Source organism: Pithys albifrons, chromosome 2 (genome assembly GCF_047495875.1).
Source record: "Pithys albifrons albifrons isolate INPA30051 chromosome 2, PitAlb_v1, whole genome shotgun sequence".
Lineage (NCBI taxonomy): Eukaryota > Metazoa > Chordata > Aves > Passeriformes > Thamnophilidae > Pithys > Pithys albifrons.
In genome coordinates, this window is record NC_092459.1 from 105109779 (window position 1) to 105181867 (window position 72089).

Sequence of the window (72089 nt, forward strand, 5' to 3'; positions counted from 1 at the left end):
AGGCCTGTCTTTCTTCAGCCCTTTCCAAGATCACATGTGAGCCTGCCCAATGCTGCCACCTCATCTCACTAAGCAGACAGGGCAGTGATGGAGACATTGACATCACCTACATCCCCAATTTTTGCGCAGCAGTGGTCTTGGATGATCTCCCGTGGCGCTTTCACCATCCTTAGGTCAGAATACAGAGTCTTCTCCAGATATGTTGGGTGAGGAAATGTAGGAAAAGAGCGCAAGGAAGCAGCAGGACATCTCCAAAGGTGGATGCGATCACCTGCTACTGACACACACCTGATTTCTGATTCTGAGAAGAGATAAAATGCTGAGAGAAGCGAATGACAAAGACCTGATCCAGTCAGTTGCTTTAGGTTCACTGTTCAACCTGAGGTTGCTTTGGGCCAGCAGCAGATCCAACTCATTCCAGCTCCCTGTTTCTGCAAGGACATAGACAAACTGAAGGTCACATCTAAATGCAGCAAGATTCAATTCCTTTAGCCCAGGTTTTTAATCTTTGATTTTACTCAACAGTAAGATTCAAGGTAAATGTGAGCACACATTCTCAAACAGTATTTGATAGGCTGCTTACAAGAAAGTTTGCACTTGGCAATCCTATTGGAAGTGTATTTAGACTGAGCTGGCAAGCAGGCATCAAGCCTTCAGCCAACTGCTTGGCAGGCACAGCCTTTGAGTGAGAATTTTCATTATGAGAGGTAAAGCTCAATTAAATTCACTCTGCCTGTTCGTATATTCACAATTGCTGTCTTTAGAAACCCACACTGAAATCAATGTAAAATATTGCTCCTAAATGTCTTTAACATCAGAACTTCAAATGTAAATTTCCTGGTTGGTCTTAAAGGATTTCTAAGGTATTTTCTCCTGTACTAACAAAGGGCGTGGTATAAGCATCTTTTGGCATACAGAGAATTGCCATGACAAGCACTCACAGATTGGGAGGCACAGAATTTAATCCCTAACTTGTTTTATAGCTTGGATTGCTCTAATACTTTGTGAGAAGACATCATCTGGGCTTGGTTCCATTGTTTCTTTTGCCATACCCAAGACAAAAACATGGAGCTGTCAGGTAGAGCATTGTGTCCCATAATGTGGAGTCTCTTTATCTTCTGGTGTGACTTGGGTGATGGATCCCCTCCAACCAGTGAGCTAACCCTAACATCTAGTAAATACCTGTGTGCTGCCGTTGGACATCTGCTATGTGAGGGGTTTATTCCATCTCTAGTCAGATGCTGGTCTGTGTCATGGACTTCTTCCTTCTTTAATCCTCTGACAGCTGTAGCCCTTTCTCAGTTCTGGGTTTGGTCCAAGACTCTACCATGCTCAGTACCAAACTGGCAGAAAATGAAGGACATGTTGCAGAGAATACTGTAAAAGCTGGACTGCAGATTTTGGACTGGACTTCCAAAGCCAGTCAAAATACTGCAATATTCCACAGGATACTGTGGGGTGGTGGCTGTCCTTAGATACTTGGGCTCTGCTTTTTTTGAATTCCAGTGTTCGCACAACTCCGGCTGTTGTCCACCAATACTTTGTACCCTTTCCCCACCAGAAGAAGGCATGCAACTTCTAGTTTCTCATTTCCCAGTTCCCCCATCATAATGAGTGAGCCCAGGAAGCGAGGTAAGAGGGTGCACACATTAATTCCCACTACTGCTGCTTGCTTCAAGATCTCACAAACATCAACATTTTGAAAAAAAAAAAAGACTCCAAAAAACCAACACTAAACCCACTCTGATGGTTCTTTATTGCTTTCACAATCTTGTATTTTCAAAAGTTTCCCAAGAGCTTGTGAAAGAAACATGGGAGCTCTTGATTAAAATCACCTTCTGAAATCAATATATGCTTAAAGACAAGGACTGTTTCCATCTGAACATCCCCAGTTGAACAGTGGTCAGAAGAATTGTGGGAAAGCAACCAGTGTTACTGAATGGTAGAATGGCAGCAGCAACATGAATGGCATGAGAGAGCTACTGCTGCCCTCCTCTGACACTCAGGCCAAGACACTTGTCTGTTCGAGACGGGCTTTCCCAGCTGCATCTCTGAGCTGAAGAAACAGAGGGACTGAACCTTCTAACATGCTGCCCGTCTGACATTTGCCCAGGGAGATTTCTTCATTCCCTGAGCTTCTTTCACCTCACTCCACTCCAGCTTTGTGTCCAGAATCTCATCTTCAGGCTCAGGATCCTCACGGACAGTCCCCTCGGGCAGCGCCACAACGATGGGCAGAGGACCCTGCTCCTCACGGAACTCCACTACATAGAGACCCTTCTGGTTTGCTAACTGCTGGTGAGTCTCCTGCGATTAGGAGAGAGAAAAGATAACCAAAACAATGATGCACAATGTTGGTTTACTTCAGGTCAAATTCTACATGCTATATAGGGTAGGGAGAAAAAAAAGTAATGTACTAATAAACAGTTTAAACACTGTATAAATTAAATTACTTGTCAGGTTCACCTTTCTGAGCAAAACTTCAGAGAGCTAAACTGCAGATATACTAACTAGCACGACAGTGTCCTCCTAGAGGAACTTGCTTGTGGAAAGGATCTGGCCAGAAATGACACATCCTGCTAATAAGCATGCATAGGTTGGCATGTTAGTAAAGGGCAGGATTGTTTTTATGTCCTTATATGGATATAAATTTTGCTTTGACAACAGTAAAGTGCTAATTTGACAGGTAATATTAGCTAATGATATGCATTTAACATTATTTTCAACTACACCTCTTCCTCACATACAAGGTGTTTGTTAACACTCAGATTTTACAGAATAAATGTGTACAGATAAAAGGGAATTTTCCCATTCAAGATGGTTAAGAAAATATATCAAGTGCATCTCTCTCAAATAATCTATGCAGTAAGCCCTTCTTCTATTCATTCTGTGGAAAACTTCTCAGAGACAATGCACTGAAAATAGAGGCCAGACTTGCTGAAGTCTGATTAACCTCAGATACTACTAAGCTATGAGATCTGTAACTGCCCCTTTAGGCAAAACTAATAAAGTTGGCTAGGACAGGGGGATAGATTTGACAACTAGAGCTTTGTAGGGCTATATATGGAACACAGCTAAATTTTGGCAGCTACCAAAACTACGAACAACTGAGATAACCAGGAATGTCCAAAGGACTGACTCATCCTAAGGCTGCTGTTCAAAGGAAGTCAGATGAAATGCTGCATGTTGGATCTTTTCCATCAACTACAGGCAGCTGGCTCAGACAGAGGTACCTCCATTATGAGCACTTAGAGGAAATGACACCACCTCCCTGACTTACTTCAGAGATTTTAATTATACCAGCAATAGAAGCTGTGACATTCACTCATTGGGCAATGAAAACTTAGAAAACAGGCAAACAGGCAGCAGCAACCACAGCTGGTCCACCACTTCCTCTGCCCACAATTTTTCAACCATAGCCAAAAGCACAACAAATGAAAGCCCAGAAATTCAGATTTCACCTGCAGGCACTTGGCTGTGGAACAAGCAGTTACACACACTCTGTTTCTGACTGGAAAACTTCATAAAACTGCTGAGGAATTATCCCCTTGCTGATTTTGTTTGCTTTTTGGAAAATTACTTCATTTTAAGCCTAGGATATAAACTGTTTGACCACAAACTATTACAATATTCATCCCCTTCTGTTCCCTCACAGACAGAATGGATAAAACCACTGAGAGTGCACCTACCTGTTCAGTCAAGCCTTTAAAGAAAGCTCTGGTAATGTTAATCAAGTTTTTGGATCCAGTAACCTTGGCATACATGTCTTTAATGCCAATTAGTTTGCACATGGTAATAATAGCTCGGTGGCAATGAAGACCATACCCTGGGGAAAAAGACATGTAAATTAGCATTATGTGATTATTTGTGGGCATACAGCTTACTAAGAAGGAAGGCAAGAGCATTAAGACCTCTGTGTTGTTATTTTTGTTACACAGCACGTCAGAACACATTACATATTAAAAATAGTAAAACCATTCTGGGAAGATCATTCTTCTCAGTCTTTGCAGCTATTCCAACCCAAAGAAAAAAGGTTTTTTTACATCAAATACACCTTGCTTAACATATTGCAAAACCAGCTCAATACGTCACCACCTATAAACTCAAAACATAAAACCATTAAAAATGCAACCCGAAGAATTTTTTAATGCCACAGGTTTGGGTAGAATTCCTTAGAAGTACCATTGGCAGCTTTAGAACAATATTTCACAAACATAGCCCCTGACCCTGTGAACATTCACTAAACAAAAGGCAATTCCTTTCTCCCACTCCGCAGAAAGATAACACAATAATACTTCCCAAAACTACCACTACCAAAATCAGCAGAGATGCAAAGCAACAATTTTACATAGAAGAGCATTAAAAAGAAGCCACTACAAGGGGAGAGAATCTAAATGTAACTGGATCTGGATCAAGACTGTTCTAAAAAGCAATACCTACATAAACTTCAAAAACACTTCCTTTGCAATTTCTGTTGAACAACCACTGAAGAGCCTCAGTAACTCCTAATGACCTGACTTTTAAGTCCTGGTTCACATACATGATGGAGGGATTTAAATTTCTCTCCTTTGGGCTTTCTTCCAGAAGGACTCCACAGTAGCAGTCATGTCAGCCTCTCTTATTCCCAGGGGGATTGCTGCTGGATGCTTCCTACAGTGCCTTTCTAAAGCCTGAGATTGTGCTCTAGATCTGTATCAGACACAGAGCTGGCAGAGAAATTGAGGAAGGAAGGAGAAGGGAACACCAAGTCAGTCTGTGGGCAATAATTCTGCAATAGAAAAGCCTGGTCTAAAAACAGAGCTGCTGTGAAAGAGGGTGAGTGCCCTGTGACACTGGTGCCTCTTGCTGCCCACAGCTTTCTGGTAGCCAAATAAAACCAACCACAATTTTATTTTATTTGGCTCTTGGTGAGCAAAGCTTTGAGCAATGAAAGTGGGACTGAAGCTGCCTGCACATTGAGGAAGGTACCACTGCACCCATTTATACCAAATTCACAACCTGCAGTTGATCTCCAAAATTTACTTTCCTCCTAACTCAACAATAGCAAATTCACCAACATCATAGTCTATGCAAAATACAACAGCCACTATCCAGCAGCCACAAAACAAGTGATGCTTTCCCCTTTTTTCATCTGACAAAAACTAACAGAACACTAGGTCCTATCAAGAGAGCAAGACAGCACAGATTATCAAGGTACTGTGCAGAGGCATCACTTTCCTTTTCTTGGCCCAGCAACTGGCACGAATTACACTTTGTTATTATATTTGTGGCACAAAGTGGAGGAAAGACAAACATATTTCAAAATCGACGAACACAACAGAGGTTTGCATGTCATCTGCACCCATCTCCATGACAGAGATGGAGATTATATGAACTCTAATGTGTAGTTGTAGTACACTGGCATTAATTGCAAATGATTTCCTTACACCTGCCAAATTTTAATGGATGAGTTAATTTTTTGAGGAGCCTGATTTTGCTCTCTTGTTCCCCAGAGCCATTGTTTCACGTGGCCTAGCGCTAGTAATCTTGAAAAAACTCATTTGTGATAGTTCTCATGTATCTCACTTAAAAGGTGAAAAGCTCTGCAGAATGGTCTTGCTGCTAAGTAAAGGAGACAAAAAAAATCTATTCCAGTGTTATATGTTTTATTCTGTCATTATGCCCCTTTTTCTTTGAACCTATGATCAGAAAAGAAATTATAACAGTCCAAAGCCACTTGTTCTGACATGTGAGACAACGCTGTTTCCTGTGCTACAAAACAAAGTCAAGCTTTAGACAAAATTGCACATGAATTACCTCTGAAAGGCTGTGAGAGTTTCATTTTCACTGACTGAAAGTATGTAATTTCTGGCATTTTTATTGCTGCTTTCCCTCCATCTTATCTCCATTAAATTTCTGCAGATTATTTAATACGTGAAACTCAGAAGCCATCAGGCTAATCCATTAGTCTCTGAACAAAATTTATTCCAAACACAAAAGCAAACAATTCTAGCTGTGGAGAAAAAGTTGGGCTCAGCCATGTTTAACCTGCTGTACTGAAGTTTAATTCCATGAGCCCAATATAAAAGAACAAGGTCATTCAGATGCAACACATTTTCTCACAATGAAAAGGATACAAAGGTAAGCAAAAGAAGTATTTAAAATGTATCCTTCCTATAAACTAGTAGAGCCTTTGCAGGCAATCTACAACAGATTTTCTGAGTAATAACTAAGGGGAGTTTGGAAAACAGAACATCCACTTTAAATCCACACTAAGGAACTATTCTGAGTGAAGTTCACATTGACATATTCACATCACATTTCTTTTTAATTTGGATTTTCACTTGTCTAGTCCTGTCTATATGATGGGGAAGCACAACTTCCTGGTCCAGGTATTGGCCAAACCAACCAGGGGTCAGGGGTGTCCGGACCTGGTGTGGATGAGCTGCTTACAGGGATCCAGATGGAGACAGCCTGGGCTGGAGTGACCATGTGATGGTGGAGTGAGTGACCTCAAGGAGCATGAGTCGGATATGGAGCCAAGTCAGGAAGGACCCTGAACTTTGGAACAGTGACCTCCCAGATGTTAGAGTTGGTGAATGAGATCTCCAAGGCAACTGTCCATCAGGACAAAGTAGCCAACCAGAACCAGCAACAGTTTAAGACCACTTTTCCTAAGAGTGCAAGAGCTCTCCGTCCCAGTGTATGGGAAATCACGCAAGGCAGGCTGGAAAACGGCATAGCTGAGCAAAGATCTACTTCTGAAACTGAGGAGTAAGAAGGAAATTCATGGCCAGTGGAAGCAGGGACAGGTGACCTGGGGAGAGTAGAGGGGTTAGGAAAGCCAAGGCACAGATGGAATAGGACTTGGTGAGGGATGTGAAGAATAACAAGAAGGGATTCTGTAAGTACACAGGTCAGATGAGAAAGGCCCAGGAAAGTGTACCCCCTGTGACAAATAAGAAGGGAGAACTGGAGACAACGGATATGGAGAAGGCTGAGGTACCCAATGAGGTACTTTGCCTCAGTCTTCACTTCTATGAGGGCACCAGTGGTACTGCCAGGAACAAGTTGGAGAGTATCAAACATGACAAAAGAGATCTGGGGGTGATAGTCAGGGCATGGGGGCCCAGGCAGTGTTCTCCTCAACTGTGCAAGAAAGGCAAAGGGTGTAAGGAGGAGAGCAATCATAATGATGGTCAAGAACAGATGTGGAGGTGGTGCTGCCAACAGGGTTCTGTTTTCTATAACAATTAGACCTTGCTGAGGATCAGTGTGTGCTTGGGAGAGATGGGATCTACCTTGCAAAGCAGGACAAAGGTATCTTTGCCAGTAGGGTGGCTGATCTGGTAAGGAGAGCTTTAACTAGGACTGACAGGGGAGGGGGAAAGCATTATCAGCAGCACTCTGAGGTGTGACAGTGCTGATAAGCAAAGGTCTGGAGTGATGAGAGCAAAAGGGAAAGCAAATCTCATCAGAAAGGCTTTGAGTAGGTTGCATGTAAACAAGGAAGTGTCTGCCCATGTAGTGTTATGGAAAAGTGATTTCTGGGAAATCAGCATGTTAAGGGGCCTCTGTACACTAATGCATGCAGCACTGAGGATAAACATGTGGATCTAATGGTCTTGTTGAAATCAGAGAGATGTGGTAGATGGCTAACAGGAATGGAGTGCTACAGTGGAGGGATACAGGCTCTTTAGAAAGGAAGACTGCGAAAACAAAGCAGTGGAGATGCTCTTTCTGTGAGGAAATAGCTGAAATATGTGGAGATCTGCTCTGCTCTGGGGGTGGATGATCCCAGCTGAGAGCTTATGGGTAAGTTTATGGTGAAAAAGCAGACTAATATGGCTGACACTGTAGGGCATGTCAGATTGCTAAAGGATACCTGATCAGGAAGAGGAAATGGATGAGGCCTTCTACATACACAGAGGCATCATGTTCACAGGCCCTGATTTTCATGGGGGACTTCAACCACCCCTACAGATGCTGGGGAAACAATACAGAAGGGCATATGAAATCCAGGAAATACCTAGCATGCATTGATGACAGCTTCCTCCTTCCTACAACTATAAGGAGAGTCCGCCTCACCTGGATACATCTTCATAAATTATCTCAATAGGGGAACTCAGAGTAACCTTGGCAAGTTTGCTGACAATACAACACTGGGAGAAGTGGAGATACACCAGAAGGTCTTGTGCTGCCACCCAGAGGGATCTTGACAGGCTGGAGAAATGGGCGGACAGGAATCTCAACAAGGGCAAGTGCAAAGCCCTGCACCTGGAGAGGAACGACATGCACCAACACATTTTGAAGGATGAATGGCTGGAAAGCAACATGGCAGAAAAGGGCTCGGGGGATCCTGGTGGCAACCAAGTTGACCATGTGTGAGCAACACGTCCTTGCAGCAAAAATGGCCAATGGTATCCTGGGCTGCGTTAGGACTGTTGCCAGTGGGCTGAGGGAGGTGATCCTTCCCCTCTACTCAGCAAAACTGAGACACCTGGAGCACTCTGTCCAGTTCTAGGCTCCCTGCTGCAACAGAGATGCTGACATATTGGATAGAGTCCAGCCAAGTCCTAAGAAGATGATTAAGGGACTAGAGCATTCCTTGTATTAGGAAAGGCTGAGAGTACCACCATGGATTGAAAGTACTTTTAATTGTAACTACTTCAATTGTAAGGGTATGTCAAAGGAGAGTGACAGGAACATCAAGGTGTTGGTACAGTAAAATCAAAAGTGAGCAATTCAGATCTATAGAAAAACCCTGTGAGACTTAGCTATCAGCCAGAAGCAGCACGGAACTCAGCTGCTGCTGGCTGGTAGGGAGGTGGTTTACTCCCCAAGAATTCACATAGTGGGAGTTCACAGGACTCTGCAGGTGCACGAAAATAGCCAGGATGAAATAATATAAACATGGGACTTGTGAGAGATAGGTCCTAACCAACTGAAGTATCTAGCGTGGTGGTGTGTAACTCTTTTACCCAATAAGCTGTAGTCCTAACCCTATATAAACTGTGTGCTTTGTGTAATAAAAGGTCTTCACTATGAATCTCATAGATTGTGTGGAGTCCAGTTCCTCCGCTGTTTAATTTTAGTTTACTTTATCAAGGGACACCAACATGACTGACAAATGGTAAGGCAGTGATGCGAACCAAACCTGGTCAGCCACAGTAACTGATGAGAGCATGTCAGAGTGTCAGAATGTTTATTCTAGTGAGGTTATCAGATTGGAGACCTTGTCAGTGAGGAAACTGAGGGGAAAAGGGGAAACCAGAAATGAAATACACAGAGACACAGATCTAAAAAAACCAAAGAGACAATGACAAGAAACAAACATCACTGCTAACTGGTGAGCTATCAAGAAACTACAGGTGCCACTTGCAGGAAGATCAATCTGGACTTCGCAACCACTAACACTGTAAACCAAGGGACACCTGAACTGGGAGGGGTATGAGAATTGATAGCACTATAGAAAGCCACCAGTGGCTGCAGCAGGACCACAAGTCACAGCCTGTCTGCCTCGTTGTGGCTGTTGGGGAGGGAGGCTGAGCATCTGCATCTTCTCCAGTCCTGGTCAGTGTGAGGTGGGCATGTGTGTCGATAACCTGCACTGGCCATCTAGTCTAGGCTATCAGGTGGACAAGGGGGTCCATGGTCGTATACTCAGGGGACTTGTGAGTGTGGAGTGCATGACGAACAACTGTCTGAGTGCAGGTGTTGGACAGTGAGCATCAAGCTCAAACAGCTGGTGTAACAATGTGCAAAACAATGGTGGTATGGTGCAAAACAATGAATCAGGGTAGATAATCCCTCTAGTTTCCACACTGGGAATTCTTGATTTTAAGGAGAATAAAGCAGTAATAGTCTTGGGGAAGTAGCAGACTGTATGCTGTCCTGGCTCCAGCTCATGACCACAGGAAGACTGGGGCAATTGAAGGGGGGCATCTGCCCATGTTGTTCCAGTGTGGACGTAGGAGGGGAACAGGCACACAGATGCAGCCTGCACTCTGATTCACATTTGAAGCGCTCCCACCACTGCAGGCTAAATTACCTCTGAATCTTGTCTTGAAACAACAATTAAAAAAAACACTGAAAAATAATCAAACGAGCCTATCAGTTCTCCAAAGCATGCATAGGACATATGGTGGGAAGCAAAACCTGCAGGATTCTTCTAAAGGCCTTTGCAACCAACACCTATGCTAATTAGATTAGATTAGACTTTTCCACATCTAGTTAAATTAAAATCAAAGGAACTACACTTAGGAAGTGTGAAAGAAAATTACAAATAGAGCTCCCACCAGCGTAAGAGAAGCAAACACCAATTTACAATAGCAAAGCTATGTCATCAACAGTAGGCATTTCTAATGAAAAACAACTGATTATTTTCAACATTTAAAACATGGTAGACTAGACACTGCAAAAGTTTAAATCCATCAAATAAATACTAGTCAGTAATTAATAAAACTTCAAAATTTCCAGGCAGCTTTAATTACCTTTGTTCTGCTTCTTCATGCGGATGTTTGTTCTTTTAAATTTCACTGAAATGTCATGGTAAACTGGAAGGGGAGAAAAAAGGCATTACAGCTAAATTCTTCCTTCTAGAAAAGCTTTAACTAGTATCTTTCTCCTTCTGAACTGTGAATGGCAAGTTGTTTTTACTCTCCTCTGACTTCTTTAGAGAAGGGTTAATCTGCGTAAATTTCTGGAATAGATTATGAATGTTGACATATCTGTGAATATTATGTTACCAGTGTATACAAAACCACTTGAAAAAGAGATATGTATGCCTCCAATGAACCTCACTTAGTTTTGAAGCTCAAAGGATACAATTTAACATTCCTCATAGTCAGATTTTTAATAATTAGCTCTTAAACCTAAGATCTCCTTATAGGCATCAGCCTTCATGGATTTTTCATACAGAACATTTACCCTTCCAGTCTTCCTGCTTTTCTCTGCTTCAAAAGGAACCCCAAACTCTGGTGGCTGTTATATACATCTACTTCAGTGACTGCATAGTGAATTCTAGCACTGCAGTCAAGATGGCTCAGAGAGGACCTCTATGTTAAGTAGAACGGAAAGCATGGTAGAAACACCACCAGCTTTTAATCACATCTATAATCTGTTAGTGCAAAATAATAATGCTCAAGGAATAAACTCATGAAGATAACTAGAGTTCTGCATTTATAAGTTGAATTTCTAATTATACTGAATTTTTGTCTACACTCACATACTCTGTAAGGTACTATCTATCAAAATTTTTCTGAAATATAACAGAATATTTGGTATACTGGTACCATGTTTGACATCAGAGAGGACTTGTATGGAATTAAATTGAATTAACAAAAAACTACCAGAAAACATCCGACTGACTCTCCAGTCCAGGGTTCTCCCTGGACTGAGACAACAGGGAATCATCTTCTCTGACACAGAAAGCAGAAAAGCACAGGAGTTCACTGTAAGGCAAAATGTCCTGGCAGTATCTGACTTCCTTAACTCAAGTGTGCCAGAAAAGATCTAATATTGCTATTACCTTCTTCCCCCATTCCTATTTTTAAAGAACCTGAAATACTACACATTAAGTATCCAAACCTTAAGCACAGAATCACAGAATTGTTTGGGTGGTCAGCTAGTCCAACCCCTCTACAATGAGCAAGGACATCTACAACTAGATCAAGTAGTTCAGAGCCCTGTTCAGCTTGACCTTGAATGTTTCCAGGGACAGGGCATCCACCACCTCTCAGTGCAACCTATTCCAGTGGTACACCACCCTCATTATAGAAAAATTCTTCCTTATATCTAGTTTGAATCTGTCCTTTTTTATTTTAAAACCATTCTCTCTTGTCGTCTCACAACAGGACCTACTAAAAAGTCTGTCCCAATCTTTCATGGCAAAGGCAGGAGATTAGAAGGAAGAGATAAATCTCTTGGTATTTTAACACCACCTCACATTATTTAATCTTAACATTTCTTCACAGACCGTCCTAAAACAGTCGATACAAACCTGAGTGGAAGTAAAGATTAAAGCCCATATTCACTATAGGTAATGGTCATCTATTTAACACAGGGATTGATGACTATGTACTCTATGTTACCACTGTCTAGCTGAAGCAGTCTGGGGCTAAGATTTCACACAGCATGCTGCAGAAGCAAAGTAGAATAGTATGAAGAATAGTAATACAATGCACCAGATCAGAAAAATTTTAGTTAACATTTTTTTATGCTTTGCAAGTAGTGGTAACCAGTTCTTGTTGGTATATTCAGTATTTATGTTAAAAGCATAATACTTACTTGTGTGGTTCTGATACAGCTCTATATAATGTAAGCAGTTTATTGCTTTATTCTTTGCCTATGGAACAAAAAGAGAAAGTATTTTTTTCCTTCAATTTTTCTTTTAAGCATTTGAAATTTGCCATTGCTCAGTTAACTAGACAAACAAAAAGCAAGAAAAAAAACTTAGAAAGGGTTTGCTAAACTTTATGGGAATGAAAATGTTTTCTTTAAAGAACTGTTTTCTCCTAACAAAGTTAACATCTAAAAAGATTTCGCAGGATAGCAACAACTTCGTCAAACTTTGTGTATTTTAGCATTGCTACTTTCATAGCTTGGTTGAGCATTATAACAAACTAGATGAATGTAGATGGACAAGTAATACTTTGAAATCTAGAGGAGCATTAATAAGGTTATTATGCATGTTTAAGAGAAAAATTCCTACCCACTAAGAGTACAAGCAGACTGTATGATATACAGATATTAGAAACAAGTGACCAAGGGCAGAGGATAGGTAATAGCCATAGAAAAGGGAATAGAAAGAAAATACAGGGTGTATTGACAGAATTTCATTGCAGGGCAACTTCACTATGCATGTCCAAAGAGCAATGGAGCTGGTGTTTAAAAGGTGTGGAGACATGGCACTCAGGGACATGGCAGTACCAGATCAACAGGTAGACTGGATGATCTTTTAAATATCTTTTCTAACCTAAATGATTCTATGATTATCTGTATCAAGACAGATACATGGACTTCTCTGCAAAGATTACAAATTATACTGATTATTAGAAGAAAACCCAAAAGCATAAGTACAAATTACTTGTGCTTGTCATCATGCAAGAAATATTCATCAACATACTTTCCGTAAAGCATTCATCCTGTCACCTGCTTTCCCCAGTGCGAAACCTGCAAGACAGAGAGTTATTTTATTGCTCAGAAAGAGATGATGCAGGACCTTCAGAAACAAAAGTGGAAAAAAGCCAGAGAACTTCACTACCTTGTTCATTATTTAAATTTCCACTCCATTGCACAGATCATACTCAGAAAATGGTTCAGAGAAAATCACAGAAACAAACAGTTATGAATGGCTGATATCTGAATTCCAACTGCTGGTGTCAAATGAAAACAAATAAGGCTTAAGTTACTTTTGGCTATTTGACCAAACTTGTTTCAAACAATTGAAAAGTGGTGACTGCTTCAGAAAACAACAACAACAACAACAAAAGTCCATTCTTCTATTTAAAACGAAAGAAGGGATTGAAGAAAAAAAAGGAAGCTGATGTAAATATATCAACTATGTCTGTACAAACAGTAGCTTCAAGACCCTGGAAGCAAAGGAGACTGGTTTGCTATTGGTGAAATAAAGAATATGAAAACTGTGATTCCAGGTTTAACAGAATAGTGTACTTGCAAAAAAACACATGCCTGTAGAAGAGGGAATATACAGACTGTCAGTTTAAAAACTGATACCTACTTCCCTCTGAACCCTCAGATCTACTCCTATTTACCACGTCAACTGTGAAATCTCAGCCAGAGATCTCAGAGCAGTCAGGTCAGAGCAGAACATTAACTGAATGTATGGAATGAAAAAGAGAATCTAACAACCATTTTTACAAATGCTGTAGAGTCCAACAGCATCAAGACAGATTGAATTGAAATGATTTAACTTAAAAGCAGCAAATTTAGCTTTTTTGGTCCTCTGGTGTTTCTGTTGTGTCAGCTGGGGCCGTGGGTTACCTGTATGCAGAAACCTCATAAAAAATCAATGGGATTGAATCTGTTGGCCAACACCAACTTAGTAATTTCATGCTGACATTACAGCAGAAATGGGCTCGAAAAGATCTAGGGAAGAAATACCATTCTGACTCTTATGGTGTTACAAGCAAAAAGGACATGACCACTAGTCTGGAGATGACTGTGGAAGAAGCAGTCAAGGGTAGTGTCTGCCATCAGCTGCCTCCTGAGACAGCTTTCCCTCTGCACACACCACACATCCAGAGGTCTTGGTCACTTTATAACTCCTGCACAAGAAAATGCAAGGAAACCTTGCTATTCTTTTAAACACACACACAGAGCACAACAGCAATGTATTAATGCTGTGAAGTCATGCAGTACATTAGAGAGTGACAAAAATGTGTTCCCTGGGACAACCTCAGTTCAATCATTCAGGACATATGGATTACAGTGATAACATGCTTCATGTTTCCAAAGAAGAGGGAGGAAGAATTTTTTCAGGGTAACATATCTTTCTGCTAGAGAACCGCACCTTCCCCTCTATCCAAGTTTTCCTCCACTCCAAACTGCAATCAAAATTCAGCTCCAGAAACACATCTGGGCTTCAATCTTTCACATAAATGAATTTCTGCAAAACTCTGGTTCACTGGAAATACAGCTGTCTTATTAAAGCTCCCAACTAGATCCCATTATCAGAGATATCAGCTTATAATAAAAGGAGACTATTTATATCTGAAAGGTAAATGCTCTACATACATATTGAAAGCAGGATTTTCTTTACTACAGGCACACAGCAATACAAATGCAATTTCCTGTACTGTCACCAATACAACACATGCCACATTCCTGCCTCCTGATAGAGGTAGGAATTCTCTATAATTTAGATTATTTCGTTTACAGCTATTATTTTTTATTTTTTAACTGATTCTTCATTTAACTCTGCACAGGTGTCTTATCTCTACATCCATTTGACATCTAAAGGGAATTTTAATGTACACTGGTTTATATTCACAAGAGAATGCATGAAAACTATCTCCTTATGGAGAAAAACATAGCACATTCAAGGGTCCTTCTTAAATAAAACTTAACCTGCAAAATCAACAATGAAGTCTTTAACTCCTGGTATTTGAAAAATTTGAAAAGTGAGTGAAAGACAAACACTATTTCCTCAGTAACAGAACTGAAAACATGGAAGAAATTCATTGCTGTGCAGGGTGGCTGCACAGAGCCTTCATGCTGGGATCCAGGGCTGGTTATATGCTGCCCTGAGAGGGTCTGAATGTTTCTAGAGATGGCTTGATCATCCCTATGGTCCATCCAAAATTGTGCTTAGAGCCTCATTTCAAGGAAACCACAACAAAACTGAATGCCTCTGAGTAGCATTCTTATCCAATCTTTGCAAGGGAAAGATCTCTTTTCACAGCTCCTATTAGAAGATATTTCATAACCTTATGTTTCTTCTGATTTGTCCTATTTATGCCATAGACAGCATTGCTATGGTTAGATTTCAAATTGCCTGCTGAAGAGACTGTTATGAAGAGTCATAATGGAGAAGGTTTACAAATGGGTCAAGTTGCAGAGCACTGAAGTTTACCATGAGACCTCACTCAAAGGGGTCCAAGTATTCTATTTCTTTTTTTGGACAAAACGAAGTGTATAATTTGATTATAAAGCTTGCTTCTGTAGATGAAACTCAAAATTCTTACAGGTATTTCAATACTGTCTAGTAGAAAAAAGGATATTTTTTTCTTGGAAGTATAAAAGTCCCTTTAAATCACCATGCCTCCTGAAGTGCTATTATAAACAGTGATAGATCTGGCATCTTTTCATACAGTAAATGCACATACCTGCAGCCCCTTTGCCATTTCCAATAGCCACTAAGGCACGTACTGATTTTTTTCTGCCTTCCTTTGCCTTCATACAAAACACATTTTTCACCTGAAGGAAAAAACAATACAAAGCATCTTGTTATTGCACAATCCAAATGTTTTGGGTCTGGGCTTTTTTTAAAGAGAATTAAGTTTACCAAAATAAGGTATTAGAGGTGTGTAATATATATCTATATCTATATATACACACACACTGTCTTTGTCAATGAGCATCATCTGCAGTGGGACACTGGCTTCAAGGTATTGAAAACACTAAGGTTACTAAACCTCAAAGCTACCTCAGTGCAGTTTCATGAAAATATTCCCTCTGTTGTATTCAGCTGCACAACAGATGCTCTGATGGTGCCAGCTTTATGTCCCATTTCCAGCATGAGGAAAAAACATGGGGGGAAAAAATGGAAAGTGCCACCAGTATCTAACCTTCCCCCTTGTACTTTAACATATTTTAGAAACACTCTTAGGAATTGCTCAAGGTCTGTTGTTGCTTTACATGAATTAAAACTTGGGATTGAAATCTACTTGCAGAGTGCAGTTTTGGTCTCATGACTGAGGTAACAGTTGCTGAAAAGAAGACTTTTTTTAAGAGAGGGGAAGAAGAAGAAGAAAATGATATTTCATTCCTGGAACTAGAAATGTTTACAGAAACTGCAAGAAATTCAAACAGAGATGCAAGAAAACTCTTTAGTTTGGATGGGGGGGACACAATAAAACTGGGGAGACAGGAGGCCTTTCAGCATTCTAGAAATCTAAATTTACTTCTGACTCTGCCATTATAATATTTAAATGTAAACATAAAGTTTATATCAAGTATGTAATATACGAACCACATACAAAGTATAAAAATATAATACATAGTATATATAAAAATATATACATATAAAATAACATATTGGATATTGCTCGACTCTGTTAAAATGCATCTCAGAACTACCAGTTAAAAGATAGGATTTATTTAATGGTGTTATTTCTCTTCTTCCTGTCAAATGCATCAGGTTCTACTTTCTTGAAAACTCAGTATGATTTCCATATCAGTGCTCCCTTCGTTTCCCTATATGTAATTCTTCAGTAAGCTGGCCTCGTTTTAGTGTTACACATTTCAAAGTGGATTATTATAAAATACTTAGTCATGCCTTAAAAAAATGGCTTACAAAAATTCACCAAAAAAAGAACCAAACCTAAAAAAAAAACCCAAACCAACAAACCCCTCAAGATTCCAGTGCCTTCACTAAGTACAGATTACGAATGGGTGCTTTTGAAAAATTCGACCTTGCTTTCAAGAACTAAAGATGCTGTTTAACTCAAGGCGCATACACATTCTACAAAGCACTTTGAGGAAATATCAGCTTTGCTAATTGCTTATTCCAAGCTATTTTTCTTTCTTCAGTCTTATTCCTTACAGGAACAAGCTAAAAATCCAAGCCCCATAAGATGAAAGTGCCTGTGGAAACAGGCTATTTACAGAAAATGCAAAATAATGATGAAAGAAAAGAGAGCGAAGCAGAGAGATCTCTCCAGGAGCATCAAGAGCACACTATTTTTGCTTTGCACATACTTTTATCTTCCATTGCCAACCTGCATAAGCACTCCTACAAAAATAGAGTTGGCATGTGTACTGTCAAAAATAAAGGACAGGATGTCTGTAAAAACCACCTCATGGATTATTCTCCTCCCTTTCCAGAATGTGGCAATAAAGACACATACAATGAGCTTTTCCAGAAGCCATCCTAAAACTGCACTTGTCAGCTCTTTGTGAGCAGCTCTGTAAGAAAATGTGTTCAGCCACCCATCAGGATCGGTGCCGTTGCATCTCTCCTGAAACGCTGTGAAGGCCTTTCAAGGTTGATAATGTACACAGGCAGCCACAACTGCTGCAACAATACAGTCCCAAGCCTCCTTATATAAAAGGAAGCAGTGCTCTTCTGCAGAGTGCTCAGCAATGCTTCTTTCTGTCTTGGGAAATAAAGCATGCTGCTAAAGCCTATCATTAAGCTGCACTGGAATTAATTAGTGCAAAATGAACAATGTGCTACTTTTAAAATAACATGACCTTGGAAAAGTGACTGAAACTAAGACACAATTACCCCTATTACTAGACTGCCACTGAAGCTAGATTTAAAGCCAATTTTTAAAATTTGAAAACAAATGTAATGCTTGCTCAGCCTTAACCACAATGTACCTCAAATTAACTGTCTCTTTATATCCATTATCCAGTGGTGATACTACAAATTCAGCTTTCTTTTGAGAACTGAGGGAAGAACAGCACCCCTCAAAACCAAAATAAAACCACCTCAAATATTTATTAGGAGAAACATCAATGTGGAAATAAGTTACAGTCAAAGACAGACTGCTAAACATTATTGTGATTTCAGCTGTTGCACTCTTAGAAAAAGGGTAAAAATCCAGTAGTTCCCTGGAGGTTTTGTTCTTGTAAAAGCAGGATAAGCAACTAGCTAACCTGATTGTCCTTGGAAAGCCCTCCTTTCTAGAAATCATATTCTAGTAATGATTTTCAGGAACCTGCTACCTCTAGGCTACACTCTTGATGCAGCTGTTGTTTTGCTGCTGTTATGCAGAGAAAAGTATCTGCACAGGTTGATCCCCTCATGGCATAAAAACCTCTGGTCCCAACACTTCTCTAAGCTACAAGGCGAGATGAGTTAAAATGAGAGGAGGATATAGAGCTGAAGGAAAAGCACTTGCATGAAAATGAGCCCAGAGAGGCTCAGGAGTATAGCTAAAAGGTTTGGGAAACTAGTTACCCCAAAGACTTGAGTAATAAGCTTGTAAACAAAAATCAAACTCATGTTAGCCAGATCATGCCCCTATAAACCTTCTCTTAGAATCATAGAATCGATTGGGTTGGAAAAGACCTCAGAGATCATCAAGTCCAACCCTTGGTCCAGCTCCAGTCTATTTACCAGATCATGGCACTCAGTGCCACATCCAATCTCAGTTTAAAAACCTCCACGGATGGGGAATCCACCACCTCTCTGGGCAGGCCATTCCAATGCCTGATTACTCTTCCCGGAAAGAAATTTTTTTCTGATCTCCAACTTAAATTTCCCCTGGCAGAGCTTAAGCTCGTGCCCCCTTGTCCTATTGCTGAGCGCCTGGGAGAAGAGACCAACCCCCACCTGGCTAGAACTCTCCTTCAGGTAGTTCTAGACAGTGATGAGGTCACCTCTAAGCCTGTCTGAGCTGGTCCTCAAGGCTATGACTCTGGGGTCATGGTCTGGACTTGGGTCCCTGCTCCACTGACCCTCAGAGTCATGACTTTGGAGTCATTATCTGGGATCAGCTCCCGGCTCTGCCAGGCTAAACACCCCCAGCTCCCTCAGCCTCTTCCCATAGGACTTGTGCTCCAGTCCCTTCACCAGCCTTGCTGCTCTTCTCTGGACTCGCTCCAGCACCTGAATATCTTTCCTGAACTGAGGGGCCCAGAATTGAACACAGTACTCATGGTGTGGCCTCACCAATGCAGAGTACAGGGGAAGGATCACTGCCCTGGTCCTGCTGGCCACGCTATTTTTGATACAGAACAGGATCCCATTGGCCTTCTTGGCCACCTGGGCACACTGTTGGCTCATGTTGAGCACTAAAGGCAGAGCAGACTTGTACCACAGTGGCAGAACATCTCCCAGTTGTATCGTTAACCTACCATACCTAAAAATCAGAAATTGCATGAGCTGGTGGGCAGAAGTAGAAAGGGGATCATGTGGTTTCCCTAAACGCATACAAATGGTGGGCAGTGGCAGCGGCAGTGCTTCAAGTGCAGGCAAATTAGTCTGTCTTCTGCTATGGTTACTAAGACAAGAAATTGTTCTAAACGCTACTTATTTCTTCCCTACAGGCTAAGAGGTAAAAGAGATTAAAATAATTATTTCATCAACGGAACCAGTTGAAGGTAGCATTCTTAAACTCTACTTTTAGAGCAGGCCAAAATCTATGAGAACTCCAAAACTATCAGAACTAAATTCTAGTGCACAGCTCTAACCTCTCATTCTTTCCTGTTACAGGAAAGACTGTCTGAAATTTTTATTGTCAGACTAAAGACACTGTCAGTATCATCAAGGAAACAGAAAATTTCCCTATTCTAAAAGCAAAATCTAGAGCCTACAAATACACCAGAAGTACATTTGAGGCAACATCTCATTAGAAGTAAATTATTACTGAGAGAGTATCCTGTATACCATGTAATTTTTCAGTTAAAGATGTCAAACAATGGATCTCAGACACTGTAATTTCATGCAGCATTTCCCTTTCACAAGCCTTTTTTATTGCACCCTTTGCAAAACCAACAAAGAGAAAACTATTTCCAAAGACTTATAAAAAAACACAAGGGGGTTTAGGCTGTGCAATTAAGAATATTCTTTATGTCACAAGTAGTAAGTCTATGAAGATGAGCCAACAAGAAGAGGTGCCATGCTGGACCTTGTGGTCAGCAACAGGGAGAAGCTGGTGGGGAAGGCAGCGCTCCAAGGCAGCCCTGGCTGCAGGGGCAACAAGATGGTGGAGTTTGAGATCCTCAGGGCAGTGAGGAGGGCACATAGCAAGCTCACCGTCCTGGACTTCAGGAGGGAAGACTCTGGCCTCTTCAAGAAACTATCTGGTAGAGTTCTAGGAGATAGAGACCTGGAGGGCCCAAAATTGCTGGCTGAATTTCAAGGATCACATCCTCCAAGCTCAGGAGCAATGCATCCCAGCAAAGGAGAAATCAGGCACAAATGCCAGGATGGAGAAAGAGCTCCTGAGAGTGAAAAAAGAAGCTTTTATGAGGTAGAAACAAGGACAGGTGGCCTGAGAGGAATACAGGGAAATTGTACAGGAAGGTAGGAATAAGGTTAAGAAAGTCAAAGCTCAGTTAGAATGGAGTCTGGCCAGGGATATCAAGGATAACAAGAAGGTCTTCTATAGATACACTGCAAGCAAAAGTCTAGGGATAATGTGGGCCCCCTTGGGAAGGAAACGGGAGACCTGGCTACCCTGGACAAACAGAAGACTGAGGTTCTCAGTGACTTCTATGTCTCAGTATTCAATCATAGAATCATAGAATTGATTGGGTTGGAAAAGACCTCCAAGCTCATCAAGTCTAACCCTTGGTCCAACTCCAGTCCATTTACCAGATCATGGCACTCAGTGCCACGTCCAATCTCAGTTTAAAAACCTCCAGGGATGGGGAATCCACCACCTCTCTGGGCAGCCCATTCCAATGCCTGATTACTCTCTCTGTAAAGAATTTTCTTCTGATCTCCAACTTAAATTTCCCCTGGCAGATCTTTAGGCCGTGCCCCCTTGTCCTATTGCTGACTGCCTGGGAGTCAATGGCAAGTTCTCCAGCCATGGAGAAAGACAAATGTTGGGAGTGGGAGAAGGAAAACACTAATACTACTGTAGGAGAGGGTCAGGTCTGAGACCAGAGAAGGAACCTGAATGTGCACAAGCCCAGGGGACCAAAAGAGATTCATCCACAAGTCCTGAGGGAGCTGCCAGACAAGGCTGCTAAGCCACCACTCATCATTTTTGACAAACTGTGGCAGTCAGGTGAAGTCCCTAATGATTGTAAAAAGGGATATAACACGCCCATTTTTAAAAAGCAGAAGACCTGGGGAACTACAGAGCCGTCAGTGTCATCCCTCTGCCAGGCAAGATGATGGAGCAGATTCTCATGGAAACTATACTAAAGGCACATGGAAAAAAGGTAATGAAAAAAAAAGAGCATGAACAAAACAGTAAGTGATCAAAAGGCAGAGTTTTCACAACTGGTATCAGGCAATTTCAGTGTTGGACAAATTCCCTCTGAGATCTGTCTTCTGCAAAGGGCATTATTTATAACTTTATCTTCTCCCTTAGAAAGCTCTCCTTCATGAAAGATTCAAAGGGCCACTAACCTCATGTTCTGTGCCTTGAGTGAGGCCTTACTGATTATTAGGTCTCACTTTCTAATTTTGATTGCACTACAAGGCAATTACCACCATAGCACAGGGTATAATGTAGGCTACATTTTTTGCTATGTTACCATGTTCATTTTGGAGAAAAATCAAAGAAAAATTCATCTGAGGATGGATGACACATGAAATGAAGCCCTCCAGTGAAAGTAAGAATGGCATATGTCAACTACACCTGTAAATTTTAATTTCCACTATGATTATATTATGTTAGACACCAGGTAAGTACTATCACCAGTTCTACTCAAAGAGATTCTTCTTGTGTGCAACATATAAGCAAAACAGGAAAAGTGTCTTCAGGCTGGCAGGGAAAGTAAGAAACAGGTAACCCAAGTCACCTACACTAAGTAACACAATAGTCTGTAGGACAGCCAGAAACAAAACCAAACTGCAGCCCCTTGTGCTGTCCTTTAATACTCACTCAAGCTTGTTTTAATCTACAACAACTTTAATTCTAGTTTACATGAAAATCTGAGCTTGTCTATATTCTACAAGCAGGGGAAAATCAAATCATATCCCTTCTGTTTTTACATTATTAGAAAACACATTAAGCATTTTGTCTCTTTTAGTAAGGGAGCACAGGCTTTTCAGTACCATAATCACAACAGAAAGGGCACATTGTATCTTTGTTCATAGGAAAGTCCTTTAAAAATGGCTTTCAGTTTCTTGCTGTGAAGCATAATTTCCCAGCAAACATTATTTTTATCTCCTGCACTACTGTGAAAATAAAGATAATGGAAAACATACAGAAATAGCAGCATGTCTGTCATCTATTTAAAACAAGAATGCTAAAAAAGATCTATTTATCTCAAAACTCATACTTGTTATCAGAAAATTATAGGACTCAATTATCTTGGCCTCACTGCTGGCTTTGAATATAGAATTTTTGGCTGCTGCTGTTATTTTTCTGCAAAACCACCACTCCTCCTTCTCAGTTCACATCTGTGGCAATCTCATAAGAGTAGCCCCCCAGCCTGCTTCTAAAAGCTTTTTATTATTCAAATGTAATAAAGCTTTGAAACAGATTTCTACAGCACATGGAAACACTGCATAGCAATATATACATTGCTGTTTGTAAATAATTATGCCAGCACAGAATGGCAAACCCGGGTACCCAAACTGACAGCCAGCTGTGACATGTCACAGTAACAAACCAACAGCCACTTTTCTGCAATGTGCCCCCTCAGTCAACAGGAAGCACTGCCAACTGCAAGGCTCAGGAACAAAAATCACTTCTTTTATGAACAGTGCCCATGCAATTCAGTTACAAACTGCCTTCCCACACAGACAGGCCTAAAAGCCAAGTGGTCCCAATGGTCTTTGCTGTATCAGTCAAAGCCCATAGTGCTCTGTCCACTCCAAAACCCACTTAGATAAGAAAGCAGGTTAATAGGTTACAGATTTTTTTCCCCACCCCTCCTGACAGATTACCTAACATGTTTTTAAAAAGCTCCAATGACAGACATCCCATATACTCCCAATCTATTCTGGTATTCAAACTTCCATTTCCAACTCATTCTTTGCATCTAAATTTCCTTTGCTTTTTATTTATATCCATTGCTTCTAATCCTTTTCACAGCAGGCATATAAAACAGCTTACACTTTTCCCTTCTGCAGGATTTTAAAAAATATACATAAACTAACTCATGACTTCTAATTACCCAAACTGAGCTTGCAATACAGCATCACTGTTTCCACATCTCACAAGATATTAAAACCCATTCCAACAAGTGAAGATTTTGATATATAGGATTAATCTAGAAAACACTTAAGCCATTGGATGTAATTCCAACTGATGGTTATCTCAGCAAAATGCAGAAGGATAATCAAGGACAAAGACACCATTATTTGCACATTTATCAGATGCTTTTCTGGAGTAGAGCTGTCAGTCAGATCAACTTCTGACTTGTCTGATTATTCTTTCAACTTTCAGACAAGGAGCTGTTGTGAATTGGGCTATTTTGTTTAAGGAAATGTTTCTCATAATTCCTCTCTCTCAGTTGAATACACAAAGTAACTCACTTTCCAAGAGGTTATGCCTGTACATAGTTTATAACAGATGAATGCTGCTCTCAGTTATATTAATTTTTTCTTACTTTTGCACACTGTACACACTATTAGTTACTCAAGGACATTTAAAAGCTATTTTAATTCTGGTAAAATCTTACCTATTCTACCCACATATCTTTCAATTAAGACAATTGATAGACTCCTATTATCACATCAAATGTTGCTGGAAATAATTTCTGAATAAAACATTGCTTCCTGGAAAGTACCCCAACCAGGAATGACAAAACAATTTCACGTAAAAGACAGTTGAGCATCATTCCAAAGCCAGATGACATGAACAATGATAAGGAATAGAGATCTAAACCAAAAAACCCTGAGAGGTTTGGTTCACAGCTGATATGCAGAACTTCTGGTTCCACCCTTGGCCCTAAGGCTCTAAATAAGGCAACATATAAGAGTATTATTATTAAAGGCCGTTATTTATTTCCCTAACTTGGAGTATCTGGTTTTTTTCTCAAAAGAGTCAGTGATGGAAACTATCTACTGATGAAGCTTTAAGGTATCTTGCATCCTGTTCCTAAACCTGTGCTGCCCTGTGTTGCAACAAACCCTTCAATACTGGCAGATAAAAGCACTCTCTGCTTTATACATTTGGTCCTGTTCTGGACTGGGACATCTCATTCCCTCTTGGACAACAATTCCATTTAAATGCCAACCTTTTCCTTTCTCTCCAAACCAAGCGAACACTTGATTTCACAGATTTTTAGGCAGCAGCTCTGATTTTGTTAAGGGATAGGTTTACTTCTTCCAGCCTCAAACAGGAGTTGTTTGACCGTGTTCCAAGAAAAATGCAAACAGACATAGGGTCTGGGAAGAAAAAACAATCTTTGGCATGGATAGTTTGCTTAGAGGTGTGCAGTGAAGAAGAAAGCTGCTGTTATAAAGATATTAAAATCTGAATATGAGACTTTAATATGTCCACAATGCAAATTCTTGACACAGAATATTGCATTCAAAAATTGGGAACAGGTTATTTCTTGCCAGTTTTGCAAGACAAACAATTTTAAAAGGATTGAAGGAAAACCAGATGTTCCAACAGTGCATGACAGTGCATGGTAGCTGACAGACAGAATATGAACCCTTCCAGAAAGGACATCACTTTGGTGATGGAACACAGGATGATATGCTGTGAGTGAAACTAAAAGAAGCTGTGTTTGCACAGATGCTTTGAAACAAGTACCTCTTCTGGACCCGTGTGTAACAGTAAAAGTCAATAATACAGGCAACGTTTCACAGAACTCTTTAGTAGTGAAGCTGTAGTAAAGAGATAAATAGTTATTTCTACCCACTTAAAACTGCACAACAACTCAATGGACAGTCACTTTAATTTATCGTAGTAAAAGGGTGTCAACATTCCTATTAAGCAAGGAGACTTGAAGTGTATCTGCCTTAGAATGAGTATTGATTCAGGTTGATACCTTTGCTCTCAGATCATGGTTAGAAAGGACAGAAGTCTCCTTTCCAAAGCAGCAGTTAGACTAGTCTAGTTTTTCAATAATAAAGTAGTTAAATGTTAATTGCAAATGAAGGTTCTGATAATAATCCTGAAAGGAACATAAATCTAATAAGCAATTTCATCTGTAGGGTAAGTAAACAACAAAAGAATGTTTTAAAGTAACAAGTTCACACAATTAGTGATAGCCAACATGGATTCAAAAGGGGAAAGTCCTGTTTAACTAACTTAATTTCCTTTGATGATAAAATCACACATTTAATTGACGAAGGCAAGACAGTAGATGTAGATTTTCTTTCTTATCTGAAAAATAACCCTATCACTTTACTAGTTTCCCTGTTATAGTTGCATGTGAACACCTTGAAGGTGAAAACTTTATCTGCAGGTATTTGCCATTTTGGAGTTACACAAAATTACCTTTGAATTAGCCATTATTTGCTCAACAGAGAAAATAAGGCCCCAGTGAACAGAATGACAAGATGTTATGCAGCTGAAATGGAATACCAGACTAATCCTATTGGTATAATATTGACTTAGCAAAGACTTGTTAAATAATTACAAGGTCATTATAAAATACTGATAATTCTTTAAAGCCCTTGAAAAGATTTGCAATGCTTACCTCAATGACTCTTGCTTCAAAATCTTCATAAGTTTCTGTTGGGAGAAAAATAGGGTGTTACATTTCCTTGAATTACTTGCCTATCAGCACATCTCCCTGTAGTTGGTATAACTTGAAATGGACACAACATTTATATAATTGTGATTTATAAAGTAATCTCAGCAGTAAGTAGAAAATAAGTAGAAAAGGTAACATAAGAATAATTTGAACAAGGGTATCTAAAGTGAGCTTTATTAGCTGCTTCCTTCTAAAAAGATCTGAAATGGATTTTTTACTTGACTCCATCCATTCAGCCTTTTAAAGTCAGTGAAAAGCAGCATACATCTCTTATTTATAAAGTTCATTTTTTCATTTCTTCAGAAAAATCAAGTTAGCTGAAGGCAGCTAGCTTTAAAAAAAATAACTCCTGTTAAGACAACCTCTCAGAAAATGTAATACTTCTTGCTATAATTACAATACAGCTCCTGTCAGAATTAAGAAACAACCATCATTAAATATGTCAGTTGTGCTCTACGGGGGACACCAACTCCAACTGCAATCAATATTTCTTTTTTGCAAGTAACACACATGCAGGGAAGTAAGATGGAACAGTCTTCCAAGACTGGCCAACTTAAATAACCAAAGTAGCACAAAGGTAGAAAAACACATTTTTTTTTAAAGTAAAGCAAGACACACAAATTTAACTGCTTTGCTTGAACATCACACAGAAAGTAAAGCTTTCCTTAGAATATGTTGAATATTTTGATTACAAGCTAAGCTACACATCCTATCCAAATTAAATCTGAAACTTTCCTTTGGAAATCACTTTAACTCCTCACTTACATTGAAGTGGTGTTGTTAAATGCATCTGTTATTCTTCCTAATTCTTTCCAACTTCAAAAATGCTATGAAAAATAACTATACACAGTGTGGTGTAAAAAGAGAATGTTTTGAGTTTTCACTGGCTGGCAGTGTAAACTATTTCTTCCCTAAATACTGCTCTGAAACTGCAAATTACCTCCAAATTTCATACATACTGAGTAAAGGCTGTAAATCATTAAAATCATCAAATGGGTCACTTACATTATGCCTGAAGTATTATTCAATATTCTTCTTGATATTTTGAAGCTTGTATTAGACAATCAAAAGGGATTCAAAGAAATCTAGGGTTTAGACTAGATGACCTTTAAGAAGTCCTTTCCAACACAACCAACTCTTTGATTCTATGATTTTATGAAATTACAAGTACTTCTTGATACACACTTCTGTGAAATTCCAGAAAGGGAATTGTCTATTACCAATGAAGGTGTTTTGCATTGTAAAAAAAAAAATACTACTTCTATGTTTATGTTCAAAACTCTTCACCACAGTGGTAATGAAACACTGAACACGGAGCACTGTTCAGGTGAATGTTAAATATTCAGCTCTAAGTGGTGAACATTCCCTGTTCACTGCTCAGAAAGTGTTTCTGCACTGTCATTGTAAGGGACTCAAAAGAAGATGTTTTGGAAATGTCTTACAACACTGGAAAGAGCAAGAACAGTGGAGAGCATTGGGCATGACATGGGCTCTACATGTACTACCTCCAGACACCAAGCCAAATGAGACCACAAACCCATACAAAATGCAGCCTAGTCAGATCTTATTCACAGGTCTTCACACACTGCAAGAAAAGCAAGTAAGCAAATCCCTTAGGCCTGGCTTTCAGCAGTCCCACCAGCATTTCATAGAAGCAGGCAAAAATGCATCAAAGAGCAGATACTGACAAGAAGATCCCATTTTCTCTGAGTTTCTGTTTCAAAACCTGATTATCACCCCTAAATATGAATTCCAGATAGATTTGTTTCCCTTTATGCAATTGAGAACATACTTATAATTTATGTATATATTTTCCATAAGAAGAACCCTATTATCAGTTTGGTTGTGGAAAACAAACCTATTGACTTTGAAAACAATGGACAACGGAGTAAATTGCAACATCTTGGTGTAAGAAGCAGAATAGGTAAGAGATTCCTAAAACCTGCTTTTCCAATTTATCTCATGAACAAGAGCATTTCAGTATATCATAGACCGGTGTCAATTAAAGCAGTTAATACTTCTTTTACTTGTAGCTACAGTGAGATTCTGGAGCTACAAACTTCGTAACAGTGTAAAACTGGGGACTCAGTCCTTCACCAAACCCTGCTTTATCATTTACACATAACCTCTGAGATGACTATGAACATTATCAGCTTGGCACAATTTAGAGATCTACCCTACACTGAGCAGACTTCCAGCTTACAGCAGAGTGTATGAAAACCAGCAGGCACTCTGTTCCCTCTCTGAAGCCTCTTCAATTGCAAAGGAACACGAAAAAACTTGAGAGAAATATAATTTTAAGTGAAAAAATACTGCCCTTTCTCTACTCCTAGCCAGTACAATAAGTAAAGATATAGTGGAAGAAGATTCCCTTGAAAGAATCAAGGATATACAATCACAGTACATCCCTCAATATTTTTTTTAACCCACTGATCATTTTCAACCAAATTTGTCAGATGTTGAAGGCTAAAAACACTGAGGTTTCTACAAACCTCTTGTACCTATTTTCACCAGAAAATACAAATGCTGCTGAGGGAAAGCTGCATCATATGCTTAACCTCCATTTGTTACTAGAGGATCTAACACCAGAATACTAAGGAGGAGCTGAACTGCAGAACCTCAATCAGAACACATTCTTGCTTAGCACCAGGAGTCCAGTCCCACCACAGTCTCAGGTCAAAAGGATCCTTTGGGTTTGGCAGTTTGAGGTCTGTTCCTCTGATCACCTTGACAGTGCTTTACATAGAGCCAATGTCCCAATTCCTCTGCAAAATCATTCATTCTCTGAATAAAAAGACATTGAAAGAACCACATGGACCTGAAAATCCCCAACATTTTTAACAGATTGAAAGGACATCAGTATATACTGACCAGGAACTGCTTTTTTGCAAGCACATCTATAATACAAGCTGACAGTTTCATTTTTCTCTTTTGATTGCAGTACCCTTTCCTCTCATTGGCAGAACTTGACCTGACCAGAACAGCCTTCACACAGTCAACTTTAATGCAATAATCTACATCAATACTATCAGTCGAAAGTAAAATCAAGGAAAACACTGGAAGGCAAAATTCATAAATGCATAAACATTGTTTCCAACAGCTGTCACTTCTTTTAGTGGAATAAACTAAACACAGTCTTCTGTTCACAGTAGAACCATGACATTTTCTTGACTTGCTATATATTCCACCACTGACTTAGGGAGAATTTGGAACAATTCTTTAATTTCTTAAATCTTCCATTGTTACACTGAAAGATTCAGTGACAGTCTGCCAAGTCCATTGTCACATCATTGTCTCTCATGGAGTATTTGCTTTCAAGGTAATAAAATGAAACGCAATGAAATAGATATAGGAAATTTTTCAGTTGTATACTGCACTATGATGTTGGTATTAAAATTGCTCCTGAAACTGAAGACAAGCAGAAAATATTCAAAGAGATTGGAAGGCAAGACCTCCTTAAAATACCAAGGTAAATCCAAGGGAAACAGTGTATCTCAGGCCCTACAGCAACAGATACGGATTCATATATGAGGGAAGGGAACTGAGAAGCAGCAAACAACAACAGCATGGATTTTTAAAGCAGAAATCTACAAACGCTCCACGGTGACTTCCATCCACATGCACAAAGGCATGAGATCACACTGGAATGACAATGCTCTGATTACCCTAAGACTTGGTTCAAAGCAAGTCAGGATGTTTAATTAGTGCCCAATAAAATGTAAACAGAGAACATTCACAGACAGAAAGAAATTAATTAACAAAACATCAGGGAGACTGTGGAGCAAAGGTGACTGCAAGATGATCAGACAACAATACAATTGTGATTCCATGCACATAATTTCCCATTTATGATGACTTGCTGCAACACAAGTTTCCAAGTCCAAGCTTGCACTGGGTGAACATACTCCTAGGTAAAGAGAGTTCTGAAAATACGAACAAGCTTAACACCTGGAACAACTGCAACAAGCCTGAAACAACAGTGACAGTCTTTCTTAGCTCATAGAATCATAGAGTCATAGAATTGATTGGTTTGGAAAAGACCTCGAGATCATCAAGTCCAACCCTTGGTCCAACTCTAGTCCATTTACTAGATCATGGCACTCAGCGCCACGTCCAATCTGCATTTAAAAATCTCTAGGGATGGTGAATCCACCACCTCTCTGGGCAGCCCATTCCAATGCCTGATTACTCTCTCTCTGTAAAGAATTTTTTTCTGATCTCCAACTTAAATTTCCCCTGGCAGAGCTTAAACCCGTGCCCCCTTGTCCTATTGCTGAGTGCCTGGGAGAAGAGACCAGCCCCCACCTGGCTATAACTTCCCTTCAGGTAGTTCTAGACAGTGATGAGCTCACCTCTGAGCCTCCTCTTCTCCAGACTAAACAACCCCAGCTCCCTCAGCCTCTCCCCATAGGGCTTGTGCTCCAGTCCCTTCACCAGCCTTGTTGCTCTTCTCTGGATTTGCTCCAGCACCTGAATATCCTTTCTGAACTGAGGAGCCCAGAACTGAACACAGTACTCAAGGTGTGGCCTCACCAACGCAGAGTACAGAAGGATCACTTCCCTGGTCCTGCTGGCCGCGGTATTTTTGATACAGGTCAGGATTCCATTGGCCTTCTTGGCCACCTGGGCACACTGTTGGCTCATGCTGAGCTTCCTGTCAATTAGTACCCCAAGGTCCCTTTCCGCCTGGCTGCTCTCCAGCCACTCTGTCCCCAGTCTGTAGCGCTGCAGGGGGTTGTTGTGGCCAAAGTGCAGGACCCAGCACTTGGCCTTATTGAACTTCATCCCATTAGAATCAGCCCATCTCTCAAGTCTATCCAGATCCCTCTGCAGAGCCCTCCTGCCTTCCAGCAGGTCGACACTCCCTCCCAATCTGGTGTCATCAGCAAATTTGCTGATGATGGACTCAATTCCCTCATCTAAATCATCAATAAAGATGTTAAACCCAACACAGACCCCTGGGGAACACCACTGGTGACTGGCCGCCAGCTGGATGCAGCTCTGTTCACCAGCACTCTCTGGGCCCGACCCTCCAGCCAGCTCTTAATCCAGGAGAGGGTACACTTGTTCAAGCCATGGGTAAGCTCATCTTACTATAAAACACTACAGAATGATGTTGATACGTATACAAGTTCCACAATAAAATTTCAGCCCAACAGGAGTTAATAAGTCTTTTCATGTTTAGTTAGTTGAAAAAGATTAGGCTTCTAAATGTTCAAGTGACTATAGAATTTCTAGTAGTTTAAATAACAGCATTGTAAAAAAGTCACCTCTCTGCTCTACATATAGGAGGTCTAATTTCATTATGATATGTAACTACTCAGAAAAGAAAAAAATTACTATTACAGTTATTTATTATAGCTTCTTCTAAAAGCTACATAATCTTTAACTGTATTTCGTTATTTGAATTAGAATTAAACAGAAGTCTGATTTATCCCACAGGATCCTTTAAGAAACTATTAAAAAGCCATGGCTATATGTCATACTCAATACAATTGACGTTAAACACAGAAAAACATTTCATAGTTCAGGACTCCTGTAACAGGCTATGACATAATATAGTACTCTGTAACACAGCATAACATCATACAGTCTATAACAAAATACAACAGTGAAACTAAGAAGTGTTTTAAAACATTTCACTTGTGTTAACTCAACCTGTTCTTTGATTTAGCTTGCTTGTGTATGGACATTTAAGACAGAAGTACAAAACCAAATTTTCAATCACAGGACAAGTCTGGATCTCACTTTCTCCAAGCCCCTTATGAGAAAGGCTAAGTAAGAGAAGATAGACAATCGGTTTCCTTACCTCCATTAGGACCTGGGTCAGGAGGATCTAGAAGGACACCTCCCCAACACTGTCCACTCCATCCTCCCTCTCTCTTAATCCTTATTTTTCTTTTCTTCTCCCATGTATCTCTCTGCTGAAGAATTTCAGACTGAATTCTCTCTTGTTCTTCTTTTTTTCGTTGGGTAACTGCCTGGACTCTCCCAATTTGTATCACAGGAGCATTAAGACCAGGCCAGAGGAAACCAGAACGTCCTTAAAAATAACAAAGAACAATTATGTTTTATTCCAAATTGGACCGCAACTCTGAACTCTGGAAAAAAGCAACAAAATGGTAACCTCTCACATATTTCAAGTGCATTTTATAATGCAGAATTTATATTTCAAAAGCCAAAATAACATTAAACAATTATATCCCGATTTTTTTGTTTAAAGACAAAAATATCTCAAGCAGTTCTGACACCACAGAAAGGAATAGAAATGTGTCAATTTATTAAATCAAGAAACACTATACACAAAAAGGTCAAGACATGTCTTCAGCTCCTTATTTGTGACGGTACCTTCACCAATCTCTTGGCCTCTATTGAGATTCTTCCTTAGCTTTTTCTTCCTTCTCTTTCCTCTTCCTTTCTTTATTCCTGCGCCAGTCTCTGCCAAAGCCCCTTTCCATAGCTCATCAGCTGTCACTGAAATAAAAAAAAAATCTTCCATAAATAATGTATGTGTACAGCTTATATTGAAAACCAAAGCTGAACAAAAAAATTACCCCAAAACTTGAAACTTCGCTGGAATTTAAATTGTAGGATTACTGCCTTGCTAAGAAAGTAATTTCCTACCATTTGCATATGTATTTGGTGCAGATATCCTCTGCTTCTGGTTACTGCAACCAGACAGGCACACAGCCAAATGCACAGTTTTTACACAGATTTTCAAAATCGATTTAAAGATAAATACTACTAACAAGTAACCAGTAAGGTCATGAAAAGAAAATCATTCATCAGTAACTCAGAGCAGCAATACCTGGAAGCACTTATCCAAGGACACAATCAGAGACAGTCAATTTGAATCACCCCTAAAAATATCCAAGGCTTAGTCTGCTTTAAAAAGCCACAAAGCACAAGAAGTTAACCAAAACATAAATCTGCTGCTGTTCTCATGTTCTGAAAATACAACATCCCCCTTATTGTCTTATTTATACAAAATGCAAAGGGAATTTAAGGAGGAAGGAATGCAAAGTACTTCAAACAGCCTCATCACAGAACTCAGGCTTTGGTCAGGCCTCTTCACACAGTGGCTGAGTACAGGACCATGCACTGTCTTCAGGTTTTACCCAACACAAGAGAGCACGACTTAGGAAGCACATATTTAGTAGTTAACTGCAAACTACTATTCAGCCAAGTGAGGGAAATACAGGACCCCAAGGCAACTCAGACAAAAGCAAAGTACACCAGAAGGAAACAGATTATGTGAAAAGACACCACAGATGGTATTTCACAGAATCACAGGATGGGTCAGGCTGGAAAGGACCACAGTGGGTCAACTAGTCCAACCTCCCTGCTCAAGTGGGGTCATTCCAGAGCACACGGCACAGGATTGTGTCCACATGGTTCTGGAGTATTTCCAGTGAAGGAAACTCCACAGTCCCTCTGGAAAATCTGTTCAGTGCATGGTCACTGCACAGTAAAGAAGTTCTTCCTCATGTTCAGGTGGAACTTCCTGTGCATCAGTTTCTGCTCCTTGTCCTATTGCTCAGGACCACGAAGCACAGCCTGGCTGGGCCTTCTTGGCACCCTCCCCTCATAGATATTGATGAGGTCCCCTCTCAGTTGTCTCATCTCAGGGTTGAACAGACCCAGCTCCCTCAGCCTGTCCTCATTGGAAAGATGCTCCAGTCCCTTCATCAACTCCTGCTCCAGGAGTTCCTTGTCTTTCTTGTCCCAAGGAGCCCAGAGCTGGACACAGCACTCCAGGTGATCCTCACTGGGGCTTCATCCATCCAGGCAGCTGTTCCATCATAGAAGGCAATCAGGCTGGTCATTTTCTTTCTCTTAGTCCAGACACACGGGCTCTCACCTCAGAACACAGAAGCATCACCCTTGTTCTATTTGCAGATTAATGCTATTACGTGTTTGACCCAGAGGCAGTGTTACTATGGCAGTTTAAATCTTGCCTTCTCTGATTAGAAACTGATTTGTTTAAAGTAGACAAAAAAAAATCAGTAGACACTTTTAACCATGAGTATTAAAATGAACACGCTCAAATTGCTACAGTTTCCCATCAGCAAATCATTCTTGTCTGATTAATGGACTCCGGACATCCTGCCCCAAAGACTGGCAAACACACTGGAACTGGAGAAACTCTGCTATGTTGACAACACAGTGAGGGACAGGAGCTCTCCAGGATGCCCAAAGGTACCACTAAGCACCCAGCTTTATTTCTCTAAGTTTGTTTAAGGTGTCAAGGCAGTCCCTCCAAGGCTATGATGAACATCTTTCCACTCAAAAACGCTTTTCAAAGTGGGAAGCCTAACTGATTCCTTTCTGAGAAGCCTGAATCACATAACTAAAGCTCAGTACATTGGAAAGCAAGTACACACAACTCTGCTAGTCCAGGAAGCTACAAAACTGTATTCCTTCAATACAACCAAGAGCCAAATGGCCCCCAAAGAGACTACATACTCAAATAACATATTATACAAATAGTACAACAAGGCAAAATATGTAATATGGATTTCAGCTGTATTGCAGACAATTAGAAATTTGTGTATTATAGACAAGTAGAAACGCCCATGGATAACAGCAATGTTTATCACACTTCTTAAATGCTGTGAGGCAAGAGTTGAATTTGCTCCTGGGTAGGCTTTAGTCCCCGTAAAAAAGAAATTTTTGTCTGAAATTACATATTCTTTTTTAGACATTCAAGTGAACCCTGATGCCCAGAGGTTTATGAGTAATAAGAAATACCCCACAAACAGCAGCTGTTATCAAATGGCTTGAAACCAGTGTCGGGAATGTCAGCCACTAAAAATCCTTCCAGCTGATTATAACAAACTGATGCATGTAGCTGTGAGCAAAATGCAGGGGGTGGAGGGGTGAGAGATGCCAACAGAGAAACCCACCAAAGAACCCCAAAATTTATACAGAAATGCATTATCTCCTTACCATTTTTTTCCAGGAAAAAAAAAGTAAGGCAAGTAGGTAATGCATGATTCAGTAATTCCACTTTCTTAAGTGAACTTTGCGACTGTTCCATGAGTTGGAAGGTTGATCATCAATAAGCTTCTTAGCTTATTCAGAAAGTACCGTGTAACTAGCAATTTTTTTTTAATTATAATCCTGCTAGCCTGGACACATGGAAATACAATAAAGGTATTTACATGTTTCTTTGCAAGGTTATTTTTAAGCTGTAACAGTTCCCCAGTCTGCAGTTTGTGCAGCCTGACAAAGGGTCAGAACAGCTACAGAGGAGGCTGCGGAGGGGCAGCAACAAGTGGCTGCAAGGAAAGAAAAAGCTCTTGCTCTTGCACAAAAAATCCTGCACTTTGAGCTGTGCTCCAAATTTATGTACAATAAGATCATTTTAATTACAATAGAGGAAAGTAGCAAAGGTCACAGAGTAAGTAGATTGCCTTGTACCAAAACAGACCAGGCAATGCCAAGAGATCCAGCAAGAAGAGGTCAGACCAAGTCAAGTTTTGGCCTCAGGCACTGTGCAAATTCTGACAAAATTAGAATCAGATGAAAACATCGCATTTGGTACCAAAGTGCAGTTCATCTAATCAGTCTATAATAATATCATCATGTGTTTGGGAAGGAGCTGAATTTAATGAAACACATCAGAAGCCTACAGGCTACAGAACTGAGTTCTTTATAAGATGGCAGATATCACACTGATTCTAAGACAAAGTGACAAGAATGGAATATGAAAGGGATAGGCTGTCATCAAGAAGATTATAACAGTAGGGACATTGCTTATGACAGACAGACAACACAGCAATGGAGAAAATAAAAATCTGACTACAGGAAAGGTCAATCTGGCTTGGCAGCAAAGCATCAAGGTGATTAGAGAGCATATAGATAGGCAGAAGAAATGTCTTAAAGTGGAGGAAATAACTCCAAAGAGAAATGAGAATCACTGTACTGCTTTTCAAATTTGTAGAAATATTCCAAAATGAAGACAGTACAGTAGATGTGCAGTCTCATAGTGATTTATGGCCTTGTTTTATTTTGCCTTTGTAAAATAGGATGCTGCATGTATTCCTCAAGAGCTAAAACAGAACCAGACATAAAAGCCAGCAAACATTTTCAGTCAGTTACCAAAAAACATATGGTTACTAAGTGGGGGGGGGGGGGGGGAAGCGTCATATATAAGATTTTACTTTATAGACCAGAAAGAGATCCACTATTGAATTTAGCTGAAAGTGTGCTTTATGTCAGCTGATTGCTAACAACCACTAAGAGAGTCTGTATGACATCCCTTCATTTTGCTTAATTTACACAAAAGACATATGTAGTATTTTGAAAACGATTTGGGTTTGTATCTTTTTATGCTATCCCTGAATACCAGGAATAAGACAAATGTTTACTTCAGATGAATTAGGCCACACCTGAGTAACTCACAAGTATTACCAATAGACTTGCTATAAACTGTATCAGAAAACAGTATTCCAGGTATTGATTAACTGAGACTAAAAGCAGATTTCTTTGTCTCCTGCAAGATGAGTTCCCAGCTTGCTTAGAACACAAAGAGTAGTAAAAACTGAAGGCAGTAAAAGGAAAAGAATCAATTTTGTAAAACAGCTAAGTAAGCAGTTGTATAATTGCAACTCATTACATCCTTAATGCTGAAACAGCGAAACTCTTCTTGGTATACTGATAATGACAAGAGGTAACCAAGTAATCATTTTTCTGCAGTGTTCATTCTTAAAAATTGAAAAAAATGGGTTTTTTTCATTCTGATCCTCAAGTAAGACATAGTAGTCAAAATGAACAATTTAATCCAAAGAAAACTCACATAGGACTACAAGAACGTAATATGAAATGTAGTTAAGGAGCAGCCTTTCAGGAATTAGTGTTTCCAAGAAAGAACACAGAGATTTATACTAAGTACAACTGCTTCCAGTACTCAAAGCATCTAGAGACAAAACATGTCACTAGAGTACAATTTTATATTGTTGGTCTAAATGAGTCCCTCTGGCTCATTAAAATACAGTTTTATAACCTCGGAAAAAATCACAATTGTCTTTATTCTGTGTTCCAACCTACAAGGAAATATCACCTAGCAACAAAGAAATTAGGTTCTTCTTTTCAAGGCCAGGTTGAATGGGGCTCTGAGCAAGGTGGTCTAGTGGAAGGTGTCCCTGGCAGTGGCATTGAAACCGGACGAACTTTGAGGTCCCTTCCAATCCAAACCATCTATGGTTCTATGATTGGTTCCTGAGGGTAGCTAACAGAATTGATACTGTGAGTAAGAGAGAATGATTTTTCTATAGTCCCAATATCAAATAGAAGTTCTTTATTCTCACATACACCTGGATACATAGTGGATGTTGACAAAATTATGCTGGCTGGTTCAGATGACTCGGGTCAAAGATAACTCCTAAGGCTGGGACACAGCCCAACCAGTAAATAAAAACTGAGCTGCTTCCCACAGAGAAGAGGACAAAAAGCAGAAAGGAGGGAGGGACAGAAGCCTGGAATAAGAAGATCATTTTAAATTATTTCATTATAAGCTCACAGAAATATGTCATAGGACAAGAATAAATTCCTCTATGTTTTTATGTCAGAGCTGGAGACAACTGTCTGGATAAGGATCACAGATTGTCTAGGATAATTGCAATTCCTCCTATTTAAATGAATTCCTTCTATTTAAACCAGTTAAACTATTAAAAATAATAGTTATGTTGAAGGTATAGGTGCAATCTACTAACAAGAGCAAAGTAATATTTTTAAAAGTATTACGGAAGATAAGCATGCACAAGATAGAAAAGTACAGTCACCTTTCTCAGGCACAAAGCACTGTCATTTGGTTGACATTTCATTTGAAAACTATGTCACATAAATGGTCATATCTGCATTTTAAATGTTACCACTTCTGAAGTAACTGCACTGCTAGAAAATATGAGTGATTTTTACTGTTTGTATCTACTTCATTTGAATTCTGAAGATTTTATTTTTTAATTCTGTAAGAGAAATTTCTCTTTGAAAAACTGTACTTTGAAATATAAACCCCTCCATCTTCTGAATCTCATGGCTACTGTTTCTGCTGAATACCTACAGAATGTACACTTTAATTTTTCCAGGTTGTTACATCTTATCAAATAAGCCAATAGCTTTAGGTAGTTTGCCTAAAAATAACTTGTTTAAAATTTTATTAAGTCAAAACAACACAGATGCCATCACAACAAATATTTTTAATTCAGTCATCTAACAAGACATCTGGAAAAATTCCTGGTAAAACAGAGCTCATCCAGAGTTTGTGAATATGAACATAAGCCTAATTAAGGAAACGATCTAACCTACAAATTGTAATCACATTGCAAACAACTGTGGTGCTATATTTTAAATTTAAGATCAACAAAATAACAACAGTGCTTGACTTCTTAAATATTCTTGTTATTGCTTGTCTGAATGAATTTTTCCTGCAGGTGGCATCCTTAGAAAGCCTTTACCATGCAGAACCTGTGGTTCACACTGCAGCCTTTTGCAAGTCTTTAGAGATCTCTCTACCCTCAATTATTTGAAATCAGACAACAGTTAAAATTTACTGGATAAGACTAAGAGAGAGGCAGGATGACTGTTTAAACCCCAACTCTTTAGCAAATGTAAAGAAAACAAACACAGTATTACACCACTCAGATGTTGAGAATAGTAAGAGATGACCAGTTCTGAAACCCTGATTTTGCAAAGCTCTTAAATTCTGTGGATTATAAACAGTTGAAGAACTTTGACTCTCAAACTGTTGCATTTATCTCCTCCAGAGATTATGTTCTTACTATTCCTTCTCTTCCCTTATGGGACAGGATACGGAACCATAAAGCAAATGAAAAGGCCCCTCAGTTACCTCAGTTCACAGTCCTGAGTGTGAATTTAAACAGTCATCATTTCTCAGTTATGGGGGTAATTCTTTCAGGACCGGAAGAAAATACTGCAGCTGACCAGACAATTAGCAGGACATTATCAACAGTTTCTTTTTAACATGTTATTGCTTTTCAGTTATTTAATTTTTGAAACATTGCAGCTTGAACAGTCCGCCTTGCCTGTGGCTCAAAAATAAATTAGAAAATAAACCCACAATTTATATTCTCAATAAACAAAAGGTAAGGTGACTAGGAAACAAAGGGTAAGGTGCTTCTCCCTTCCCTCCAATGACATATATTGGATAGATTCACTATGACATAAAACAAACCCATAAGACAATAAACTGACTTTGTGCAAGCACTTGTGTCAATACCTGCAGTTGCAACTATGATCTTAGGAGATAAAAAGTTACTATACATAGATTTTCATGACTTCATCTCTCCAAAGCAGTTTTCTTTTCTTCTTCTCCTTATTACAGTTAACAATGTTTATCCAACTCGAGACTTACACGAATTGAAGAAACTGCTTTTCCTGCATTGCTCAACTGTCACAGTCCAGGGGGCAGAGATGGAACACCGTGTCTGGAAGGTCCATGCCAGGCTAGAATAGGAACAGCAACTCCCTTTCACCGGCACAGAAGCAAACCCTGAGAACAAACACAGAAAGGTGTTTATATATAGGACATTTTCTTCCTCAAAGCAGTATTTTCTGCAAATATACACACCAGAAGAAAAAAACAGTAATTTTCAAAGGGAATCCAACTTGAACCTTTTGTATTGAAGTGCAAAGCAGAATGTGGGGAGGAATATACTGCAATAGAAAATGTCACAAAGAGCAGAAGTGTAGACTTCTAGCATATTGCTGATAGAGAATATGCCCTCAAAAAGCAGACAAATTGTCCTAGAAGTAAAATGTGATGATCATTATGGGTTCCTGATCCAACTTCAGATATTCCACATATGTGAAGTATAGCAAGGGACTGGACCATTTCTTGCTAAGAGGAGAGTCTGAGAGTGCTGGAAATGTTTAGTATGGAGAAGAGCAGACTCCGGAGAGATCCCACCTATGTATATAAATATCTGAAGGGAAGGTAAAAAGTAGACAGGCTCTTCACACTAGTGCCCAGTGACAGGACAAGATGGTTGTAATTTAGAAACACAAAATTCCATTTCAACACATGAAAAGTCCTATTTTTTTTTTACTCTCTACTGACCAAGGCCCTGTAATCTACTCTACCTGATACTGTTATGTGCAGGGAGGGTGAACTAGATGATCTCCAGAGGCTTCCAATCTCAACTATTCTATGATTCTGTGAATTTGTGAACCTCAACTTGTGCTGACATTCTGAAAGGAGAATATACCTTCTCCATGGCCCTCCAGATTTGATTATTACAATGATAACCAACTACACATGTTGTTATCATCTCCAGAGGAGTTTATTTCACTATATCAGGGTGGTGAGGATAATGCAGAAAGTCTGCTACTCCACTAGCCAAAGGGAGCTTGTTATAACTGCTAAGGCTCAGGTGCTCACCTGCAACAAGGAAAGCAAGATATACTTTCATTTATTTACCAGTACAGAGGTTGTTCTTCAGAAGTAGGGAATCCATAATTTTCCTACTTACATCATCAATCAATCCAAAGAGTGGACACGTTCAGCAAACAAAAATGGTATATAGTCTCTTGGAATCAATTATTCAATGTTATTCAGAAGACGACAAAACTTAAAAAATAACATCTACTTCTTCCTAAACTACATTTAAAATCAATTGTTTCAGCTAGATTTTAAAAACAGAAAATAAGCATGATTTTTGTCATGTTCTGTTAACATGTCATGAACATGAACATGTCATGTTCATTATGAATAAAAAAACAAACTTTTTTGAAATCAGAACAATAGCTCCCCCTAGGCAAATAACAATCAGTTCAGTTAACTGGGATAATGTAGCAGGAAGTTCTAAAACATTCCTCTCAAATTAGTCTTAAAATGTAAATTTATCATCATTTATTCACCATTTCATTGCCCATTTACTCAGTCTTCAGTAATTCTGCAGGCAATAAAATTCTGACAGGATGGCTGGGGCACAGGAGAAAAACTCAAATGTCAGAAAAAGGAGAAACATCACTCTTGTGATGGAGGAACGTCAGAAGACCTGATCTTGGCTTCACTGAAACCAATGACAAATCTCTCATCTTCTATTTGTAAAGTGAGAGCAACTCACACTTCCAAGGCTGGCAGCAGAAGAACATAATTTCTGGGCTGGCAATCAAAATAGCATGGCTAGGAAAGCCCACAGGAGCTGGTTTCACCATATTCCGGACATTGGGAGAGAGGCTGTTTTGGATTCTGAAGTGAAGCAGGACAAGAGGGTGGAAGGAGACATGGCAAAAAAAAAAACCACACCCAAATCCACATGATTCCCAAAGTCTAATACACTGAGTGCTGATATTTAAGAATAGTATACTCACACACTTCCATACACATACTGCTACCAAGAGAATAGACACTTTCAAAGGAGAGCATTTTAAACCACAGCACAAATATCTACCTGAGCTAAACATGGAACACCAAAATAACCAAACCAAAAAGAGTTAGAGCATCCCACCTGGAAAGACACAGATGATTTTAATAAATTATTTAGGAGCAGTTGCAGCCTTTTATTTTTCCTGGTCTACATGCAAGAAATTGTTGGGTTTTTTAAGGACACACTTGAAACCAGACAGTGAAAATGTTTCCCTCCACTAAGGAAATACCACTGGTCTGTTTTTAAGCCCCTCCTGAATGTTCAGGATTTAATTGCAGTTTGGTTACAGAATGGGCATCACTTCATTATAGATTGCCCTCAGGATGAAAAGTGACCTGAAATTCATTAACTACTTAGATTTTTTTTTTTTAAAGATTGGAGGTAACAAAGTTTTCAGAGGACTGTAGAAGCTAAAAAAGAATCCAGAGGACTTTGTTTTACTTTTGGAAAGAAGGAACATGCTCTGCTGAAAGCAAAAACAATGCCCAGCTTCCAGGTGTTCGAACACAAAGCTTTAATATTCTTTTACCAATGTAATCTGGCCTTTCTTCCCACCTCAGTAGTTTTCCTTGGAAAATACAAAGGTATTCACATCGTTCATTGGGACTTTGCCTGTAACTTCAATGTATCCAATCGGCCTAGGCTGTGTAAAGGACTGTGAGACAGATTCACCCAGATTTATTAGCAGGGTACATTGTTGGTGGCATGTGCAGTGATGCTAATGATGGAAGTCACTTTAGAGAAAAACTGAAAACAAAAAGGAGACAGAAAGACATAACATGTTGCAAGGCAGCCTCCAGTGTTGCAGGTGATTTTCCCCCCTTACAAATTTCCCATTTTCATCAGGATCCTTCAAAACTCCTCACTGGATACATGCAGGCTGGTTGGCTGTTAAGCACTATGAACATATCCCCTAATGAATCCAAAACACACAACCCAGAAGAAAGCAAAGGGAAGAAGAGAGTCTTTTTCTGCTCCTGCCAGCTATTACCCAGCAGAACCCACTGAACACTACTGGGATTCACAGCTGCAAGATCATAAGGACAACAGCACAGGAACAAGGGGAAAATACTATTCCAAAGGCTCTGCAACAGGGCCAGTGCTGCTTGAGAGAACAGGGACAGAGCTGCTGAAAGGCACAGCAAAGTCATAAATAGAGAGCACTCAGCAATACAAAGGCTGAGGTACCCATGGCACTACTCTAACTACACCCACACCACCTTAAATTTATGTCCAACTCTTAGTATCCAGTGCTTAAAAACATCGCCTCATGAAAAGACAAATTTTATCTTGAGAATGCAGATTAAAAAATAGTCTATCTCAAAAATAATTACAGAACTCAGAAAATGCCACCCAGGAGAAGTTTTTTCACTTATATGGTAGTATTTCTCATACATCAAAAAGGAATTTTCCCAATTTTCCAAGCAAAATTTCAGAATTCTAACAAATATAGATTCCTACCAACTGAAAATGTCCAGGATGACATAAGAGGAAAAAGGTAGAAAGAATGGGAAGAAAACAATATTTGAATTACAAAGCAAACCACTTCACTCCATTATCTTAAGATAGATGTCACTGCCCAGGTTACTCTGATGGGGTAATAGATGACTGATACAGGTTTCCAAAGGCATAGCTGTCCTGCCCCAAACTCTGTAACTATGAGTACGACCTGCATGCTTAAACTCCATTTATGACATGAAGTACATGTTTACTGCACATGAAGAAAATACAGAAACTGCAGCAACCTTGTCCACTGATGATGAGCGTAAAGTTAGTTATTTTATACAGTATTTATCACATTTCCTGTACAGGAGAAGAATAACATATATATATTGATGCTACATAGCAAAATGCAAGCTTTAGAAAAACCTGACATTTACTTAGGAAGTCCAATTAGCACTGCTTAGATACAAAACAATTCTTCTCTAGCTCTTGCGGGCCCCATTGAAGTGACAAGGGACTGTGTGCAGACACACCCAGAGCAGTCCCCACCAGGCTGTGTGTTGGCTTTGAGTTCATCCCTGGCCATTTAACACTGCGCCACAGCAAGCCCTGCTAAAGGGTCACAGATGCAGCCACGCGCAGCACACCCCAAAGCACATTTTCTATGCTGGAGTTAATGCCATCATAGAATCATAGTCTCATAGAATCGATTGGGTTGGAAAAGACCTCCAAGATCATCAAGTCCAACCCTTGGTCCAACTCCAGTCCCTTTACCAGATCACGGCACTCAGTGCCACATCCAATCTCAGTTGAAAAACCTCCAGGGATGGTGAATCCACCACCTCTCTGGGCAGGCCATTCCAATGCCTGATTACTCTCTCTGCAAAGAATTTTTTTCTGATCTCAAACTTAAATTTCCCCTGGCAGAGCTTGAGCTCGTGCCCCCTTGTCCTATTGTTGAGTGCCTGGGAGAAGAGACCAACCCCCACCTGGCTCTAACTTCCCTTCAGGTAGTTCTAGACAGTGATGAGCTCACCTCTGAGCCTCCTCTTCTCCAGGCTAAACACCCCCAGCTCCCTCAGCCTCTCCCCATAGGACCTATGCTCCAGTCCCTTCACCAGCCTTGTTGCTCTTCTCTGGACCTAGTCCAGCACCTCAATATCTTTCCTGAAATGAGGGGCCAGTGGAGGGAAAATCGGTGCAAGGACTGATCAAACTCAAATACATGGATGTACAGACCCCCACTCCCCCAGTGACCAGCCACCCTGGAATCATGGGACATTCCTTATCTCCCTGGTCCCGCAGCAGCCTTGCAGTGTAACCACAGTGCAGAAGGCAGCATGGGCTGACCTCACCTGGTCACACCTCAGATCCATGGGAAAGTGGCAGGGATACTGCAAACATCCTGTCCATGCTGCTCTGTGTGTACACGGATGGATGTACATGTGGATATATGGATGTACACATGAATGCATGGATGTGTAGACAGATGGACAGATGTACATATACATGTATAGATGTGCACATGGATGGATGGATGGATGTACACCTGGATGTATATATGTACATGTGGACAGATGGACATGCAGATGGATGGACGTGCAGACAGATAAATGGACGTGCACATGGATATACGGAAGTACACATGGTTTATGGATGTGCACATGGATGGATGGATCTGCACATGGGTATGTACATATATGTACACATGTATCCCACAATATGCATGTACAGATACATGGATGTGCACATGGATGTATGGATAATGCACACGGATGTACACAGGATTTATGGATGTGCACATGGATGGATGGATCCGCACATAGGTATGTACATGGATGTATGGATGTGCACAGGGATGGATGTACACATGACTGATGTATGCACATGGATGGCTGGATCCGCACATGGATGTGCACACAGATACATGGATATGCACATGGATGTATACACAGATGGGTGGATGTGCACACCGCAGCAGGCGCCCTTCCATCAGCTCCGGGCCCTCCCTCCTGGAACGGCTGCCCAGACCGGGACACGTGCCCGTGGGCGGTCACCGCTGCCCTCCCCACCGCGCCCCCCGGCACCTCTCTGTCCCGCTCCTCTCTCATTTCCCCATTCCGCTCCCCACCTCTCCATCCCGCTTCCCCGCTCCCCGTCCCGCTCTCCCCCTTCCCATCCTGCTCCCCCGCTCCTCATCCCGCTCCCCCCTTCTCCATCCTGCTCCCCCCCTCCCCACTGCGCTCTTCCCCTCTCCATTCCGCTCCCCCCCTCCCCATCCCGCTCGCCACCTCCCCATCCCGCTCCCCTGCTCCCCATCCCACTCATCACCTCCCCAACTCGCTCCCACGCACCCCAGCCCGCTCCCCCGCTTCCCAGCCCGCTCCCCCGCTTTCCAGCCCGCTCCTCACCTCCCCAGCCCGCTCCCCTCCTCCCCATCCCGTTCCCCCCTCCCCATCCCGCTCCCACCTCTCCATCCCGCCCGCAGCGCTCCCGCCCACGCGCGCCCGGCCGCCACCACCGCCGCCGCCATGTTGGCCGTGGCCGTTCGCGGCCACCGTCCCGGGGTGCCCCTCGCGCTGCCTGAGCGGAGCGCGGGCGGGGCCGAACCGGAGCGCTGGGGCGGAAACTCGGCTGGAGCTTTTCGGAAACTTCCCGGCCCCTTCCCGAGAGCAACTGCTCCGTGGCCGACCCAGCGGGCAGGCAGGCGGCGAACAGCCCCACAGGGAAAGCCGGCGATGTCTCCGCGTGGCGGGCCTGAAGCCGCCGGGGCGGGGAAGGCGCGGGAACCGGTACCGCAGGGACGGGAATTGCTGGAAACTGTTTTTCCTCAGTGGTGAGGGCACTGCAGGGAGACTGTGGGAGAGGCGAGGGGGTTCAGCAGTGCCTGTGGTGCCCCTAGGTGTTCGGGGTCGAGGCCGAGGTGTCTCTGCGGGCGCTGGAGCCGGAGGACGGAGCGCTGGGGTCAGGCTGCGGTCACAGGCCTCTCGCTTAGAAGAGGCTTTTCTCAGGTGCCGCCCTTGGTGTTTCACCATAGTTTAAGCTGCGCTTTTAAAGGTTGATCATGCTTCATCTTCCGGTGCTTGGAATAAATGCGTTAGGGAAGTGTTTGGGTTTCTGCTCTCATTACGGCTGTACTGAAGTCCACAAAGGTCAGATTCCTTCCCCGGGGTACAAGAAGCCAGTTTCAGAGTTGCACAAAAGTGGGTGGTCAGTGGTATTCCACTAATCAACCACACCAGCTATCAAAGATTTTACTATTTATACATTTTAACAAACAAAGCAATCTTTCCGTGCCTGTACAGCTCTGGAATTGTGTTCAGTTCACAACAGAGCTGAAATATTGCTGACTATTTTTGCACCATTAAATGTGTGACTGTGGTAAAAACTTAGACCTGTGTCCCTCTCATTTTGAAAGGCTTTGTTGGAAGTTCTCACGTCAGTGTGTTCACAACTTCACTGAGTTTTCTGGAAGGAAACACAGAATTTTTTAGGTTGGAAAAGACCTCTGAGATCATCAAGTCCAACCTATGATCTAATGCTACCTTATCAACTAGACCAACGCACTAAGTACCACATCCAGTCATTTCTTGAACACCTTCAGGGATGGTGACTCTACCAACTCCCTGAGCAGTCCTGTTCAATGTTTAACAACACTATCCATGAAGAAATTCCTCCTGATGTCCAACCTGAATCTTCCCTGGTCCACCTGGAGGCTGTCCTCTCATCCTGTCACTGGTTGCCTGGGAGAAGAGGCCAACCCCCACTTTGCAACAACCTCTTTTCAGTTAGTTGTAGAGAACAATAAGGTCTCCTCTTCTCCAGGCTAAACAACCCCAGTTCCGTCAGGGACTCCTTGTAGGACTTGTGCTCCAGTCCCTTCACCAGCCTTATTGCCCTTTTCTGGACTTGCTCCAGCACCTCAATGACCTTCCTTGAATTGAGGGACACAGAACGGGACACAGGATTCAAGATGTGGCCTCACCAGTGCCAAGTACAGGGGAAGAATCACTTCCCTAGTCCTGCTGGCCACACTAACCTTGATACAGGCCAGAATGCCATTGATTTTCTTGGCCACCTAGACACACAGTGACTCTAGCCACTCTGCTCCCAGCACTGAATGGGGTTGTTGTGGCCAAAGTGTAGGACCTGGCACTTGGCTTCATTGAACCTCAAAATGTTGGCCTCAGCCCATTGATCCAGTCTGCCCAGATCCCTCTGCAGAGCCCTCCTACCCTCCAGCAGACTGAAACTCCCACTCAGCTTGGTGGTGTCTGCAAGTTTACTGAGGGTACAGTCTATTCCCTCATCCAGATCATCAATAAAGATATTAAACGGGATTGGGCCCAACACTGATCCCTGGGAGACACCATCAGTGACCAGATGCCAACTGGATGCAACACCATTCACCACCACTCTCTGGGCCCAGCCATCAGCCACTTCTTAACCCAGTGAAGGGTGCACCTGTGCAAGCAATAGGCTGGCAGCTTCTCCAGGGGTATGGATGGGAGATGGTTCAAAGGCTTTGCTGAAGTCCAAGTAGAGCACATCCACAGCCTTTCCCTCATCCACTGGGTGGCTCACCTGGTCATAAAAGGAGATCAGGTTGGTCAGGAAGGACCTGCCTTCCCTAAACTCCTGCTGGCTGGGCCTGATCCTCTGGTTGTTTTGTATGTGCCATGTGATCATACTTGAGATAATCTGCTCCATAACCTTCCTGGGCACTGATGTCAGGCTGACAGGCTTGCAGTTCCCTGGGTCATCCTTCCAAACCTTCCTGTAAATGGATGTAACACTGGCCAACCTCCAGCCATCTGGGACCACCCCAGTTTGCCAGAACTGATAATAAATGATGGAGAGTGGCTTAGTGAGCTCTTCTACCAGCTCCCTTGGTACCCTTGGATGAATTTCATCCAGTCCCAAACACTTGTGTGTGCCTAAATGTGCTTTAGGAACTGCTAAGGTCACTAAACTCACGGTAAGGTTAAGAAGACCTGGCAATTGAGCATGCTGTACACATCCTGTACCCTTTGGTGCAGTTGCCTTGACGTGGGAACCATCTTCTGCACAGTGCCTACCACTGTGACTATGAGGTGTTATTATACCAAGGATGAAATGACAGAATGCTAGGGAATTAATTCTTACTTTTTCAGCACAGTGTTTAAGGCAGGGAAAATTCTGCTGGAAAGGCTTCACAGCAGCTTTTTTCCTTCTCTTTCTTCTCTCTGTGCAGCAAAGCTAGTGGAGTTGTTGGTCTAAATGCTGTCTTAAACAACATAGGCATGTTCATATATTGCATTACCACTCTTCTTCCTGATGTACTACGTTCAGTATTAAAGACTACAGTGATAACAAATAGCTTAATTTGCATTAGTGAGCTGAAGCACACAAGCTACAACGTCTTTAGTATTTGTCATGCATTCAACATGTAACACAGTGATTGCTTTATACCTTATGGAAAGAAAATACACCAAGAAGCTGTAGAGAAGAATTTCCTGTCGTGTACTGGCAGACCAGCTGCTGGCAGAAAATTGATGCAAGACATAATCTTTTAAATAGGATTTTTATCTTCCAGCACTTTAAATATGCCCATTCTCACAGCATTAAGATACCACATATATAAGGACCTAACCCTGACAGCGTCACTAAGGATAAAACCAATTAGTCTCCCATAAATTCCTGCGTATATATTCACTGCGGTATTTATTTCCAGTTCCTCCTTTTGGAAGTAATTGTGTCACATAGAGAATTAAACTCTCTTTTTTATTTGTGCACTGGGTGATCTAGTGGAAATGTCATTTTCTGTGCATCATTTACCAAAGAGAAAGAATTTCCCTTGTACTAATTCACTGTGCAGGCAGTGAAATGACTATATATTCACTATACCTTGTTGCACAGGTAAAGCTGGTCAATACCAGCAGTGTAGGGGTGAGTATGTCTTGTCTTGTGTCAATGGGAATTGGTTTATGCACTAACTGGTCTCTCAGAATGCTGCATACATTGAGAAAGGTAGAGAAAAAGTAATATGCCATCCTGAGAGATGGTTCCTCAAGTTCACCTTCAAGATACAACTCAGAGAGGACAGATTTCCTCCTTCATGAGAAGAGTTATTTATTTCACTTATGTTCCTCCTATCCCCTCTAAAAATGGCACTACAATTTAAGAAAAGACCTTCCAAGGGCTAAATCATCTTGGAGCAAAACCTTCCAAGTCTGAAAAGTTAACAAAGTTCTGAATTGACTCAGAATAGTTTTGTGGTTTGGGAGTTTCAGTTAGACCCTCTGAAAAAAACTCTGGGTCCATTAGCTCTAAACTATTATTATCTTACTTGGTTGACTGCAACTGCTCTCCTTGAGAACGCCTTCAGGTCTATAACTACCTGAAGGGAAGTTAGAGCCAGGTGGGGGTTGGTCTCTTCTCCCAGACACTCAGCAATAGGACAAGGGGGCACGGGCTCAAGCTCTGCCAGGGGAAATTTAAGTTGGAAATCAGAAAAACATTCTTTGCAGAGAGAGTAATCAGGCATTGGAATGGCCTGCCCAGAGAGGTGGTGGATTCCCCATCCCTGGAGGTTTTTAGACTCAGATTGGATGTGGCACTGAGTGCCGTGATCTGGTAAAGGGACTGGAGTTGGACCAAGGGTTGACTTGATGATCTTGGAGGTCTTTTCCAACTCAATTGATTCTATGATTCTGTGAAAGGCTGAGAGGATTGGGATCATTCAGCCTGGAAAAGAGAAGGCTTTGGGATGGAACCTGGATTAGCTCAGTTAGAGCATGGTGCTAATAATGCCAAAGTCATGGATTTATTCCCTATACTTGGCCTTTCAGTTAGATGGACTTGATGATCCTATTTGTCCCTTCCAACTTAGAATATTCTGTGACCTAATTGTGGCATTCCAATACCTGATGGAAACTTAAAGGAAAGATGGGGCAAGACTACTTACAAGAGCACATAGTGACAGGATGAGGAGAAATGGATTCAAATTAAAAGAGAGTAGGCTTAGATTGGGTATTAGAAAAAATTCTTTACTCTGAGGGTGCTGAGGCACTGGTACAGGTTGTCTAAGGAAGTTTCAGATGCCCCATCCCTGGAGGTGTTCAAGGCCAGGTTGGATGGTGCTTTAAGCAACCAGGTCTAGTGAAAGGTGTCCCTTCCCAGGACAGAGGGGTTTGAATGAGATGATCTTCAAGCTCCGCTCCAGCCCAAACCATTATATAATTCTATGATTCTCTCTGTAGAATGGGAAATAACATCTCCTCATGTGCCCTGAGCTCCACAGAGACACAAGCAGAAAGGTTTTGCATTAAGTTATGGGGCCCAAGAAAAGCACCTAGTGCTAGTGCTTGGTTGCTGAGCAAGAAGGTGGAAGAAAAGCTGGTGACCCAAGTCCTGGTAGCACCTGGTTAGAGTCAGCATGGCACTGTCATAGCAGGCAGGAAAGGGTGTACCTCTGGTGGGGAAAAGGAACCAGGACCGGCTCAGAAGGGGCTGTTAAAACACCCCCCAGTGCAGCCACCATTTTTCCTGCCATGAGGAAACTAAGGTGGAAAAAGCACCACTACACACATATCCCAGGTAGCCCGGTGCTTTTAGTATCCCACTGCACTCCTGTGAGGAACATATCAGGTCTGTCCTGCACTGGAATACTTCCAGCATACTATCAGCTATTTCTTTGCTGTTTCAAGGCAGAGAAAAAAAATTCCATCATATCTGATTACGGATTTCAACCAGTTTGGGTCATTGGTGTGTGAACGGTGCTGCCACTGGGAGGGACACCAATGCAGGCTGATAATGGACCATTCAAGGGTAGGCTGCCTGGTCCAATAAGGGAAGGATAGTGCACTTTAATGCCAGCAGACAAAAATTTCAGAGGAGATGTGATTTTGATTAGGGTTTTCCTATCTTTGAATAATAGAATGATCTCGATCTAGTTAATTTGTTTCTGCAAGACTGATAATTTGTAACAACCAATAACATAAACATTGGTTTTTGCCTGGCTTATTGCATGTAAATCTCTAATGTTCAAAGTCAGTTCCAATGCATATTTTCCCTTTGTAAAAGCAATGTCAATTAAATCCATTACAATGCTTTTGGTTCTCCTTGGTAGGAACTTCAAATATGCAAGGAGAAAACATAATAGATTCTCCATGAAAACGTACAGTTTGCTTTTGTACACGTTGGGGACTGATAAGCAATGTCAATAAACCTGTTTCAACAAGGTGCCATTAAAGATGCCAGAGGATGCCATCAACTGTATCCATGAGGCCATGAGGGCATACCTTGCCAGAGTGCTGCTGCCTTTTCATATCAGAGCATTTTTAGGGTTTCTGTCAAAATCCTGTGTTTCTCCTTAGCCAGTCAGCAGTAACTGGCACACCATCTCCCAGGTGCTCAGTCTGTTGTTATGTGCCAGCAAAATCAGCTGTTCCCTTTGCAAATGCTACCCTCCTGCTCCTGCCTGTGTTTGTGTCATGGTTTACCCCTGGCCATCAGCCAAGCCTGGTGCAGCCTCTTGCTCACTCCCCCACCAGCAGGATCAGGGAGAGAATCACAGGGGTAAAAGCTGGGAAACTAATAGATTGAGATAAGGACAATTAACAGGAAAAGGAAGAAGCCCTGCATACAAGCAATGAAAACCAAAGAATTAATTCATTGCTTCCCATGTGCAGGCAGGTGTTCAGCTCCAAGAGAACAGGGCCCCATCATACGTAAAGGTTTCTTGAGAAGACAAATGCCATCACTCCAAATGTCTTCCACTTTTCTCCTTCTTTCCCCCACTGTATATACTGAGCATGATGCCATATGGTATGGAATATCCATTTGGTCAGTTTGGGTCACCTGTCCAGGCTGTGTCTCATCCCAGCTTCCCATGCACCCCCAGCTCCCTGCCAGTGTGGTACTATGAAAAGCAGAAAAGGCCTTGGCTCTGTAAGGCCTGCTCAGCAATAACAAAAACATCTCTGTATTATCAACCCTGTGTTCAGCACAAATACAAAACACAACCACTTAGTAGCCACAGTGGAGAAAGTTAACTCTACCCCAGCCAAAAGCAGCACAGTTCACATGGTGTTTCATTTCCTTCTCTGCTGTGCCAGACTGTGGAGGCTCCTGTGCTGTAAAACTCCAATATTGCTACAAAGGGTATCTCTGGGACCAAAGATCAGATGCCAAGAAGAGTGCAAAGACAATACAGCTCTTTCCTAATCTGGAGGTGCTGCACAACTGCTGAAACCAGACAGTGTTCAGTAATTTGAAATCTTCAATGGATATTTAATATACCTGCTCACTGAATTGTAGTCAGAAACATTCCTGCCCTGGTCAGTATCCTTTCTCTGCTTCTCTGTCTCTCTCCCTCTTTTTTTAGTCCATTTGTCTCACATTAGACTGATTATTTGTTTTCTTCAGAACTTCTGGGTACTTGATATTTCTTATTATTTGGGCATAAGCATCAGTTTTATAGAGGTGGCAACATGTGAATCCCAGGTATCCACATTATCAGGGATGTGCATGACAGATTTATAGCAACTGTAGATGTGCTGCATCCAAAAACATTGTGTCATGTGGCACCAGGTGAAACCCTTACTTCTTCCTGATAAAAAATTATACCAACATCCATATCTAGAGCAATTCCTGGTTGCTCTGCCTGATTACTCTTCCACTTTTAGCACATATCTGGTCAGCATGGGCCTTGCAACTGCTCATTCTGCAGAGAATCACACAGGAAAATAAGCAGGTGCACTGGCCATTCTAACCGTTAACGTGCAATTGCACAGTGGTATTGCTAATTAAGCCAAAGGAATGCGACAGCATTCCTTGGTGTTTAATTGTTTTGAGATGGCATCTATGAGTCCCAAAAACCACTGTCAGGCTCTTAGCAGAGCAATGTGAAACCAGCATGTAGCTGATTGGAAAGGTTAATGTAACTACTGCCATCATTTCTCTAGCGTTACTGAGGTACACATCAATAACCTGCCAAAGTGAAAGCTGGAAATAGATTGAAACTTTCCTGTGGCCATCTCCATTAAGGCATACTGAATTCCAGGCAGGACAGAAGATCATTTACATACCTCTTGAAATAGATGGTTACTGCCAGATGGTTTGAAGGTTGTGCAATCAGAACAGTAGTCAATCAGTTATACAGTTATACAGAGCAATAAACATATATACAAAGCAGGGTCTGGCAGACCCAGAAGTCTGCTCAAAGATACCTCTCAGCCAGGGTAACATTCATCTGACTCCTGCTTCACCACAAATGTCCTCTGAGATCTAAGTATTACTGTTACCTGGCACCAAATGCATCATAGTTGATTTCTGTATGGCAGCAGCCAGAGATACAGGAGTAGTAAACAAAGAAACCAACCTACTCTTCACATTATTTATGTGTTCTCCTTCCCATTGCTGGCCACAACAAACCATGCTCCACCTGTCTCACACATTTAATTTGTTAAGCAAAAGGCTGCTGTTTCCAAAAAGCAGGGGCTAGCACCCAGGTTCACAGCAGACTCTGGCTCTGAAGACCTGCTGCTGAGCTCCGTTACAGCACGGCTGGGAGACAGGGACACTTGCTCTGGCAGTGTCAGTGCAGTGACAGCACACTTGACCAACCCAGGGTTTAAGCCCTGTTATTATTGTGTTGGTAAGAGCAGATTCCAAGAATAGGAAATCGCAGGGGGTCTGTCACACAGGTTTCACCAAAGGTATGCAACACTTGACCTCCCTGAGATCTGATGTGAAATAGAGGGTACAGTGACAAATCATACAGGAATAGTTGTGGAGTTAAACCTGGACACTCATCAGCAGACCTCCCCTTGCAAAGAATTCTTGCTAGTGCCACTGTCATGTGGCAGCAGGAAATGAAATAAAGCTGCAAACTGTTGCTTGCAGGCTCAGATCCCTGCCTTTGTCTGGAGCATCAATATGACAACAAAAAACAGAACAGGCAACTTTGATACTGGTTACCTTGAAAAATACCAGTTACACCAAAAAAGGCAGAAATTCTGTACAGAACAAAGGCATTTGCTAGCAGCACTAAACCTTTAGGGTCTAAATTGGAATTGCTTCTTTGACTATTTGAGGTCTTTGTTTTTTTTCTTTACAAACGCTGTACATAGAGAAGTAAAAGCAGAGTTTGTCATAGTCACTCCATACAGATCTTTTATGTATTTGGTTTAATGATGCATGCCAGACCAACAGATCATTTATTTACCTGCAGTATCTCAATTTTTTGCAATGACTCCAGGACCCTCAGGACAGCTTTCTGTTGCATATGCTTAGGTTGTTAAATAAGTTCTAGCAGTCAGTGTTGGGAATGCAAGTGACACAGAGCCAGCAGAAAAAGAGCTTAAAAAGTTCTCATCCAGCCTGCACTTACTCACTTAGCTTTCCCTCTTTCCAGTGCCCGTATCAGGAATAAATTATGAGCTGGGGAACTTGCTGCCACAAAATTCATCATCTTTTGTACTGTTGTCCGGGACTGTCCTGCTATCTGGCAGCCAAACATCTTACTTCCTTCACTTGCTTCCTATCTGCACAACCCGACTGAGCAACACCCAGTTCAGTTTATGGACCAAACGCTTATTCATACAGTAGCAAATGTAGTGGAGAACTAAGCAAAAAGTCCAGTCTCATGTCAGTTGCCCACAGTAGTAGCACAAAATGCAGAGGCTGGAGTGGTAAGAGCTGGTACTGGGGGAGTTTCACAGCAATAATGAGGACCAGCCTGCCTTGTCTTCCTGAGGAGGATCCCAGTGTTTCCCAGAAGTCACTCACAGAGATCAGTTCTAATAAGAATGACATTGCCAGAGACTGGAACATCTTTAGAGAATATCAAGAAGCCAAAGAGCACATTATGAATAACAAAGATTAGAAGTTATGGCTCAGAAATAGGTGCTTTCAGGCACAATGTAAATATTCATTTTGCTTGAGAGAACTTTTAAAAAATTAAAACATACTGTCATCTCCTCTTTAAACTACATTTCTAGAAAAGAGGGGATGAGATTTTCTTTTCTCTCTCCCTGACATGTCAGAGTTTGAGAAAATTTAAAATTAATACAACACTCTAAAAAAAAAAAAAAAAAGAAGTCTGCTATCTGCCAGTCCTATGAACTGGTACAAGTGACCTGGGTGAGCTGCTTTATGCCAGGGTCTGAAATACAGAACAAACATAATCAGAATAGCAGTCAGACAGGTCTGAACACTCTGCCTCACATCCCAGAACACTGAGGGGAATCTCAGACCCTTTTCTCTTGGGTGTGATAAGTAAGCATGAGCACACTGTCAAGGAGGATGTGAAAAGCTACTCTGCCAGTGCCAACTTCAGCGCCTCCAACTCCCTGTAGAGCAAGCAAAAACTCACTCTCTCTCCTGTTTCCAGGAGCCACCTGGGAAAGTGTTAACAGGAACAGCCCCTGTCTGTGTGACTGGAACTTGGCTGCTTGCACCACTCAAGTTCTGCTCAATGAGGGACTAATAGGATGACATAGGCAGTGGGATCAAGTGCATCCTCAGCAATTTTTCCAATGACTCCAATCTGAGAGGTGTGGTTGACACACCTGAACGATGGGATGGCATCCAGAGGGACCTGGATGGACTCAAAAAGTCAACCCATGGCAACTTCATGAGGTTTAATAAGGTCAAGCTCAAGGGCCTGCACCTGGCTTGGGGCAAACCCTTGTACCAATCCAGGCTGGAGGTTGATCAGAGTGATGGAACACGTCACCTGTGAGGGAAGGCTGAGAGAGCTGGGGTTGTTCATCCTGGAGAAGAGAAGGCTCCAGAGAGACCAGCCTTTCAATTCTGAAAGAAGTCTTAGATAAAAGACGGAAGCCAATTTTTAGTGGGGCCTCTTGCGATAGGATGGAGAATAATGGTTTAAAATTAAAAGTGGGTGGATTTAGGTTAGATATAAGGAAACAAGTTTTTATAATGAGAATGATAAAACACTGGAACAGGTTGCCTAGAGAGATGGTAGGTGCCCATCCTTGGAAACATTCAAGGTCAGTTGGATGGGGCTCTCAGCAACCTGATCTAGTTGCAAACTAGATGGCCTTTTAAATGTCCTTCCAATGCAAACTATTTTATGATTCTATAATTCTATGATCTTTATAATCATAATCACTTAGTGTGTTATATTAGGTACTTCATCAAATTTATTAAGACTTGTGGTTTATTGGGGAAGCTGTGATTATTCTCCTCAAGCTACAGCTCACTTGTGAAACACTCTTGTAAAACCTGCTGCTTGAAATTTGACTGGAACCTCAGTCTGTTCCATCTGTAATTCAAAGTTTGATAATGACCCATGCCCTCAATATAGCAGTTGGCATCAGTACACCAGTAACTACTACATGAAACTGAGTATCATCTGCTGACAGCTGAGTCACACATAGCCTCATGCAGGTTCAGGGCAACTTGCAGCTCCTGAGTCATGGTGCTTCTGCTGGGTATGATAATTATTTATGTTAAGGTACCAGAAGTTGTAAGTACATATCTGAAAGTCTTTGCAGTGAGTGTGGTTTGTCCTTTTTTCTGTACTTGGGTGTTCAGGTATGTTGGTGTCCTAGTTCAGCAGGTGGGACCAGCTATCACTGTGTGTGGGTGATCAAAGCTGTGTATTCTACCCCCTCTATTCATTCCCCAAGGACAATGGACCATTAGCAGCAGCTGCCCAGGGAGTCATTAGCACCTTCACACCCAGCCTGAGAGGGTGTGGCTGCTAATGGGCCATGAACAGTTCAACAATACCCCCTGGCTCCCAGAGTTAATCACCCATTGTGTGAGTCCCCACCCAGGGGGAGGGACTGGGTGCTCCCTGAGGGTACATAAGTGGTGGGTAAGACCTCAGGAAGGGTTTGTTAGACCCAGAGGAGCAGCACGACCTCAACAGGAGGAGACCACCGCTCTTGACTAGAGTACGACCGCCACTCTCGACCAGACTACAGCCATCATCTGCACCAACAAGTTTCTCACTTCTTTTTTGCTTTGGACTTGGGGGCAACCATGCGGGTCTCAGCACAAGGGCGAACAAACCCCTTTGGGTTTGTGCCCCAGGACACTGGGTTGTACTGCTGGGTTTTGTGAGTTTAAAGCAATTTCTCTTTGTGTCAGTGTATTTATGGTAACATCTCTCATTAAATTGTAGCTCTGACTTATAATCTCTCTTGTGGTGGGTCCATTTCTCCTGCCAGTTTATCTTTAAACCAGCACAGTTGGAAAATCTGATTAGCAGGCTGTATTGTCTACAAACATTGGCAGAGCAAAATGAAACAAACAAAAAAACCTATCATACAGAAAACTAGCACTGAGTACATTGCCCATGTTCCATGGCGAACTTCAGTTTTAAAATGATCACACGGAGCAGCAACAGAAGAGCCCAGTCAGGAGCAGGTTTCCTGGTGGGACCCATGACCCCCACAGGAGACCCACACTGCAGCAGTCTGGTCCTGAAAGACTGCACCCTGTGGAAATGACCCCCACTGCAGCAGTTGTGAAGAACTGCCATCCGTGTGTAAGACCCGTATTAGAAAAGGTCATGAAGAACTGTATTCCATGGGTTATACACAGGAGCAGGGGACCTCATGCTGGAGCAGGGAAAAGCAGGAGGAGGAAGAAGCAGCAGAAACAAAGTGTTCTGAACTGACCACAATCCCCATTTCCATCCCCTTGAACTGTTCGTGGGGAAGAAGGTAAGAAGTTGAGAATGAAACTGAGCCCATGGAAGAAGGGAGGAGTGCAGGGAAGAGTGTTTTTAGGTTTATCTTTATTTCTCATTGTCCTACTCTATTGGTGATAAATTTATTGACAATAAATTGAACTAATTTTGCCAAGCTGAGTCCTTTTTGCCTGTTATGATCATTGGAAAGTGATCCTTCACCTTAACTTGACCCATAAGCTTTTCACTGTATTTCTCTCTCCCTGTTCTGCTGCATGATAAGCAGCTTGGTGAGCACCTGGAGTCCAGCTAAGGTCAACCATAGGGCCACACAGCAGAGCTGGGTGCAGCCTGGGGTATGTGGTTAGGAAATTCTTAGTCATAGCCCAGGTGTGCACAAGATGCACTTACCTCTCCACAACCAAATATAACCATAGAAGACGCTTTTAAGCTGAAGAAGAGTCGATTTGGATCAAATACAAGAAAGAAGTTATTTACAATAAGGATAGTCAAACAGTGGAACAGGTTGCCCAGAGAGGTTGTCCCTGGAAGCATTCAGTGTCAGGTTGCATGGGACTCTCAGCAACAGGATCTAGTTGCAGATGTCCCTGATAATTGCAGGACATTTGGACTAGATGACCTTTAAAAGGTGCTTTCCAACTCAAATTATTCTATGAGAGCTGCCAGAAAGCCTGGGCAGCTGGCTCTGGGTGAAAAGACTGGTGAGAACAGGCTCCCATGACGCACCTATCTCTGCAATGAAATGGTGTGGGGAAGATTCACAGCAGGCACTGAAAACAGCATAATTTCTAACACAGCCCGCTGATATGTTCCTCCTTCTTTTTATTGCTCTCTATTTATTCATGTTTTCCACTTTTTATCTCTAATACTGGTTTACCCACACCATGAGGTAGGTACTCCTGGAGGGATTCCGGCTGATGCTGTGATGTGTTTTCACAGCCTGAGACCTCTAGGCAATTACAGACTGACTGGAAATCAGTGGAACAACTTCACAGCCACATCCTGTCAAGATTTGATCTGAGCAATAGTACAAAAATTGAAAACTAGTATCTTCACATACATAATGCATACTTTGATTTTCTGCTTGCTTGGCATCCTTCTAAAGAAGCTGTTGAAATATTCCATCAACAAATGAAGATCTCAGCAGCAGCCTGAGATAACATGCTGAAGGAGAAGGAAGCAAAGCAATGTGAGACACTAGATTTTCCTTGAGTCAAGTCCTGTTCTATTCCTCAGCATTTGTGTGACAGATCCTGACCTATGAACAGTCCAAGCCACTGTTGAGGGCCCAAAGGTCAGGGCCTGGTTGTGGACAGTGCTGCTCAAGCAGCTGCACTAACAAGAGTAGCAACTCCCAAAGGTGCTTCTGGAAGTATGACGATGAGGAGATATCATTGCTGAGGCCAATGTTCTCTTTTCCATAACAGAGCCAAAGTACAAGGCAGAAACCTTTTATTTGTACTGGGCTTTGGGAAAACAAAGAAAAAAAAAGAATTTTTGTAAGCCCAAAGAGGAATAGCTGCAGTCTCCTAAGAAAAAGGTTTCATTTCCATGTTGAGAAGTTTCTTTGGAACTCCAGCTTTAGTTAATGTTTTTTTCCAGTGTGTATAGCCAATAATAAAATAACTACTTGCAGTAGCTTTTTCCTCTCCCTTCCCCAAGTAAAGCCAAGTAATTTAAATTATGTGCAGCGAATAATTTTTAAAATACTGCATAGAAAGTTGCTTGAGCATTTGTAAGTGATTTCAAGGAATTATTTTTAACATCATTTGAGGTGTTCTGCTCCAGAACACTACCTATGCTTTGCCAACAAAGTTACTAAAAACCAAATCAAGTACCATATATCCAGTCCATCATCTGCAGTCTATGCAGGTGTTTGAAACCTCTCAGGGTGTGCAAACAGCTCCATTTTACAAGGGAAGAATCCCATGGCATAGGTGCCATGGAATACTTCAAGACCATTAACTGAAGCTAACATTTTGGGAGCTTCAGGGCTTGAAGAGCAGCCTAAACCCTGGCAAGAAAATACGGTCTTTAGGCCAGATGGCCTATGGTGTTACTACTTGCCATTTAGCAAAGAACAGAGGTCTTTCTTCATGAAGACACATTGTGTCCACAAAGGTCTAATTTCCAAGCAACAGTAAATCCATGCAGAGAACTTTATTCAGTCTCTATCTTCAGACCACTTGAAAAGATCCCCAGAATAAACCATCACCATGGAAAAAAAGTCCTAGTCATTGCATGATCACACTTCAGAAGCAAACTGTGGGGTTTGTTCCCTTTTTGGATAGCCATGGAGAAAATGTTGTTGTCATATATGTATCCTTGCAAGATATGAAGCTGAACACTATATTTCAGAAACTACCAATTCCTTGCCAAGGAAAATGAAATGAGGGTCTTTTAATTTTGGGAAGCCAAGAGAAAAACTGTAGGTTTTTTCCTTTTCTTTTTTTTTCTTTTTATTTGTCTGATATGTTATCTTCAGCATGTGAGCAAGACACCTGTTCCCTATTAGGGTGGCAGAGGATAAACCCTGAGACTGAGTATTTCCCTGGTAAGTATTTTCAGCATATGGAGATCAGGATTGATTATGGAGGTTTTTCAAAAGTCTTATAAGGAACCAGGTGCCCCAAGCTTATTGAACATCAATAAAAAAATGGATATTGAAAATTGTTTCAAGAATCTTCATTTTCTACTTATGAATGAAGCAGTCACAGACATCCATTGCACAAGAGAAAATAACACACGAAAATATGTAATGCTGAAGACTTAAAACCTTAAAGATTCAAAGGGTTTCTTAAATATATTGCAAGCTTCAAACGCAGTGTACTTCTGCTTTGTCACCAGGAGTGAAATAATTAAAAAAAAAGAACAATGCTGTTTAAATCCCAAAAAGAATGCAAGTTTTAAATCATCAGATCAGCCAGGAACAACAAGGAGTAAAAAATGAGTTATCCAAGCTGCTATCAAAAACCTGTTCTAGATACTGTGAGAATGGCAAGTGCTGACCTGAAACAGGTTCACAAGAAGTTCTTGAACTGTAGGCCTCCCATGCAGAACTGCACTGCATTTGTAACACTGTGGAAAGCCCAGAAAAACATGGGGAAAACCATGCACTGACAGGGATGGGCAGTGCAAGCATCAAACAGAGCATCCCATCCCCTTCCCAGACTCATTTGAACTAGCTGATGTCACAGGAAGCAATGGTAGCCAGAGTCATCAAAGCTAAGGGTGTCTCATGAGGATTTCATATATTGCATCTCATTATGTTTTGAAATAGAAACCATTGAAATAGAACCATAGAACCACTTAGGTGGCAACCCTTAAGATCATCAAATTCAATCATAACATCTGACCTTTTCCTTGAGTTTAAGCACTCCTTACTAGATATCTCTAAGGCAGAGATGGGGCATACATCTGCCTAGATCTGACCTCATATAGCTCTGGAAGCACTTGGAGTGATCACTGCTGCATTCAAGTGGGAACATGTTCCTACCCAAAAGCAGCAAATACTCAGTGTAAGATCCTTGGCAGCCTCCAGAGGTTCCCCATTTTGCTTCAGGGGCTTGTGTCAGCTGTGGATGTCTCGGCAACTGTGTGAGACTTCCTTGGATCAGCTGTGGAGGGATGTAAATGCTTCAGGGAAAGCAGAGAGTAACACCCTCATTCAGCCCGCCTGGGGGCCCCTCCTCGTTGTGCCACCCACCCACTGGAGGGTGTGCAGTGCCAGCTCACTCACATGCACCGTCTTATCTGGCACAAGTGCTGCACAGGGCTTTGTTATGCTGTGCTCACCCTCATCAGAATAAGATGCAGGTCAAACCTATTTCCCAGAAGACCCTGTTGATGGCCGCTAATTATTAATCTCATCCATGTTCTCCCAGTCTCCTCTTTGTCTCTCCGTGATTTTTGCTGTATCTGATAACACTTGCAAGGTCATTCCACTCACCAGATGCATATGTGCAAAATATTAACACGTCCCAGGCTCTGGAGTACTCTCAGGGTATTTTACTTCTGGTCTCACCAACACCTTCAACATTTGTCTCCTGAACCAAAGGAGGCTTTTTTCCATGCGTTGCTGATTAGTGCTTCAGGGGCAAATTCACCCTGCCATGGGACAGGAGTTCTGCTTGCCTTGCTCAGTCTGTCAGTGCCTCCACCTTCTCCAACCACCTCCTTTGCCCAGAGAGCAGACAGGGACTGCACAGCCTCCACTACTGTCACTCTCACAAGGCATCCCAAGACCAAAATCTCTCACCTTGGGATGAAAACAAGAACGCACAAATGAATGTATTGGCTAGGATGGTAATGAGTAGGAAACTGATTTCTGCTTCTGCTGTGACTACACAAGCAAGGCTGTAGGAGCCTCTACAATTCTCCATGCTTCTGTTCCTCCTTCTGATTCTCTTCCCACTGTTTTCTTCCTGTGTGGATGATGAATTGTGCATCATCCAGGTCCTTGAATCCCAGGCTCAGTCAGATGAGTGGAGAGATCCAGGATGTAAAGACCAAGATGAAAAATTTGTCTGTGCTCAAATTATTATTAAATTTTGCAGAACAAGAGACATATCCTCCCCTGAGAGAACCAATATCTTGTTTTTGTAGGATGTAGAAGAAAAGAAATCTCCCAAAGAAAAATCATCTCTTCTACATTTTCTCTTCCCTTGCCTCCCCTCTCCTCTCCCCACAAACTTGGTTGAAGTGAGTTTGAAGGTTTCCTTACATTAAACAAGAGGGAATAATAATACCTTGGAGACCATGCAAGTTAAAAAAAGGGTTTTTGAAATACATATTGTCCAGTTTGACCACTCCCAACTGACATCAAAAGTAAATAAGCTGTGTAGCAGAGGAAGGCTGCTGGTGATATTCCCTTGAATGCTCTGTTCATTTGTGGGTGTCAGACTTTCATTCCATAAGAGGAATGTCTCTGGCATTTCTCCACCAGTGCTGCAAGTGCCAGTTTTGTCCCAGATTCCTGCTCAGCAGCACATTGAGCAGTGACACAGGGACCTCTTGTGGGATCCCATTGCAGCTCATCACCAACTCACAGAACACCATTTCCAAACTCAGTGAGAGAAGCCTGGCAGCAAGGTTGCTGTAAACACTCAGAAGTTGAGGCAAGTTCCTCATCTTGTTCTGTTTTCTGTCTAACACTGAGCTTTACTGAGGTTACATTGCACTAAAAAGGCAAAGAGGTTCTACAGCAAACTATTTGTAAGAAAAAGTGGATTGATCAAGAAGTTTTCTATTTCCCTTACAAACATCATACATACATGCTCTGTATTGGTGAAAGTGAACAAAATAAAACTTTTTGAATGAGTTTGGGATGAGACCAAATTATTCCAAAGTAAGATTGACACAGTTAACTTTTGTTCTCTGGTTACAAAGCAACATACAGGGAAGCTGCTAAAAACTATACTCATCATATTCAGTTCTGTCTTGAGGTTGGGGTAGTGTGTCCATTTTAAATTTAGGGAGTATCCCAGATATCTTTAGGAATGTTGGACATTGCGGTGTAATAAAGTGCTCCATTTTTCCGGTGGATGTCCTGTGTCATATTAATTGTTATGAAAAACAAAATCATACCATCATACCATACCATTTATGAACAAGAGTGAAATTATGACTTTGATGCATGGTGACTGCTCTGCAGACAATGCTGAATCCTTTTTTTTTTTTCCATCTAAGGCAAGGATGCGAACTCTGCACATATAGCATGTCCCTATTTGCCACAGATTTTCCCATGTACTAAGCAGAGGGTTACCTGAGACCTGGCTGCTCAAGAAAAACCTAGCTGCAGAAATGGCCTGGGCCATCCTTATCCATTGTCCTTCCTGCTTCCTGCCTGGCTCACCCCACAGTCCACGGCTCTGTATCATGATGAACTGTCTGAGAGCTGCTGGACTAGCCAGAGATCATCTGCCTCCTTGCTGCAGACCTGCTGCTCTCCATTGCCATAGGAGCTGCAGCCCTTCATTGCTGCCCACCACTGTGCTTCAGAATAGATTTGTTCTCTCACAAAGGCAGAAACCACATGCCTGTGTTTTGACTGTTCTTCTCGGCAGAAGTCTTGGTGATCCCTTGCAGCAAGCACTGCGAGCTGAAAATCGAAGATGCACTTCCCTGTGCTGTGCCATGCATGTGCATGTGATGGCTGGGTCATTGCAATTGCAGTGCTGGGAATTTAAGGAGCTGAGCACAGCAGTGGAGCAGGGAAAGGAAGGACAAATACATCCCTTGAAGCTCAGGGGCCAACAGTATCCAGGGTGACCAGGGTGACCAATATCCAAGAGCCTTGGCTCAGCAACACTTCTCTGAGCCTGAGAGCATCTCTGTCTCTGCCATCCAACAGCCCCAGGGAGTAAAGGTACCTGGAAGAGCCACTGTGGGACATGAATCAACCCACAGGACTGCATAAGTACCCAAACAGCTCTTGGTGACGAGAAAAGCAGCATCACCATGAAGCGAGAAACTACACAATACCCGTGGACACAGGGGCAGAAACACAGAAGTCCAAAAGGCTAATGGAAAATGTGGAGAAATCTCAAGGTTGCTGTTTGGAAGGAGTAGGGTGGAGTCAGGAGGGAGAAGGCTGGCAAGTCCAGTGCAGATGGTTTCTTTAGAGGAGGACATGACATGCTCAGATGGAATCTGTCAGGGCCATGCAGTGGTTTCAAAGACAATATGACCCGCTCTGTCTGGAAGTCAATCCTCCCCCTTCCATGCTATCAGCTAGAAGGGCTCTAGACTGAGATGAATGAAAGACACTCACATGAGAAAAGCAATATTAGTTAAAATGTCTTATCATACATTTAGTTAATTACTAAGTGAATTGCTTTAATACTACACAAAATACACAGATGTGTTTAATGAGCTCCTGAAAGGCTCTCTGGGCAAACTTTAATAATATCACTATTCTCACAGAGGAAAATTGCTGCAGGGGGAAATGCATCTGTTAGCACCCAAAATGTTCAGAGTGACAGCTCGCCAACTATTATCTTTAGGGCACACAGTAGTCAATTCCATTAATATGAAATATTAAAATATTTATACTTATCACTAGTGTGCAGCCTCCTGGGCAAACTGCAAGCCCAGTTGTTCTGGTGACAGAGAAGGCAATTCCTGGGTAGTCTAGAGAAAGTCAACCTATTTTTTTCTCTTTCTGTCATAGCTTACATTTCCTAGAGCTTGGATCTGGATCCACCTCACTCTCTCCCTGGGTCTCTCTCCAGCAGGCCTACATCCCTTCCATGATGCATGCCCCAGCTCAGACACAGCTCTCCAGCCAACAGCTGGCCCACTGAAAATAGCAAATCCAGTTGACTACACACATACAAGAAGGGCAAATGCCTGTGGTACATCTCAGTATGAGGCATGCCTTCTTTGTGACAGCACCGTTGTCTCCTGTCTGTGGCTCAGGTCACTTCAGTGGCTCTCCAAGCCAAGGTCAGACTTGCATGTAACTCCTACCCTTGTACAACCTGCATTGAACTGCATCTCATTTGTGGGTCCAGCTGTCAGGTGGAGAGGGACAACATACTGATAGTATTTTCCTGAAAACTTGCCCCAGGAGTCTCCTGCTGCGTCAAAGTGACTTTCTGTATTGTGAAGAGTTGAGACAACCTGAAACACTCAGAGATCTGAGAACACTCTGAGAAGCATTTGTTTATTTTTGCTTGGAAGAAACACAGTCACTTGGGAAGATAAATTTCAGAGATGTTTTTGACATCTATAAATAAAGTCAAATATTTTGACTGTAGCAATGTAGTGACTGCCATGCATTACAAATACAGTCAGAAGCACTTTCTGCTAAGCACTTGATCAGGCTGGTGAATACTTGGTCTGTCTTCTATTTGTTGCCTCATTCAGAATAAAGTACCCACATATATTATTCTATTTTGAGCTCAGGAAATGCTTGTCTTTTCTGATTTTCAGAGTACTTGTGAAGAACCGAGTGCAAACATTCTTGCCTGTATCATTTATTGAGGAAAGAAACCATTAGCAGTAGCAAGAGCAATATCTTAGCTATGCAATTACACTTATGACTTGTCATCTGCCATTAATGCCTGGAGGAAAGAGAGCTTTTATCTCAGAGTTATGCTGAAAAAGAAATAAAGCACCTCTGTGCCAGGGAGATCTAGACTTAACTTGCTCAGCAATAGCAGCTAGGACTATTGAATCCATCTCTTGATATACATTCTTTTTATGAGGTAGTTCTGGTTTATGACTCTCTGCTCAGGTGTCTATAGCTCACCTGTGAGTATATGCTATGGAGACTATGCTTGCAGCCTAACACGGTGCTTCTCCAGTTGCTTCTGGCTCTGCTTTGCAAGAGTCCTGCCTCAGAATTACAACCTGCTCAGAGCATAAACATATCTGGAATTACACATGGGGCCATAAAATCCCACTTCACACTCTGCACTTTTCAGTTCACTGCTTTAAAGGAGGCTCACGAGATATTTAACTGGCTAAGTTACTGGATGGAAAATGGCTTGTGGATGGAGCTAAGAGCTTTCTGGAGATTTTTTTCCAAACCAGGCAATTCTTCTCTGAGCCTCTTTGATCTTCAGTAACAAGACCTCCCAGGAGACTTACAGCTCTTCTTGGCTACTGCCAGACTAAAGAGAACAGTATTTTTCTCTCCCTTTTTGCTCTTATTGAAGCATTTCGCCTCTGGGCACAGTTTCTCTCCATAACAGCCTGATTTTACTTATCTTCTTTAAAAAAAAAAGAAGGATGGGAGAAAAAAGCAAAATAGCTAAAACTAAGGCCAGACAAGTCTTTGTCAGGGCAGAACTAACCTGAAAGGAGATGAAGGATGAGAACTTGTCCCTAATTAGCCATATGGAGAGAAGAGGAGCCAGGCACAGGCAGAGTAGCTGTGCACCCCATAGTGCAGTGTAAGCCAGCAGCTACCTGTACAGTGCAAGGCTGCTCAGTTCACAACAGATACCCCAACTGGGGGCTCAGCATGTGCAGTGCCAACCAAGCCATCAGAAGTGTCTCAGCATGTTCAGCTCCAGTACATGTATTGCACCAAGCTGTGTGTTAGCAGGTGACACTTTCTGCAAAGCTGGTTTAGCTCTTACACACAAGACAAACTCTTGACAGTGTGCTCTGCACAAGCAGGAACAGCATTGAACTTACGCATGTGGCACCAGCACAGTTCACATCTCCTGTGTACCCGCAGCCCAGTCCACTGCTGCTGCTGCTGCCAGCCCAGCTATACAGACCACAGTGGCTGTAAAGAAGAGGCCTTGTCAGGGCACAAATGAGTCAGGCAATGCTGAGGTCCTCCAGGCAAGGGTTTAACCTGTGTCAAATCAGACACTGAATGTTTTCCCTGTTTTCAAAGTGTTTGTTTTGCACATATGGGTGCAGGCACTTAAGGCATTGCAAAATGCACTGGGTTTCCAGCTAGGTTCACTCAACTACTTTTTTGTTTGACCTGTGCAGAGCAAATCCAGTGCAACCCTGGGACCTGGGAGAAACTGCTTGAAGTAGAACAAGAGAGAAAACCATCAGTAATGTTAAGGCAAAAGAAATCTCAAGCAAGGGGTTAAGGTACCTGGCTGTCTTGGAAAAGAACACTTTAAGGTATTATACTGTGTATTTTATATAAGGATAAGACCTTGATAGTAGGTGGGAGAATTGTTATGGCATCATCAAATCTTTGAGCACAACAAGGTACCTTTCTATTGGCAAACTAATTCATCAGTGGAGGGATATAACTCAACCAACACCTGTCTTCCACAAGAGAAAGCAGAAAGGCTGCAGTGACTCTATTCAACACCATACAGTTGCACAGGCAGCTCTGGCATCCCTGAAGTGATGCTGGGGCAAATGGGAGTTCTTCATCTCACTTCTCTGCTTTCTTCCAGAACTGTTACCACAGCAGAAAACAGCACAGAGGAAAAACAAGAGAAGTATGGACTACCCCCTGACCCACCAACCTGTATTCGCCCCGTCTGTACAAGCCCAGGACTGGGATTTCCATGACTGACAAAGAGCACAAAGTTCCACAAGGGAGCAAGTTATTTGTAGGAAGAAATTTGAACTTAGAAGCTTTTGTGTACAACCCAGCCCATGGAAAGAGAAATGAGGCCCCTGTATCCTTAAGCCTGCTTCAAAAAGAACAGTAAACAATAAAAAGAATGTGGCAGCTGTTAGGAGAAGCAGGTAAACACATTGATACAGAAGGGCATAGCTTTGAGAAAAGTACCAATCCCGTTGTGTGGTGAAGCAAGCACACCCTAGTCATTGACCAATGATATTCCTGTACAATTTGTGGACTCAAAAAGTATGCAATATGTGTGTGTGGAAGATAAACAATAAATCAGAGCACTGATGATACTTCTATGAAGGACAAGTCTTTGACTCTTGCGCCCAAACCCTCGGGAGCGCAAAAAATATCGACATTTTTACTTTAACTGGTGGAGAATGCAGGCAAAGAAGTGGCAATAAATTATCCACACAGGTCGATATCGGAGACTGGATGAGGGAGATGTGATCGGTGGCTACACCGGTCGTGGAAGCTGGAGAGGCGGGATAGGAGAGGCTGCCAGTAGAGTGAAGTGAAAGGTCTGTGGTAAGCAAAAGTGGGAGTCGCTCTCCCCCTCCTATCAAACATCTTGGTTTATTGAAAAGATGGGTGCCGAGATGGCTGCTGCAATATGGCTTTTGCTGGGTATACTAGCTAAGCGAAATGAGGCAGTCAGCGAAAAATTCTTTTAAAAGCTCGTTGTATGGGCTAAAGAGCAAGGGTTTTTCCAAAGCTCGCCCACGTTGCTTATGTGGGAAGCCATGAGAAAAAACCTCTGGTATGAACTCAGAAATAAGAGGAAACTTGCAAGGGACGCGTGGTGGAACGTAAAAACCAAAAGGACTGCCGCGGTTTTCCGCGCTAGCCATGATCGGCTCCTGCTCCCACCGCCACAGCACCCCGCTGCAAGCCACCCTGGGTGGGACACCTTTAGAAGTCGCGCACAACCACTGGCTTTCCCCTCACTCCTGCCACTAGTTCTCGCCGGCCCGGAGCTGGCGTTGCGGGTCCGGCTCCGGTCTCCATGGGAAGCTGCTGCCACCTTTTTACCTCCTCAGCCCTGGCCACCACCACTGCGGCTCCAGCTCTCGCCGCTTTTGGGGACTGCTGCCCGACCGCCCCATGCTGCTCCCACCTGCTGCTAGTTTGGTTTTTTTTCCTTGCTGCCATGGGATCACTGGTTTTCCCCTCCTGCCACCCCTCACTGCATTGCACACAATCCCAGAGTCAGTGCAAGAAAGAAAGACAGCACAGAATGGGACATGGGACACAAATCTGTACTTGGAAAGGACAGTATAGCCCCGATCGCATCACGTAGGCTTTGTTCTGTATCATCTCCAAGCTCCACATGTTCTCTTCAGCCTGCAAAAAGCCGTAAGTTGCCAAAAACTGCTCTCTTAACTCTGTTTTGCTTCGTTTTCCTCTGTGGAGGCTGCAAAACCTTGTTTCCAGTTGTATTCCAGCTTTCTGATGCCAGAGAATTTTTCCTGAGTAATTTAAAAATGGCGCTTCCTACTCCGAGATGGGAGGGGCCAGCCTCCTCTCTGATGGGGAGGGAGGTGAGCTCCCTCCTATGCGTCACCGAGCTCTCTGTCATGCACAAGTCTCGCAAGGCATTGTGGGTTTTTTAGTTGGACCAGCAAAGCTTTGCATTACATCATCAGCTCCTTGCAATGGCTTGTGGGAAATGTAGTCTCACAAAGAGCCTTGGAAATTGTAGTTCCAGCATGCACGTAACAAACGCGAGCTGTGTCAGCGTAAGAGAAAACAAGCAGCCTAAACAGACCTTAACACGCATCAGCAAAGTATGGCTTTGGGACAATGGGACACAAGCACCTAACGCCCTGAGATCACAGTTCTGCAATACAACATGCAAAACAAAATGCAGCATCTTTCTCCAGCAATTCAGACAGCAACACAAAAGCCTAAGAAAAATCTGCTGAGCTGATTCCCATGTTAATTCAGCATTTATTAAATTGTTATAGAGTGTTGTAAGCATTTAATAATCTAGGAAAAGGTTTCTATTTTTTGTCTGTACAGGTTAAAGTCAGCAATGGATAAAAGCAACAAAGTTCCTCTGACTGAATCAAGATCAGATGACAGAACTTTAGAGTGACTAATTAAAGCTTTAAATTTGATCCCTCAAATTCAAAATTCATAACACCTGATAGTGCTTGATGTGTTTCCATCTGTTAGTTTTAAGCATTTTCAAAACAAGCTCTTTTTAGTGTGCAAAACTAAATTAAAACAAATAATAGTTTTAATTGTAAAGCATTAAATTGGTTATGTCCTTTTAAATACAAGAATGCATATTTACCATAAATAACATTAGAATTGCAAGACTTAAAAGTGTTGAAACCTGTTTTTCTGAATGTAAAACTCAATGCAGCATAACCAGTTTATAATAGTAATGTTGTGTAGTGTTCTTATATTTCTGTTAAAGTTTTTAAGTTTTTCTTGATGCATCAATGACAATGCCGGCAAAAAAAGTTTTTTCATTTGTTATAGATAATAATATTAAGCAAATAAAATGATGTTTTTAATTTTGTTAAAAAAATAATTTGTTAAGCTAATAGAATAATATTTTTATTTGTTAAAAAAGCTAAAATGTTAAGCAAAATAAGTTAAAAGTTAAAATGTTAAGTTAGTAAAGTAATGGTAATTTAGTAAAAGTTTAACTCATTAAAATAAAGTTACATTTTTAGCTTTAACTGTATTGTTAACTAGTACTTTTCCTATTTAAAGTTAAGCTTGCTACATTGCAAATAGAGCAGCATTTAAATTACTGGTTCTAAAAATAAAAAGGGGGAAAGAAGTAACAGTAAAAGTGAATGACAGAGTGAATAATAGAGTGAATGATAAATAAAAATAGCTAAACAAATTTCTTCAAACTGGACTATAGATGGATTATAACTAAAAAGTTTTTATCTATGGTGAAAACTAAATTAGAGATTTTTTGTAATTGTGAAAATTGTGCTGTAGTTAACACCAAGTTCAACTGGTCTTCTGCAAGGGCCCTGCAGGAAGCTATTGTGGCTATGTTTTATGGCACAATTACAAAAAGAGAAAATTGTCAAAATGACTCTGTGTGTGTGTGTGTGTGTATTCTCTGATGTTTGTATTGACTAATGAATGCGTCTTTAAAGACCAAAAAACTGCCTGCAAAATGTAAATGCCTTGTCTTACTATTGATGTAAATAAGTATTAAGTATGCATTATTGCAAATTAGAGTTGCTTTTGATTTTCTTTGGTTTCAGCACAGCTTTTAACTCAAGTCCTTAGTTTTGAAAAATTGAATAGATGTGCTGCATGAATTTGTCGAATCATTCAGTGTCTTTTCATGCAGATTTAAGATGGCTAAAAGACAAACAACTGCAAGAAAGTTTTTAGCAATTAACAGTTTCAACCTCTCCCTTCAGTAATTGGTTTAAGTCATTGTGTATTACCAAGTAGCTACAAAAGTTATTTAAGAAAAGTGTTGTGTGTTTAACTACTATTTAATCTGCTTGCTTGTGGTTAGCTATGCCTTACGTTATATGAAATGGCTAGTGTTGAAGACAGTTAACCAGGTCAGGGTTGTGCAAAAAGAAAAAAGGGCAATTGTAGGGAGAAATTTGAACTTAGAAGCTTTTGTGCACAACCCAGCCCATGGAAAGAGAAACGAGGCCCCTGTATCCTTAAGCCTGCTTCAAGAAGAGCAATAAACAATAGAAAGAATGCGGCAGCTGTTAGGAGAAACAGGTAAACACATTGATACAGAAGGGCATAGCTTTGAGAAAAGTACCAATCCCGTTGTGTGGCGAAGCAAGCACAACCTAGTCATTGACCAATGATATTCCTGTACAATTTGTGGACTCAAAAAGTATGCGATATGTGTGTGTGGAAGATAAACAATAAATCAGAGCACTGATGATACTTCTATGAAGGACAAGTCTTTGACTCTTGCGCCCAAACCCTCGGGAGCTCATAAAATATCAACATTTTTTACTTTAGTTATTCTCATCCCTCATGCACAGTGCAGAGGTCTTGTTTCCTTTGCTCTGCCCATGACTCATAGAAATTTTCCTCCAGGTATGCAACAGACACCAACAAATGTTAGATACAGCAGAGAGGAGCTGGCCATTTTATACAGTTTTCTGCAGATCAGCTGGATTCATGCACTGATTTTACGGTCTCTGACTCTCTTGCTCTTTTTTTTTTTTAAGACAAGACCTGCCTTGTCTGGTGGCAGTAAGTAAAACATTCCAGGCTTGTAGAGATTTGCAAAGGAAACTTGATGGTTGCTTGTAAGAGTGCACATATGTGAAAGTGCAAGAAGAAGCAGCAGAGCAGGAAGTCAATGAATGGTGGATATGCAGCAAGTCAAGAGACTGAGAGCAGCTGTGCCATCCAGAATGGAATACAGATGATGCCTAGGAACTGGCAGGAGTTGGCACTGTGAGGAGTGCTGCGTGCACATTGATCCTGAAGCACCAGTGGTACGACTATTTTCTCTGTTGCTGAAGCCAAATGAGGTCTGGATTGGGTT

General features: G+C 41.6%; 1 protein-coding gene across 3 annotated transcripts; it reads right to left on the reverse strand.

The window, feature by feature from the left end:
- Positions 1–1733: 1733 nt before the first annotated feature.
- MRPS5 (mitochondrial ribosomal protein S5) lies at positions 1734–45477 on the reverse strand. Of its 3 annotated transcripts, none has more exons than XM_071580979.1 (12): positions 45318–45477; positions 41103–41227; positions 39389–39526; positions 32362–32487; positions 31823–32056; positions 25957–25991; positions 15828–15918; positions 13106–13152; positions 12268–12325; positions 10473–10535; positions 3690–3826; positions 1734–2307 (listed from the first exon to the last, which is right to left on the reverse strand). In XM_071580979.1, the coding sequence occupies exons 1-12, from the start codon at positions 45323–45325 to the stop codon at positions 2083–2085; spliced, it is 1287 nt and encodes a 428-aa protein (XP_071437080.1). In that variant the 5' UTR covers positions 45326–45477; the 3' UTR covers positions 1734–2082. The 3 variants fall into 3 exon arrangements, with proteins under 3 accessions (XP_071437080.1, XP_071437062.1, XP_071437072.1); XM_071580961.1 differs by lacking the exon at positions 45318–45477 and adding an exon at positions 44980–44987; XM_071580971.1 differs by lacking the exon at positions 41103–41227 and having other exon boundaries at positions 45318–45425.
- Positions 45478–72089: the final 26612 nt, after the last annotated feature.

Coding starts and splice junctions, on each gene's coding strand:
- MRPS5 (XM_071580979.1), bottom strand. Junction 12,326..13,105: donor GGATGAATGCTTTACGGAAA/GTATGTTGATGA, acceptor TTTGTTCCATAG/GCAAAGAATAAAGCAATAAA. Junction 2,308..3,689: donor TTAAAGGCTTGACTGAACAG/GTAGGTGCACTC, acceptor TCCTAATCGCAG/GAGACTCACCAGCAGTTAGC.